The sequence below is a fragment of the Sminthopsis crassicaudata genome, chromosome 1 (assembly GCF_048593235.1).
Source record: "Sminthopsis crassicaudata isolate SCR6 chromosome 1, ASM4859323v1, whole genome shotgun sequence".
NCBI classification, from domain to species: Eukaryota; Metazoa; Chordata; class Mammalia; order Dasyuromorphia; family Dasyuridae; genus Sminthopsis; species Sminthopsis crassicaudata.
This window is the reverse complement of record NC_133617.1, coordinates 299,460,189-299,532,277: the sequence shown is the minus strand read 5'-3', so window position 1 is coordinate 299,532,277 and position 72,089 is coordinate 299,460,189. Positions and strand designations below refer to the sequence as shown.

The 72,089-nt window shown below is 34.4% G+C and overlaps 1 protein-coding gene across 2 annotated transcripts; it reads left to right on the top strand.

Annotated features, from left to right (window-relative positions):
- Positions 1–39,620: 39,620 nt before the first annotated feature.
- SERPINB2 (serpin family B member 2) lies at positions 39,621–68,571 on the top strand. Of its 2 annotated transcripts, XM_074279010.1 has the most exons (9): positions 39,683–39,802; positions 49,016–49,195; positions 53,213–53,392; positions 56,837–56,947; positions 60,928–61,056; positions 61,942–62,059; positions 65,200–65,342; positions 67,148–67,312; positions 67,608–68,571. In XM_074279010.1, exons 2-9 carry the CDS (start codon positions 49,037–49,039, stop codon positions 68,010–68,012), a joined length of 1,410 nt encoding a protein of 469 aa, XP_074135111.1. In that variant the 5' UTR covers positions 39,683–39,802; positions 49,016–49,036; the 3' UTR covers positions 68,013–68,571. The 2 variants fall into 2 exon arrangements, with proteins under 2 accessions (XP_074135112.1, XP_074135111.1); XM_074279011.1 differs by lacking the exon at positions 49,016–49,195 and having other exon boundaries at positions 39,621–39,802.
- The last annotated feature ends 3,518 nt before the right edge of the window (positions 68,572–72,089 follow it).

The window sequence follows — 72,089 nt, the reverse complement described above, 5'->3', positions numbered from 1 at the left end:
AATTCCAGTTACATAAACTAAAAGAATACTAAATCAAAGCTGAATACTAAATAATTGGGATGATCAATCTTGACTTAAGAGAAGAAATGAGAAAACATGTTATCCTTTTTTTATTAGAGATGTGGGTTTCTACATATGCAGAATGTTGTATACAATGTTGGAGACAGTCAATTTATCAATTGGTTTTGCTAATGCTTTTCTTTCTTTAAAAGTACTACACAAAGTTAAAACATAAATGTACAAGCTGTATTTGCAAATGACTAAGACATAAAGCATAGATAAAATTTATTTTAATGAATAGAAAAAAAGGAGAGAAAGATATTTAATACAGATTTAGTATCAATGAACCTAGGGGAAAATTTATAGATAATGAAAATATGAAAAAATACCAAAATTATTTCTATAATTTGAAAATATTATTCCTGAAAACTGTCCTTAACATGTATACACAAAACATTCCTGGAGATCAGATCAGTGGTCAGACTCACATCACAAATTATATGCACCAAGCCTCATTAGACATACTTTTATAGGAGTCTAGCTAGTCCTCTTCTCACCCCCAAAACAAAAATCTGGCTTTCCCTCCAAGTTGAGCTGCTTCCTCTCACAAAACCACCCCAGAGAGTTGCACTAAAGAGAAGATTTGAAGTTGTATGTCTTTCCATGCTTCTCACTATTTCTGGTCTAGACAGGCTTCATGTAATTATCTTCTTTCTAACCAAAACCAATATCTTTTATCACTTCTTTTTAAGGAAAAATGAGTTTTACAGTGTGAAGTTCTACTCTTTTAATAACATGCAATTATCCCCTTGTATGAACCATTGCTGGTTCTTTTTCTGACATTGATTATTCTAGAAGGATCAAAGAAACCATTATTTTATTGCCTTCAGATGTAAAAGTCAGCTAGGAATCAATCCAGACGCTCACCCTAATGGTTTTCATCTCTAATGATCAAAGCAATGGAATTAAAATTCAGGAAGCCTAGACTGTTGTTTGGATGTTTGCAATTAATTTGTTTTTGATATCTAAAAATTGTATTTGTGAATCTTAAAATAAATTCATTAAGAGGAGGGTTTTTCTCAAGACATTTTATCATTATTATTTAGCATTCAGTGATTGTGGTGAGACATTAAATTAACTGAAAAATCACTTTGGAAATAATAGGATTAAAGAACTCTAGAGATCTAAATGATAAACATTGGAATTGGGTACCTATGATTTTATTGGTAAAAGGCAATGTAGTAAATGATATTGACCATATAAGAACTTAAACTGAAAATTTAAGTGTTTATTGATTCGTTTAAAATAACAATAGCAAATCCATTATGTTATTAGATGAGCATATTTTTATGAAAAAGTTTACAAATCAAAAATACGTAAGATTATGCATCACTAACAAAATCCAACAGCAAGAGATACAAAGAGAAATTCCATTTAAAATAACTGTTGAGAGTATAAAATATTTGAGAATCTATTTGCCAAGGGAGAATCAGGAACTATATAAGCAAAACTACAAAACACTTTCCACACAAATAAAGTCAGATCTAAACAATTGGGAAAACATCAAGTGCTCTTGGATAAGTTGAGCAAATATAATAAAGATGACAATACTACCTAAACTAATCTATTTATTTAGTGCTATACTGATCAAACTCCCAAGAAACTATTTTAATGACCTAGAAAAAATAACAAAATTCATCTGGAAGAACAAAAGGTCAAGAATTTCAAGGGAACTAATAAAAGAAAAGCAAACGAAGGTGGCCTAGCTGTACCAGATCTAAAGCTATATTATAAAGAAGCGGTTATCAAAACCATTTGCTGCTGACTAAGAAATAAGACTTGTTAATCAGTGTAATAGGTTAGGTTCACAGGACAAAATAATCAATAACTATAGCAATCTAGTGTTTGACAAACCTAAAGACCTCAACTTTGGGGATAAGATTTCACTATTTGACAAATACTGCTAGGAAAATTGGAAACTAGTATGGCAGAAACTAGGCATTGACCCACACTTAATACTGTATACCACTTAATAATGTACACCAAGATAAGATCAAAATGGGTTCATGATCTAAACATAAAGAATGAGATTATAAATAAATTAGAAGAACATAGGATAGTTTACCTGTGGATGGAGGAAGAAATTTGTGACCAAAGAAGAGATAGAAATCATTATTAATTACAAAATAGATAATTTTGATTATATTAAGTTAAAAGATTTTTAACAAACAAAACTAATGCAAACAAGATTAGAAAGGAAGCAATAAACTGGGAAAACATTTTTACAGTCAAAGATTCTGATAAAGGACTCATTTCTAAACTATGTAGAGAATTGATTCTATAAGAAATCAAGTCATTCTCCAATTGATAAATGGTCAAAGGATATGGACAGACAATTTTTAGATGAAGAAATGGAAACTATTTCTAGTCACATGAAAAGTTTTCCCAAATCATTATTGATCAGAGAAATGCAAATTAAGACAACTCTGAGATACTACTATACACCTGTCAGATTGGCTAAGATGACAAGAAAAGATAATGATGAATGTGGGAAAACCTGGACACTAATGGTGTCACACCATCAGTGGAGTTGTGAACGGATCCAGATATTCTGGAGAGCAATTTGGAACTATGCTCAAAAAGTTATCAAACTGTGCATACCCTTTGATCCAGCAGTATTTCTACTGGCCTTATATCCCAAAGAGATCTTCAAAGAAGGGAAAGGGACTCACATCTGCAAAAATGTTTGTAGGAGCCTTTTTTGTAGTAGCTAGAAACTGGAAATTGAATGGATGCCCATCAATTGGAGAATGTCTGAATATAATGTGGTATATAAATATTATGGAATATTATTGTTCTGTAAGAAATGACCAGCAGGATGAATACAGAGAGGCCTGGAGATACTTACATGAATTGATGCTAAGTGAAATAAGCAGAACCAGAAGATCAACCTACATGGCAACAACAAAATTATACGATAATGAATTCTGATGGATGTGGCTCTCTTCAAAAATGAGATGATTCAAACTAGTTGCAATTGTTTAATAATGAAGAGAGTCAGCTACACCCAGAGAGAGAACTATGAGAAATAAGTGTGAACCACAACATAGCCTTTCCACCATTTCTGTTATGGTTTGTTTGAATTTTTGTTTTCCATCTGTGGTTTTTTTCCTTTCTTTCTAGATGCGATTTTTCTTGTGCAGCAAGATAACTGTATAAATATGTATACATGTATTGGATTTAACATATACTCTAACATATTTAACATGCCTTCTAGAGGAAGAGGTTGGGATAAGGAAGATTTTGCAAGGGTCAATGTTGAAAAATTACCCATGCATATATGTTTTGTAAATAAAAAGCTATAATAAAAATAAGTAAGATTGCGATGTTATTTTACATATTTTTGCAAATTCTTTAATGTCTGATTTGATAGAAAACAGCTGGATTTTTTCCCATCTGCTTCTGTATTCAATCTGTTGTGATATGTTGTAACCCCCCACGGAGGCTATTGATTGTCAGGGTCATATATACCAATCTTCCCCATATGGACATGAAGATGAGCTGATGTTAAGGTACCAAACAGCCTCTCTTTATTGGTAATCTCAGCAGGGGTTATCTGAAAGCAAAAACAAGTATTTGTATGTCTCTGAATCTCTCTTTCTGCATTTCTGCCTCTCTCTACTTCTCTCTGCATCCTTCTTGCCTTATATTTACTCTCCTCTGGGATTACCCTATATCTACCCTGTATCATCACTGCGTAGGTGGATCCGCAGAAGGGAAACACCTGGAGTTAGTGCTGCGTCCTAAGAAAAGATCTAACAAGAGGACACACCCCTTCCCATCTCAAGGAAACACCTGTAAGACACAACCTCCTGCCTCAGAGGCTAAGCCCCTTTTTACCTCCTGGGTCCACTCTACCAGCTGACATGGTAATTCTCAGAAGGAAAGTCCCTAAAAATATGTTGTTTGTGTTTCTCCATAAATTATCCACTGAGGCTACTTTAGATATAACACATCGGAAGTATCTGTCTAGATAGTTTAACAAAAATTATCCATAAAAGTATTAAGAATTAAGTTTATTCATTGTTATAGAAGATGCAAATATAGTGGACTAGATAGCTATCTCAACTATGTCCCAATTTCTTGAAAAATATAGTCACTAGAAATTCCAGTTGGATTCTCTTTTCCTTTGTACTATTTTTCTCTTGGTCATAATACACTTAGATGCTTAACAACTGATCGTTTGTTATAAAGAATACATATGAATCAATATTAAACTAAACCAGTTGAAAATTATTGTAATAGATGAATGTCACCAGAGGGTGTCACTACATCATCAAGAAAAACAGAAAGAATACTGGTTCAGCTCTGTGCAATGTATTAAATACCATCAGCTTTTCTCTTCCCTCGTAATTTGAACAGTTATATAGAGAGATAATAAAAAATGCTTATCACTACACTTTGGAATACACATTTTAATTTTATTTAATTGTGCAGTAAATGTGAGACCATTTTAAAATTTTATTTTATTTTTAAAAATAAGAAAATTAGAAAAGGATACCAAAGGAAAATAAAATAAATGTCCCCAACAGAACAGCAGGGAGGATTCAAAATATATAACAACAAATTATTAGTTCAACAACTTTGTTGAATTAATAATTTGTTGTGTTTTATCTCTCTCTCTCTCTCTCTCTCTCTCTCTCTCTCTATATATATATATATATATATATATAAGTAGAAGAAATTATATTCATGAATGTCCATCTTTTCTTTACTTCCTTGTAAATTGTTCTTTTGTTCTCTGATGTGCAACTTTTTTACTTTATTCTTTCCCCCCCTTTCATCCCCCTATCATTGCCAAGCAAACTATAGTTAAGAAAAGATATATTCATGTATACTTATGTAGATATATACATACATATACATACACACCCCCTACCCCACCCCCCACACATCTTTACTATTTTAAGCAAAATAATCTAGTCCCATTATGAAGGCCCAACACTAGAGGCAATGAAAAGTTTTCCAGATTTTTTATCAGGGGTTGATAGCATCACTTTTCAGAAATGTACATCAGACTGAGACCAGGGAATTCTTTAAACCTCATAACTAACTCCCTGATTTCTATTGGGTTATGAGCTAAGTTCTAATTAAAAGTCAGTAAGAATGCAATGCAGATATGGATAAAGTTAGAAATCACTCATTTATAGTGAATCCAGATATCAGATTACTTGATTTCTTTCTACCATTATGGAAAATGGGAGAAATGGTGGAGAAATTTACCCTGAGTATAATTTTTTTGTACTTTGGTCATAGTGAAGTGATTGTGATCTGTGTTCCAAGTTTAGATTGATCTTCCAGGAGGAGAAGGAATTTAAAGAATACTTCTTTACACTGCAGGTCATCCATAAACAATGATTTAACAGGAAATAAAAAAGAATTTGAGTTAGAAAGGGGGAAATTTGACCTTTGTTAAGGTAATAAAGAAGGGAGAAATTGATGTTCTTCCAAAAATAACATAACAGAAGCACAAAAACATCAAGTGAGAAATCATCTAATAAGCTTTTGAGGCAGATCAGAAAATACAATGATGATTCCTTCTTTGAGGATAGTGAGGCAGTTAGTTATTTGTCAGTTTGAAAACAATAAGAAGAGATCGTTGTCTTTTAGGGCATCTATAGACATCTCTAGCCTCTTTACCCTCTCCCTTCTCCAAGGGAAATTTTAATTTCTGACAGGAGGGTGAGTAGAAGGGCAGAGACCAGAGGAGGGAGTAGGGATACCAGGCTAGAATTTTAACTGCGTAGTCCCTTTAATATTGTTAGTTAGGGGGTATGATTTTGAGGTTCAAAGTTTTAATCAATCTCTTAAGATTTATCCATATGGATGAATGAATGGAAAAATGAATGAATGAAAAGAGCCTATTAAATATGGGCACAAATTGTGGTAAACACCAGGGATATGAAAAGAGAAGCAAAACAGTCTCTATTCAGAAGAAGATGGAACTCATGTTCTAATAGAAAGAGTAAAGTCAGGTAACTTCAGCTACAAGTAACATTGAAAAATCCCTTGGACCTTATGGTACAATATCAAAGTAAGTGGTAATATTTCTTAATTAATATCATTTCTATTAATAAAGCATGTAGGTTTCTAATGTTAAATAATTTTCTTTGACATGCTGGAAGTGGGAGGTAGTGGGGATTGCTGTTATTCCCGGGGCTCTTAATCTTACCAACATATATTATTTTGATGGGTATTAACCAAAAAAACAAACAAATTTTTAAAAAAACAACTCAAGTTCATGAGACATACATTGCAAATAAATTTATTTCAAGAAAAATGATTTTGTATGTGTAACTCCTATACAGGATGAAGGAGTTCATGGTCCAAATAGAAGCTAATGTATTTATAAAATTGCAGCAATGGGAAGAGTAGATAGCAACCCCCTCCCAAATGGGGATAGCATGGGAGGAAGCAAAGAGTAATAGGAGTAGGGAAAAGATTAATCCCCTCTGGGAGGGGATGAGAAAGACAAAAGAAAGGGAAGGGGGACATAATAAAGTAGGATGGAAATGCATAGTTCAGTGGGAATTGCTAGACTGAAGCTATGATGGTTGTTTGTCTACAAGGGATTTAGTTGCACAATTTCTCTCTCAGTCTGGTATAGACTGAATGGCACCTATTAATCCCAAAGACATGAAGAGTCCAGCTTGCAGTCCAGGAGGAGCTTGATCTTTGACACATTTGGGGCCTTTTGCACACTCGAGGTTCAGAGTGCCTGGAAAGTAGAGCAGATCAAGAAGACAAGTTCAGGGGCCCTTTAACATGGTAATAGTAGGATGAAAACAGCATCAGTGATTTGAGGGATACTACTGCACCTGAGACTCTTGGATTTACTTACTCATTGGTAGAAGTTGGTTGGTGTTTGGTATGGGCAGGGGCAGGAATTGTGGGTCTCCTCTACAAAGCTTGAGCTTCCTTCAGTGATGTCTGCAAGAGCTAAACTGACTAGTCAATAAAAACCCAAGACAATTTGGGCATAAGTAATCCCCGCCCCAGAATACAATGAGCTGATGATGAAAAAATTCAAAGAACCACAGAATAGAAAGAGAGAAAAAAGTTGTCTAAAGTTTTTTAAAGACTACTAAAACCTGTAATTTCTTAGAAAAATAAGTTACTACAAATTATATTCCTATAGAGTTCCCATGTGTGCTGAGGGCCATTTGAGAGAGTTACTCACCACATATAGCATAGGGTTATATAGCTCAAAAAGAGACATAATAGACATCTCTAGCCTCTTTACCCTCTCCCTTCTCCAAGGGAAATTTTAATTTCTGACAGGAGGGTGAGTAGAAGGGCAGAGACCAGAGGAGGGAGTAGGGATACCAGGCTAGAATTTTAACTACGTAGTCCCTTTAATATTGTTAGTTAGGGGGTATGATTTTGAGGTTCAAAGTTTTAATCAATGCTTCTTATTGGGGGAAAACAGGACCCCAAATTCTATATCTAAAATTTGACCACTTTCCCATCAAATTCCAGTTCATCAATGAACACATACAACACTTGGCCAAAAACCCATTCATCCAAATTAGTAGCAAAACAGAAATAAGAAAAATTAAATTAATGTATACACAAACCCATATAAATATACATATATACATGTACATATATGTGTGTATATACATGTATATATATATATTGTATTGCATGTATCTGTTATATACATATGTATGTGCATATAGGTATATATACATACATATATGTGCATATATTTATAATGCTACTTCATCCTATCTTCCTCACCTTTACTTATATTTCTTTTCAATAAGGTCTGGGTGCATACATATATACACAAATATATGTATATATATTTATGCAAATTAGTAGCAAAATAGAAATTAAATATACGTATATTTCTCTCTACATATTATATATACACATATATGCTATATGTATATTTTATATGATATATTTATATATGTCTATAAACCTATAGGATGAAGTGTCATATCTTAGGAAAATATATTCCTGTGAGGAAATACAAGAGCTAGAGGAGAAAAACACAAGAGGAGGAAGAACTGGGTCAAAAGGGAAAAACTGAAAGTATTTTTGTTACTGGGCAGAATACCTGAGGAAAAAGAGGAACTACATGAAGAGTTTAGGGAAAAATCATAGGCCTGGCACACAAGTATGATTTTCAAGTGATGTGGGACTTCAATCATCCTGACATCTTTTGGAACTCTCAAGCTGCTATAAGCAGAGTAACAAACAACTTCTTGATTTGCCTTACTAATATCTTCATCCTTTAAAAGATGGAGGAAACAACAAGGGAGAAATTCTATTCTAGATATAATTCTCACTTTAAGGAAAAAATTGATAGCTGGGATCAACATATGGGAATCTTGGGAAGAAGTGACTGCTTTTTTGAGTTTGTGATACAAAAAAAAAAGATTAAATCTTCACATAGTCTCTTATGCATGCGGTTTTTTGGAAAGCAAAATTTAATTGGTTCAGGATAAAGATAAATAGGATAGCATAAAGGGAATACCATTTTAAAATAAGAGGAAAAGAATAATTCTTTTGAAGAGACCAATGATTATGCACAGGAAATTCATTAAACAACTTAGATTTTAAATAGAAATGTAAAAAAGATGGAAGCTCAGGCAACAGAAAATGAATATAAGAGAGAATACATTATAGATAAAATATAATGCTATTCTTTTTCACTTCCCAGTCTTTCTCAGCTTCCATAACCTATGCCTTAATTATATCTCAGCTAAGTACAGAGATGATCATATATATCATTGACCTCACCATCACTTTAAATTGTTCCACTTCCACAATCAAGAATTCTGCAATTCCTCTGAATATCAACTACTACCCTTTCAATATTCCTGTGCTCTATTCTTGCTAAATTCATTTTTTATCTTTAGAAAGACTTTTTGTACTTCCATCTATCAGTGATCCCTAAGGTCATCAGCTCCACTGTAGTTTCACTTTTTAATGTATATGAACTGTCCTTTACCCTGAAATCACTTCCTTGATCATTCGTGTCTTGCAAAATTTATCAATCCTAACTTACCCCCATCATCCACTTCCTTCCCTCCTACTCACATAGTACTGAACATAGCTAAAGGAAATTACCAAATCATATTAAATGAATTTATTACAAAGTTTTGTAATTTTTCTCAAAGAGGTCAATATGGCCATAAAGAAATTTTTTCACTCCTCCTTAAATAACTATCATACTCTTGTTTCCTTTTTCTTTAAACATTTTACATCTCCATCTTTCCAATTAATGTATAGAAGCTATGAATCATTCATTATGAACCCTTCTATCCTATTCTACATTTTAAAATCCCCTATCATTATCTTTCAATCTCTGCTCTTGCTTCAAGTTCTGTTAAAGAGATAGCTCTTCTTATTGCCAAGGCCAACCCACATACCTGTTTAATTTCATATGATTAGATTTAATTCAATAAACTTTTGAATACCAACTTTGTCTGTACTTTGTTAAATATCCCTTCCAAATTTTGTGTCATCTACAAATATAAAAATAATTCCATCTATTTGCAGTCAATTTTTAGTTGTGTACAATTCTTCATGATCCCATTTGGATTTTTTTTGACAAAGACATCCATACTAAAAAAATATCAAATGTTTGCTGTTTCTGAGCCTAGGATTCTATATCTGTGGCCTCTGATTACAATGCTTCTCTGACGCTGGAATCAACAACTATGTAGGATGTGAATTGATTGAAATGAGTGAGGAAATAAAAATTAGAACTCCTAAGCATATCAGTGTATTATGCCAAATGCATAAGAAATCAGGACCTCAACTTGGCTCTGGACCCTGAATAAAGGGAAAGATTGATTTTTATGTATAAAATATAACAATAAACAGGACACAAAACAGTATGCATAATTAGGTAATTGGGTTTCAAATTGGAGAAAAGTTTGGGGTTTTCCAGATTGGGAGAGAAAGAATAAACAGGTACAATTCCCTGAAAGTAGAAAAAGAAGTGTCTTACTCTCCCCCTCCCCAAGCCACAAATATTTGTTTTCAATCAAAGGAACATGGCAATAGCAACTGATTTCAATATGGGATCAGATGTTAGAAAAGATGTACAGGTTGTTTGAGAAGTATAATTGTAAGGAAAACTCCTTACATCAGTCTTAAGATTGATTTGGTTTCTGGTCAGCATAACCTAGGACCTTGGTTAAAGATTGCTAAGCAACAGGGAAAGCTTCCCAATCATCCAGGGTAAGCTCAAAAAATGCAATAAAGTTTTCTTACAATTCCCATAATTGAATAAAGTTTTCTCACAAGATAGAATGGACTGATCCATAATTGAATAGAAGGGGAACTGAGCTAAGTCTAGAATTAAGTTACAAAATGGAGTTAGTGTGATTCACTCAAATTCCATAATTCCCACAATTGTGGGAATTGCTACAGATGAAGGTGATTTTATAGACTTTAGTTCAACAGTCTCATTTTAAGGAAAGAAAAAAAAAACTAGGGTATAAGACCCAGAAGGGAAAGGATTGCTTTCATTTCACAAGCACAATTCCTTGAAGAGAGGAGGTGATTAATAAATGTTTGTTGAACTGGATTGAATTGTTATTTAATGAATACTAAATATGGGCATTATGTCCACAGTTATTGCTTCAGTCATTTCTGCTAAGGGAAATTCCTTAGATATCTATAGCTAGTTCTGAATTTAATGTGTATTAATATGAGTAATGTCCCCACACCTTTTTTTAATATATATACACATGCCTATAGATATCCAAAAAACTCATGGTAAGCTTTTCATCATTCTTTGTCCTCTTGCTTCATCCTGGAGGCACAGTTTGGGATATGATTAACAATTAATGGCCAGCTTATAGGAAATACACTTCCTGACCTTCTCACGCAAACAATCATTTTTCAGTATGCCATTTAAACATTAAATTTTCTCTCTTTCCATTTGCTAATTTCAGTAGCTCTTAGACTTTCTGGATTTAAGTTTCATCATTCATTGAACTTTTATTTTTGAATAATGGCTGAATAAATAGTTCATTGAACACTTATTGGTATCAGTATGACATTAACATATTATCAGAATAGCCATAATAAAAAATAATAAATATCAGAAATAAGAAGGGACCTGAGAGGTTGTCTATTGGAATGTTCTTATTTTTACAGATGAGGAAACTGACACCAAAAAGAGGAAATAAAGTGGCCAAGGTCCCATAGCTAGGAAAAAGAAAAGACAGGATTTGAATCCCAGGCTCTTGATTTTAAATCCATTGTTTTTTCTGCTATATCAACCTCCTCCAGTCCCCCTGTTCTATAAGAACACATATACTTTTTTTAAGTGAAAAATTCTGGGGTAGGTATTGAGAGAAAGACAGGAGTAAAGATTGTAACTATGCTGCTTTGAGTCAACTATAAATTCTTATCTGATTTCAAATAAACTTTACAACTGTATGACAATTTTATTTTTCTAACTAACTCTCAAACAGACTCTCCATAGACAGATTTGATACTTAGAATATTCCACATATTCTCACCTTTCCCCAGGTCCCATAGCTGATTTGCCAAGTCTTATCAGTTCCAACTCCACAAAAACTCTTTCATGAACACCTTTTCTCTTATGGTATATAGGTAACACAATACATAGATCATTGAGCCTGGGGTTAGTAACACTTAAATTCAAATATGGCACATAATAATAAATGTGTGATCTTAGGTAGGTCACTCTCTTTGACTTATTTTCCTTAACAAAATAGCAAAATAGGGATAATAACAACACCTACTTAATAAGGTTGTGAAGATTAAATGAGATAATATTTGTGCAGTATTTAGCACAATAAATGGCACACGGCAAATATTATATAGATGCTTATTCCCCTTTCTTCCTTCCCAACCTCCCTTTACTTAATACTTAGCTCTATTTTCTAGTTTACCATCCTAGTTCTCATTGCCTGTTTCCTAAACAACAGCTTCCTAATTTAACCTCTGCTTTTCAGGGTTTGTTTGTTTGTTTTTCCCAACTTCATTCTATCCCTCACATAAATTACCCAAATAAGTTTCCTAAAGCATGTTTGACAAGATCACACTTCTAAGCAAGGAACTTCAGGAATAATATATTTGCTTTTCTACTTCACATTTAAAGCCCTTCTCTATTTGGCTCCCAATGATCTTTCCAGGCTTTGTGCAGATTATTTTCTTTCAAACACTCCATGTTCCAGACAAGCTCTCCTAATGACTAATTTCCAAACTTGGCCTCCTTATTTTTGCAAGGGTATTACTTAAGCCTAAATTGTACTGCTTCGTTTAAGTCTATTTCTTTTAAACTGGGTTCCTTCAAGTTTTAGCTCACACAGTCTTTCCTTGTTTCCTTAGGTGTGAGTGGGCTTTCCTTTCTCAAATGATCATGCATACATATCTATATGCCATATCCATATACGATGTAATTTTCTTAAGTATAGATTATCTTCCCACCCTCTACCTCTATACCTTAAACACATTAGTTAGTTTTTTTTTTTTTTTTTAATACTTTTTGGATTGGATTAGGTTCAATTTGCTTAATTTCTAAAGATTACATCATTTTGATATAATTCAATTCCTCCAGAAGTTTGTTGAATCTGACTTGATTGAAACTAGGATCTGTTGTATACTGTGCTAATTAATATGTTGTTGTTGTTGAGTTATTTTCCAGTCATGATCAAATGAGATAATACTTGTAAAGTATTTAGCAGAGTGCTGGTCAAATAATAGGCACTACTTAAATACTTAAGTCATCATCATCATCATCATCCCAGAGTTCTTGTATATGCATGGGTCACTGATAACATTTGCTATTGCTTAGTCATTTTAATCATGTACAACTATTCAGGATTTCATTTGGGATTTCCTGGACCTCATTTGGAATTTTCCTGACAAGGATACTGGAATGGTTTGTCATTTCCCTCTTCAGATCATTTTACAGATGAGGAAACTGAGGCATACAGGATTAAGTGATTGCCTAGGATCACACTTAGTGATCCTAGACTGGGGCTGGAATTGATCAGGTAGATGATGTAATTTTTTAAATAAAACTTTTAATTTGCAAAATTCAACATTGACCCTTGCAAAACTTTCTGTTTTAAATTATCCCCTCTTTTTTCCCCCTACTCCCTCTCCTAGATGGCAGGTAGTCTAATATATGTTAAATATGTTAAATCCAATATATGTATACATATTTATACAGTTATCTTGCTGCGCAATAAAAATTGGATCAAGAAGGGAAAAAAAAAACTGAGAAAAAAACAAAATGCAAACAAGCAACAAAATGCAAACAAGCAACAACAGAAAGAAATAAGAATGCTGCATTGTGGTCCACACTCAGTTCCCATACTTCTCTTGGGTTAGATGGCTCTCTTTATCACTGAACAGTTGGAACTGGTTTGAATCATCTCATTGTTGAAGAGAGCCACATCCATCAGAATTGATCTGGATGATTTAATGTAACTAAATGACAGCAAATTAAATAATAAAAAATCTCTCATGCACGTGAGAATCCTCTTACAGAATACTATATCATCAGTGGAGAATGGAGAAAATACATGATCAGCTGAGAGAAATAATTTATTTGTACCCCTACTCTATTTCAATCAGTATTACGCAATTACTCAATACAATTATATCACAACTCTGTCTCCAGAGCTGTGAACACAGATTCTAAGTTCACTAAGTAGAGGCCCTCCACTCTTGATTTTCTTTATTGTGGTGACCAAGCCCGGTGTGATAGAGATAACAATTACATGGAAAATTGCTCCAAATATTTTTGTACTTCTGGCCCAATCCCTTATATACTAGCAGCTGACCAGCTTGTGACCACTGACTGTAATAGCTTCACTCAATTTTTGACTCTACTGGATTTTCATATTTTAAGCTACATATTATATGTTAACCAATGAAATTGCTATTCTATATTTAGCATAATTGTAAGTATAAAAATATAGCCCTAAGGGGAGGTGACATCTCAGATTGTGAGGAGGATCTAAGGTCCACTTCATTAGTGGGGACCATGAACCCTTAAATAAAGTTCCATTGACTCAGAGCCCAGTCTCAGTCTCTTTTATTGTAGGTGGAATAATTTTAATTCCCACAGGCAGCAATGCAGGACACAGATATAGGGATATATGTGACCAGTATGCAGAGGATCAGAGGCACTTCTAACACTAGAAAAATACTAATATTTTCTCACCATACAGCTTTTTGTATCCTTTGCAAGCATCTTATCTATGCCATTCATTGGACACGTCATCCCCCAGGAATGATTTCTATGCTGAGAATTATGTCTCAATTGTCAGGCACTCAATAAAATTTCCTTCCTCCATGAGTTCAGTATCTAACTCACAATTTCTTTCCCAATTCCTGCCTTCACATTAAGGGATTTCAAAATTCACATTTGCTCTCCATCAAACATCTTAATCATTCATTTTCTCAATCTACTCACTTCCTAAGACCTATTTTTTTCAACCTGACCTCAGCCACACTGAGATTTATATCCTTGGTCTTGTCATCATCCACAAATGTACTATCTCCTTGTTAAAAAATTTCAAAATCCCCTTATTTGATCATAATATTTTTATTTATTTATTTAAACAAATCCAAAATAGGAAAAGAAAAAAAATCACCATGTGCATTGTAGAACATGAGACATTCAAAATATAAATCAAGAAATATCTATTTCAAGATAGCCTATAAAGTAAATACTATACATTGTGCTCAAAGCAATCCCTGCTTTCTTTGCTTCTTTGTAGATTTTCTTTTGTTCTCTGTTCTGCACTTTTTATTTTAATCATTTTTCCTTTCCTTTCCGTCTCCCCCAAGACTATAATTAAGCAAAAGTATATTTAAGTATTTCTATTAAATACATACACTCATACTCACACTAACACATACTATCTAATACTTCAAGACAATTTTCTTTAATGATTTCTTATATTATTGTAGCAAAAAAAATTTTTTTAATCCTAGGTTTCAGGTAGTCCTATTATTTTTGTGTTTTCTCTTCTTGATCTGTTCTCCAGATCTCCAATTTTCTTATGAGATGTTTCATATTCTCTTCTATTTTTTTTTATCCTTTTAATTTTTATTTTTTATTATTTCTTGGTCTTGCCAGCTTCTCTTTGCCAAATTCTAAATTTTAAGGAGTTGTTTTCTTCTGCAAGATTCTGGATCTCATTTTCCAGTTGGATGACTTTCTTTTCATAATATTTTTGTTTTTCTTGCATTGTTCTTATAATTAAAAAAAAAATTCCTCAGTCTATCTCATTTGATTTTTAAAGTCTTTTAAAAATCCTTCTATGAATTCTTTTAGGGAAGATGATCATATGATGTTACTTTTTGGGCCAGAAGAGACTTTTTTTGGCTTCTGTATACTCCTGTGAAGATGAACTCCTATATTTTCTCTTCCCATAGTAACTGTCTATGATTGGGTCTTTTCTCCTTTGCCTGCTCATTTTAAAAAAATGTATAACAGCTTGTTATTATAATCACCTCTACTCCTATGATTATAAGGTATTAAATATTTATAATTCATTAAATATATATATATATATATATACACATATTTATGAGGTGTGGGGGATGGTGTCTCTGACCTCAGGATTGCTTTCATTTTTCCCCTCGGACCTAGAACCAAAACCAAGAACTCCACCCTCCTCTAAATTCCTGTAATCATCAGTATCCCTGCCCCATTTCTTCTTCACTCTATATGCTTGTGTTGGTTCGTTCTTGCCCCGGGTTGTAAAGCTTCTCGAAATCTTCCTCGGATCTATTGCTTAACCCTACACTGTCCTGGAGGTAAAAATTCCTCTAGCGGCTGGTAGACTACCTCTCAATCTGCCTAGTCTGAGGATGGCTGCTTTCTGTAGTTTTGGGGGAAATAGTCTGGAGGTGTTGACACATCACACAGGCCAAAATTTCTTCCTGGGTTTTTTCTTAGGATCTTCTTCAAAATTGCCCCAGGAACATCACCGTTCTGCCCCCAACTCCTGTTCTATGTTCACCCAGAGGAACTGTTTTGTCTTGTGTGTGGAGAAAATCTGGAGAACCTGGAGAAACTACTTTACCAATTTCCCAGAATCCTCCCCTTTACTAAATGCTTCTTTTCCTCTACATTCCTTAAGCACTTCATTCTCTCCCAGACCATTTCCCCTATATTTGTCATTCTTCTCTCTCTCTCTCTCTCTCTTTTTTTTTTTTTTTTTTTTTTTTTTTTGCCATAATAACCCTTTGGTAAACCAATTCAACCCTACAGGTGTTGTCTCCTTGAGTCCCTAGCCTATTTATCATATGAATGATTGCACCCTGCCAAGTCTTGGTCTTAGATCACTCCTTCCTTTATTTCTACATAAGCACTGCTGAATGAAGGTAGATAAAATTATGCAACTATTCTGATTAGATCCTTACAGATTTATATTATACAACCTCAAATGAGCCATCACTACTACCTACTAAGCAATCTTATTACCTCTGTCATCAACTCACTATTCCATTCTTCACAGCAATTCTTCCAATTCATACCTCCTCAAACTTGCCCTGCTTCCCCTTCCCCCACTCACAGCTAAGAAACTTGCCTCATATTTTACAGAAAAAAATGAGTCCATTAATTATGGGCTCCATCTCCCTTCTTCCTCATTTCACATTACTTCCCTCTACCTGCACAATTCCCATTCCATCTTATCTCCTCCAATATATTTACCTACATCATCTACATCCTATTATTTATTTTCAATCTTTTCCTATTGCCTACAAGTATACCCACATCTCCTCCATCATCAAGAAACCCTTATTTGATCATTTTATTTCCACTATTATCACTTTATATCTCTTCAGTCCTTTGTAGCATGGTCCTCAAAAAGACCATCTGCAATAGGTGCCTTTACTCTCTCCTCTTATTCTCTTCTTGAGCCCTTAAATCTATTTTCCCACCTCATCACTCCACTGAAAACTGCTCTCTCCAAATTTCAATGATATCTTAATTGCCAAATTTAATGGTCTTTTCTCAATTCTCATTCTTTTTTACCTCTTGCTCAACCTCATCTTTACACTCTCTCATTTTTAGGTTTTTGGGGCCACATTCTCTTCTGTTTTCTCCTCCTATCAGAGCACTTCTCAGTCTTCTCAGCTGGATCTCCAACTAGATCACACTCTCTAACTCATAGGTATCTCCCAGGGTTCTATCCTGGGCCTTCTTCTGACTCTCTATTACTTCATTTGGTGATCTCTAAACTCCCAAAGATTTGGGACTCTAAACCTTACCTCACTACTGACCTTTAGTCTTGCATCTCCAAATACACATTGGACATCTTGAACTGGATAGCTAATAGATATATTAAAATCAACATATTCAAAATGAAAAGCATTGTCTTTCTGTCTATATCTCACCCCTCAACTTCCCCATTGCTGTAAGATAATACCATCCTCCCATTCCCACAGGCATTTAACCTAATTGTTATTCTTGTCATTGACTTTCTCTCATCCCCTCTTTTGAATATATCCTCTTTTGTCTTCTGACACTACCACCAATCTTACATAGGCCTTCCTCACCTTAAATTTGGATAATTTCAATAGCTTACAGATAGGTTTTCACTCCAATTCATTCTTTATTCAAAGTGCTTTCCTAACCCCCAGGTCTCACCATATCCCCATCTACTTAATAAACTCCAGTATTTTCCTGTCACCCTCAGAATTTACATAACATTCTCTATTTAGTATCTAACACACTTTATAACATAGCTCCCACCTATCTTTCCAGTGTTCTTACACCTTCTGTCCATCACATTTTCTTCAATCTCATGATAATGTTCCACGAACAAGACATTCCATCCCTTGGATCCAATAATTTTTTTCTTGAAGTCCCCCATGTCTAGAATGCTGTTTTTCCTAATTTCTACCTTCTAGTTTCCATGTCTTCTTTTAAGACCCAATTAAAATTCTGTTTTCTATAGAAAATATTTCCTAATATTTAAAAATTCTAATACCTTCCCTTTTTAACATTATTTCCTTATTTTTTCCCCTGAGGCAATTGGGGTTAAGTGCCTTGTCCAGGGTCACACAGCTAGGAAGTGTTAAGTGTCTGAGGTCAGATTTGAATACAGGTCCTCCTGACTTCAGGGGTGGTGCCCTATCTACTGGGCTACCTACTTCCCTCCTATTTATTCTTTATATAGTTTTTCTTTGGGTATATAGGTGGCATAGTGGGATTCACTTTCCACTTTACAAAGCATTGGGCTTGGAGTCAGAACACCTGAATTCAAATTTGGCCTTGGGCACTTACTAGTTGGGTGATTCTTGACAAGTCATTTAACCCTACTTGCCTCAGTTTCCTTATTTGTAAAAAAGAGCTCTAGAAGAAAATGGCAAACCACTTCAGTGTCTTTGCTAAGAAAACTCCAAGTGGGTTCCCAAAGAGTAGAATGTGACTAGAAAGAACAGCATAGTTTCTTCAGACAGATTAGTTTGCTTATTGTCTCCTTCCTTAGATTGTGAGCTCCTTCTATGCAATAACTGACTTTTACCTCTTTTTGTATTCCCAGCACTTAGCTCAGTGCCTGTCATATAAGTGCTTAATAAATGTTTATTTATTAACTGACATCATCTGCATTATAAATCTACACTACATCATGAACTACTGTTTGCTCTTGTCTGGTTAAGTACAATGATTAGAAAGTCTGTCCATAACAGACTAGTTATCTGGTGTTTTTTTAATGTATAACTACCAAACAAAGGCAGGAAGCTAACATAAGCCAGCAAAACATTTGAGATTTATTGTCTGCTGTGCAGACTATGTCTGATGCTAATTTAAAGTCCATAAGTATACCTGGATTAGGATTAGGGAAAATTCTTTGCTTTACTTCTACAGTAAGGATCTCTATCTCCACAAACTATTTGGGTGGCTTTTCCTCATCTCCTTCCTTCCTTAATCCCTAGTTCCATAAGTGGTATAATTGTGTGTATACCTATCTGTTCATGTATGTGTAAGTGCATTTGAGAGAATATGTATGACTGTATGTATATGTGAATCTATGCATATGTAAGTGTGTGTCCCTGTGTGTGAGTGTATATGTGTTTGCTTACACCTGTGTGTACATATTGTGTGCATGAGGTAATAGTAGGTAAAAGGAGAGAGAATTCCCCCCATACTCCTACCCTGTTTCATTTTGGAAAGAAGTTACTGAAAGGTAGATTTCTTCCTCAACCCCATCCAAAAAAAAAAAAAAAAAAAAAGTTGGCTTGTATAAGAAATATATAGTCAGAAGTTTATGCTTATCCAAGTAAGTCTGAAAGCTCCTGTACACCTAGTTGCAAGTTGCCCTTTTCTGTCTTTTATTTTCTTTTGTTAGCACAAATCCAAAACTTATGATTCTGATAAGTGGATATTTCCAGCCTTGAAACTGTCTCTTAGATAATCTTGACTCTCATAGCAATGATAGTCTCTGAGATTAAAAGGCAGATTTTGGACTCCTGGAGAAAGATTTTTGAAAGGCACATTGCCTAGAGAAAAAGAGAATCTTCCCAAAAAAAGTTGCCTGGCAACTGAAAGAATAAAACTATGTCATGAGGGGTTAGGAATTCTTGACCTGACATTGCTGTCAGTTGCTCAAATATAGTGCCTAGTATTTGACAGACACTTGGCTAAGTGTTTTGCAAGTTATTTGTTATTATTGTTTAGTCACGTCCAAATCTTTATGGACCCATTTCTTGGCAAATACACTGGGATGGTTTGCTATTTCCTTCTCCAACTCATTTTTCAGATAATAATTTGCCCGGAGTCACAAGTAAGTGAATGAGGCAGGACTTGAAATCAGGAAATTGAGTCCAGTTACTCTACCCACTGTGTCATCTAATTATCAGAGATACTAAAGCAGTCTGTCACTTTTTTTCCTACCTCATTTTACAGAGGAGGAAACTAAAGCAAACAGGGTTAAGTGACATGACCACAGCTATGCATGCTATTCACTATTCTGATAATCCTAAGGACTATGTTAAATGCTGTGATAATTATATAATAATAAGAAGGGGAATTTCTCCTTGTTCTTTTGCCATCTCTTTCCTCAAAGCTGAGTTCTGCTTTTTTATGTAGAAGAATGTGAGGAGTGATAATATGCTGGTAATATATAACATTTTGAATAGAGGGATATGTTGAATAGAGGGATATCCAGAGTGTCTACCATAGTGGTTGTCATGTAGTAGATGTTTAATAAATGCTTATTTAATTGAACTGATTGTCAATAACATGACAAGACTAATTGTATTTCTCAGAACTGGCCATGTTTCCCACTACTCTTTCTCTGAGCCTGTTTTGGTGAGAAAGAATTATCTGCAGATTGTTAAAAAATCCAGTAATGACAATCTTCTGGGTTCACTCATCTAATCAGTTCTAAATTCATCTAACTGCTTTATCATCTAAGCTATAATCTATACATCTTATTCACAAGATAAGCATGATGATATCTTCAAAAACATTGATGAAATCTAGCTTCACAATAGAAATCATTCTCCTGATTTACCAAGCAAGCAGGTCTGTCAATAAAGGAAAGAAAATTAGTTTACCATGATCCATTCTTGCTGAAGCCATGCGGGCTCTTTCAGGTCACTGCTTCCCATTCTCAGTATTCAGAGATTATCCTTTGAGAAGACTTCAAGATATGAAAGAATCAAAGTTGAATTTAGCCATCTATAATATGAAGGTTCCATTTTTTAAAAAATATGAACCATTAGCAAAGAACATGAACAAACAATTTTCAGATGAAGGAACTAAAACCATTTCTAGTCATATGAAAAAATGCTCTAAATCACTATTGACCAGAGAAATGAAAATAAAGATAACAAATGAAAACAACTCTGAGTTGTTGATAGGACAACTCCATATATCTCTCAGCTTGGCTAAGATGACAGGAAAAGATAATGATGAGTGCTGGAGCGATGTGGGAAAACCAGGACACTAGTGCAGTTGTGAACTGATCCTATCATTCTGGAGAGCAATATAGAATTATGTCCAAAGGGCTATAAAATTGTGCATATCCTTTGATCCAGCAGTGTTTCTAATGGGCCTGTATTGTAAAGAGATCATAAAAAATGAAAAAGGTGCTACATGTACAAGTGTTATAGCAGGGTTTTTGTAGTGGCAAGGACCTGGAAACTGATTGAATGCCCATCAGTTAGAAAATGTCTAAATAAGTAATGGTATACATTTCTAATCCTATGAAAAGTGCTCTAAATCGCTATTGATCATAACAATGCAAACTAAGACAACTCTGAGATACCACTACACACATCTCAGGTTGGCTAAGATGACAGGGAAAGATAATGCAGAATGTTGGAGGGGATGTGGGAAAACAGGGACATTGATACATTGTTGGTGGAGTTGTGAATACAGCCAGCCATTCTGGAGAGCAATTTGGAACTCTGCTCAAACATTTATTAAACTGTGCATACCCTTTGACCCAGCAGTGTTTCTGTTGGGCCTATATCCCAAAGATATCTTAAAGGAAGGAACACGTGTAAAAATGTTTGCGGCAGCTTTTTTTGTAGTTGCAAGAAACTAGAACCTGAATGGATGCCCATCAATTGGAGAATGGCTGAGTAAGTAATGGTATTTGAATGCTATGGAATGTTATTTTTCTATAAGAAATGATCAGAGGGATGATTTAAGAAAGGCCTGGAGAGGCTTGTATGAACTGATGCTGAGTGAAATGAGCAGAATCAAGAGATCATTGTACACAGCAACATCAATATTATAATACGATCAATTCTGATGGATGTGTCTCTTTCCAACAATGAAATGACTGATGCCAATTAAATGATCTTGTGATGAAGAGAGCCATTTACACCCAGAGAGAGACTGTGGATACTGAGTGTGGAAGTATTTTCACTTTTTTTTTCTTGTTGTTGTGGTTTGCTTCCATTTTGTTTCCTTTGTCATTTTCCCCCCTTTTTGTTCTGATTTTTCTTGTGCATCATGATAATTTTGGAAATATGTATAGAAGAATTGCACATGTTTAACATATATTGGATTATTTGCCATCTGGGGAGAGAGTAGAGGGGAAAGGAAGGGAGAAAAAATTGGAACACAAGGTTTTGCAATAGTGAATATTGAAAATTATCTATGCATATATTTTGAGAATAAAAAGCTATAATAAAAATATGAAATCTACAATAATAAGAAATAGATGAGAAAATTCTCTCTTGAGAATTATTGCTCATTCCATGAGCTGGATAAGCAGTATGGTTTGATGGATTGGGAAACAGAGAATCTGGGTTACAGACCCCAATGCCCTCAGTAATAATGTGGTCTGTGAAGTTACTTCCACTCCCTAAATCTCAATTCCTTGTGTACAAAATGAGAGAATAAAAGTCAATAATCATTTGGCTTTTTCCAATACCATTCTGGTACTTTTCCTGCAAGACTACACTTTGTGTTCTTTTAAAAATCATCAATTAATTGCTCAGCAAATATAACCTTAGTTCTTTTAGACCCCAAAGATGTATTGACCTTGAATCTGCTAAATTGATTTCATGAAGCTCAACTAGATGCTCATATAGTCTCACTTTTCATGAGTTCAAGACTCTGATAACTAATTAGTTCCTGTCCTTTCTAATATAAAGACTATTTCATTTGGCAGGAAAAGCAGAGTTAAAACTTCGAGTTTAATAGTTCTCCCCTCTTTTGTTTATCCATTACCATTGTTCTGTTTATGTAAAGGAATAGTCTAGCTCTCCCTTGATCTTTTTCTTTCCTACAAGGAGTTTATATTTAGGTTTTTGTTTTTGTTTTTTTTTAGTCATATCTTTTACATCTAGAGAACTCTTATCCTCAGGTTTCAGGTCAAATGTGTTTTCTAATATAGAACACAGAGGAGGGTATAAAGAAACTCAATAATGAAACAACAAATTCCTCAATTCTTTGTTTTTCTTACATTTCTAATGAGGAAATATGATTTATTTTATTTTTAATTCATAGAACATAAACATTTCCATGACAGTACAAAAAAGATGATTGCACATAAAACTGCAAATCCACCATGTACAATTTTCTATTCCTTCCATATGTACAAGAAAGTTGTCGTGTACATTTTTCTTTTTTTTTCTTCCTTAACCCCTCCTCTGCCTTAGAGATGATTACCATTACACACACATATATATACACAGAATCCATATATACACACATGTATATGTATACATATGAATGCATATATGTTTCCATTGTATGTATGCATACACACATATGCACATGTGTATATACATGTGTGAAGTATATATATGCATATATTTTATACACACATATGTTATTGTGTTTGTGTGTATATGTAAACACATGTGTATGTAAAATTTTCCCCAGAATGTCCCTCAATTCTTGCCCAAGGGATAATATGTTCCATATTCCTCACGTTTGTCTTTACTGTAAATATTTCCCAGAAATTTCCCCCCTTTGTCTATTTATTTCACCATAGATGAGAAAATTCTCTCTTGAGAATTATTGCTCATTCCATGAGCTGGATAAGCAGTATGGTTTGATGGATTGGGAAACAGAGAATCTGGGTTACAGACCCCAATGCCCTCAGTAATAATGTGGTCTGTGAAGATACTTCCACTCCCTAAATCTCAATTCCTTGTGTACAAAATGAGAGAATAAAAGTCAATAAATTCTATAGTCTTTTCCAATTCTAAATGCATGATTCTGCAGATCTCTGTTCCATAACACATTATAGAATGTCTTGGTCAAATAAAATAAATCTATAAAAATTCAATAAATAAAACAAAAATTAGTTTTCATTAGCTTTTTTTGTAATTTGTGCTACTTGAAAAAAATCTGCCTTTAGAAAAACAAAGTATAGCATCACTAAGCTTCTGCTTTTGGTTACATTCCTGAAAAGTTGCAAAAAATATTAATCTGCTAAACTTATCACATATTGTAAGAAGTCATGTACTGAAGGACATGAACTCTTATTGTAAATATCTGGGAATTGAAAAAGCCAAGCTTGAAGCAATAGATCTTCCTATCTTTCCTTAGAAGCAGAAAAGGTTCCTGAGGAGGTTTGGTTATGTTTTGGGATGACATTGGGATGTCAAAATCACTAGATAAGGGCATCCAAGTTTATTCTAAGAAAGGAGGAGTGGAGTTAGGTGTGACATGATCAAAAATCTATATGTGTGAACTTCACAATTTAAAATTTTTGAATAGTAAAACTATTTTCTATTCAAACATTAAAGGATTTCTTTTAGCAATATTAATGCATGAATAAAAATTGATAAAATCTTATCGTGTGACAGACACGGTGATAAGTAATACAAAACAGTAATACAATAGTTCAAAAGCCATTTAAAAACCACTGTCAACTTTGTTCCTACAAAAATAAAGGCCTAAAAATTAAAGGCTTAGTGCTTGTTATTGATAATGATCATCAATGAGAATGTCAGCATTTCATTATTCTTGAGGAAAGTTTATCCAGTCAAGGCCCACATTTATTCCGATTCCAGTTTATAACACCAATGGTGGCACTCAGATTTAATTTCAATTGTTTCATAGAAAAAATATTCTTTCACAGAATCAGCTAGATGCAAACATTGGAGTTTGACCACCATACCTGCAAATTACAACCATTTAGTATCTATAGACTTACAAGTTTGTGGTATGCTACCAAACTTCTTCAGACTTTCTTTTTAGAAGATAGTACTAAAATATAAGTGGGTTAAACCCTTAATGACCCCATGAGCTGTATATTGTTGAAACAGCATAACTGGGTTATGAGTTCTCACTTTCTTTAACATGTCAAAAATACAAGGATGATGATTATTTGCCCTTCTTTATCAAGAGAGTAGGACCTGGGGTCATGTAATCATTAGGTAATTTTTTTTCTGGATTTTGAGGAATGAGGGATCTCTCTGTAAGTCCTAAAAGGTAAGATCTGAGGAAATCAGGGGTAATTAGGTTGCACAGTAGATAGAGCATTGGATCTGGAGTTGGGAAGCCCTGTGATCAACTTTCTAACTGTGTGTCTCTATGCAAGTCACTTAACCCTGTTTTCCTCAATTTCCTCATATATAAAATGAAATGGAGAAGGAAATGGCAAAACACTTGAGATGTTGTTTTGAGAATTGTAGGCTTAAGAAGGAAGGGTAAGGACAATGGGGGCAAGCGGGAGGGATGAAAAACATGGGAATAGGACAGCCTAAGTATTAAAAGCTAATTTATTTAATATAAAATTTCAAAGCTAAAGATTACTGTAGAAATTTACTAATATAGGTGTGTTTCTGCATTACAGAACTGTCTGGTAGTCTGGTAAAGCCTATGTACTCTTTAGAATATTGTTTTTAATTAATTGAGAGAAATGCTAAAAATAGAGATATAATTTTTCCCATCTAATTTCACAGAACCCATAAAACTTATCCACAGACCCATGTGAACCCCAGTTTAAGAATCCCTTTTCTAATCTAAGTAAAGTTAAATTTAAGAATTCTAACATCTGAAGCAAATTCATTCTACTGGATGGTGGGGAGGGCAAGCTTAAGCTATGTATCCCTGTGCCTAGCTGTGGACTGAAAATAAAGACCTTGAGAATTGAAGATGTTGACAAACCAGGAGAAAGGAATATTCAAAGGTTGAGATAAAAAAAGGCTGAATCAAGTACTCAGCTTATTGAAGAAGGACAGGAGACCTGGAGGTCCATAGATGAGAATAGCATCTAGAAGATAAATAAATTCTTGTTGAATTGAACTGAATTGGTAAGGATAGAGTGACTTTTAAAGCAATTAAAATGCTATCAAAAGTAGAATCTGACAGTGGAAGTGGGAAGCAAGAAATATAGCAAAGCCTTTCTTAACCTTATATGTCAGGGGTTCAGAAGGAGACAACCCTGGAGAGGATACTAGGGATATAGGGTCTCAAAGCAAAATGTCAGAATTAGAATATGGAAGTTACATGAGGGGGAAAGCTCTAAGATGAAAAAGAGTTTAACAGCAGAGAGAGTAGTTCCAAAGGGCAAAGTGGAACAGTGGAAACATAATAAAGAAGAGAACCTGGGAACAAGTCTTAGTGACAGTATTCAAGGTGTGCACACAAACAGCAGAATTCTAAGTTAGGTGAGAAAAGGGAAAGGCAAAATGTGATAAGCCTAGGACACTGCAGGATGATGTATCATACACAATCCAACTCACCCTCTAAAAAAGGATTGGTAAGGCATGGATTAAAGTGTAAATGGATAGAATGCTGGACTTAAAATTCAAGAAACTGTTAGGTTCAAATCTTTCTTTTGACACTGGATAGCTGTGTGTGACTATGTCCATGTCACTTAATTTCACTGAGCCTGAAAAAATTCTCTATAATCATGAAACTACAAAGTTAAGTTATTCATGAATTGTTTATTTGAGATTAGGGGGCGTTGCTCTCTTGCTGAAATATGATATATGATTTGTTGATGTCATTTATGTATGATTTATTATAATAATGATTCTAATAATAAACAATTCTTGTATTTCTGGCATAAATCCTAATTAGATATAATGAGTGAATTTTAATGAATTCTTTTATGTGATAGTATTTTATTACTTTTGGATTGTTGTTCTTATTAACCTTTGTGTGAATGAATCTATTTAGCCATGATTCAGTTTTATATAGCAGTGCATTAATGGCTATTCATTTTTCTTGAGATTGGTTTATTTTGCTTTTCTATATTATCAGCCTGAATGTTTCACGTTTTTATAACCATCCCCTTTCTTTTAAATTCTTAATTTTGTTGTAGTATAGCTGTACATAGTACAGCTTTGGTAGTTTAAAAATTATTTTTATAGTCTAACCCCATTCTGTTTCTCATTTCTGATTTTGGCAACATGACCTGATCTTTATGTCTTTCTTTTTATTGTTTCCCAATTGCTCATCAATTTTATTGTTCTTTCAAGAACACAGGTTAATTAAATTTATCATTCCAGTTGTTCATCTCTACAGTACATCTATTTTCTGTCATTGGTCAAAATACTATATACAATATAATACAAAATACAAAATACAAAATACCTCCTTATTCTCCAACAATTAACAACACATTCTTTCTAAATGGATGGTAATGTGGTAAGTAAATAATTATCACTGTGGCACTCAAAAGAGAAAGTGGAGTCCGTCACATAATGTACATATTCAAATTGGATTGGCTAATTGGATAGATGGCAAATTGGATAGATCCAAGATAATAAACTAAAATGGGGATGCCTATAATGAGTCTTCATGTATCCATACAGCTAGTGAATGTTCACATTCATGAAGATTCTTTGGTACTAGTGAAATATGAGGAGAAATTCTGACTGCAGAGAGAAGTTTTTTCCCCTTCTGTTCCAAACTTTACCATTTTTTAAGACTCTCCAGTGTGCTAGATTCAAAACCCCAGTATTTTCTATTCTAGACTTCTCATTTTCTTTCATCCTCTTTCATCAATATATATGTATTTCTCAATTCTTGGTATTTCTATCTCTATAGCATTTTCTAATCTGATTTTCTCCCTCTCTCTCTATTCTCAAAAAATCACCATGTTAGTTGAGGCCTTCATTGTCTCTACCTAGACTATTGTTACAATCTCTTAATTGGTTCACCTATAGTTTACACATGGTTCCCAAAGTACTTTTTTTTAAGAACAGATCTGACTATATAATCCCCCTATTCAATCAACTCTAGTAGTTTCCTATGACCTCTGTTTAGATTCTTATGCCCTTTACAATCTGGTTCCAAGTTTCCTTTTCCAATCTAATTAGAAGCTAATTCCCCTTTCCACTTTGTGATGCAGATAAATCAGCCTTCTCTTTGTTCCTTATATCCCATTCCATCTCCAGTCTCTCTGCCTTTGACTGTATCATCTCACCTGCTTGAAATATCCATTTCATATGGTCCTTACCTATACCTTATAAAGACCTTCTCTTCCTTTAAGCCCCAGCTCTAGCGCCATTTTCTGCATGAAATCTATTCCTGATGAATTCCAAATTGGAGTTCCTTCCCTCACAAACTACCTTTTATTTTACTATTTTGTATTTCTTTATTTATTTATATGCCAGATTCATAGTTACATATGTAATTGTGTGTGTACATATATACATATATATATATATATATATGCACGCACACACACACACACACACACACACACACACACATATATATATATATATATATATATATATATGTTAAATTGCCTGTTGAAAAGTAATTTTCTTGACATTAGGGATTTTAAAATTTGCATTTACATCCCCAGCAAATAGCAGAGTGTCTAGAGCAGAATAGGCCCAACAAATAAATACTTATGGATTGATTAATTTTAAATGTTATCATTTTTCTTCCCCTTTTTCCTGTACACTTCAGACTTTTCTTTTCTCCTCAACCCTTGTCACAATTTACTTATTGCTTTTAACTCTTAGGTTGGGCTTTTTCTCTGGGAAAAAAAAAGAGGGGGGGATTTCCCTTACTGAAACTGTGGTTTACTTCTGTGCTGTGAATAATCCCCATGAAAGTATTTCCCAGTCCCTGAAGTTCATGACTATCCTAGTCCTAATACTATTATTTTCTTTGTAGTTCTCCACCTGATGTATACTTACCTCACTCATAGGCTTTCCTGCTAAACCATTGTCATGGAGGCTTGGTGAGGTGGGGACTGTCTTCACACTGGCATGCACTTAATTATCCAGAGTTCCCCAGTTTCTAGGTGCTTGTTGACATTGGAAGGAATTGGTTTTCACTGAGCATCAGAAAAACCATGTAACTGAGAAAGAAGAGGAGAGAACTGAGTACTGTCTCCAATAGCAAGTATTGTTGAGACTTCATGATATTTTGAAATCTTCATGTAGACAAAGAGGGCAAAATAATACAATATAGACCAGTAGTTATGACAGTTGTATTGACTACTGGAATACACTCTACAATATGATTCTTTCTCCTATTTACTTGGACCTAAAAGAACTATTCTCTGTTTACCTTTCTTTTTCTTCTCTGACCATGAGAGGAAAGAGCAAGGGATATTCAATTCCCTGATTTCATTCATATCCATCTACTTGTTTCTATGCTACTTAAATGCTATTAAAGTATATGGCAATTTATAATTATTTATATCTAAACTTCCATGTGCATGGAATGAGATTGGAGAGAAATTAATCTAAAAGATAGAAAAGTTTTTCCTCTATTTACATTGATGGTGGAGGTAAAGGGATGATTGGGGACAGAATTTCTTTAATGTTAGTAATCTCTGAGATAGTCATATATTCCAGAGTGCTTAAAAACCTTGGAGAGAAAGACTTAACATGGAAACAAGGCAACAGCTCTGAATGGTGAAAGTTGATGTGTTCCTTTCATGCATCTAGCTTGCATTCAACTCTGATGATATCCCACCTGGCTGCATATAGGGCCTAGATTTGGTAATACTCATCCTTTGGTTTTGCCTTGGTGGGAACAATATTTGGGGGAGCATAGGACAAAATTGTCTAATAAATAAAATTAGTCTCTTTCATTTGGTTAATATCCCTTTCAAGAATATCTTATTACTCAATCATGTTGTCTATTACAGTTTATTTTAAGGGGAAGATGTCCTCTAATTTCCTTTCATTTTACTAATTCCCTTCCCCCTTTGTTTAATTTCCTGATTCTACTTTATTGTACAATGTATTGCTCTTTCACAATAGGTAGCATGCTGTAATTGTCTTGGTCTCTGTTTAATATTTCACTCAAAGATCCTTAGAATTCCAGTTATCAAACCATAGTATATAGTCAAGGAGTCACTCATATGCCTCAATTTCAAAAGTCTAGGCAATGGTAATAAGGCACAAAACCTAAAAAGGTTTTATTAAGTACCTCAATGGAGAGGATGAGAGGTACAAATAACCCACAAAACTGAACAGTTCAAAGTTAATTTACATTTGCCTTTGGAGGAAATTCTATGATGACTTTTGCTAGATATTTGTTTTACAGGATGGTTTTACAGTGCTTACTAATAAAAATGAGTTTGTATTCTCTAAAGTCATAATAACTAAGCTCTTCTGAGCATACTGTGAGAAAGGAGAATATGTAGAAAGAAAATGAACTTTTTTTTTTTTTTTTAATGGTTGCAAAGGCATTCAAAATCATTTGAGAGAAAATCGGCAATTGGTAGATAGAGGCAATTGAGCCTCTATGGAACCAACATTCTTCCATTAGACCTGAGAGAAACGAATTGTCGAATAAGCACAATTCCACATGGAGTATTTATGGTAAAGAGCATCCAATGAGAAGCCAGTCTTCTGAAGCAAGTGTAGGATGTTCTGGCTGATGTAATTAATCTCCCTTCTGGAGGGGAGTCTTCTAAGCATGTATAACAGAGGGTAGAGCTCTCTACTTTGAAGTATTTGCAGATAGTCTATGGCTGTTTCCTGGGCAATTATTGTATAATAAAGAAGGACCTTTTGAATGGATGCTGAACTAGAATCAGGTGAGCAAACAAAAAACACTTGTTGTCCAAATTGAATTCTACTTCCTCCCTGAGTGAGAAGGAACTTCTGTAGGCTCCAACTGGGGCCAGGATCTCCCACAAAACTTGGGATCATATGGCCTCCTAGCCAAGCCTATATATAATGGGGCCATCTCTTGTTTGAGTCTTCTTTCCTTTTAAAACGTTAGAAGTCAGTGTTATTCTGTAGGCTCAGTCATATTCGACATTGGAGGTTTTCTTGGCAAAGATACTGGAGTGATTCGCCATTTCCTTGTACAGCTCATTTTACACATGGTAAAACTGAGGCAAACAAGGTTAAGTAACTTGCCTGGGGTCACACAGCTAGTAAGTATCTGAAGTCAGATCTGAATTCAGGCCGCCCGCTATTTCCATTCTACCACCTAGCTACCCTAGAAACCCATACCAGAAGCTTTTGATAACCAAGCCAGATGAAGTACCAACAAAGCTCTGAGAAGAGATAGCTCAGCAATATTCCTCACCACTCATAACTTCACACATTCAGAAATGAACTTGGTGGACTTTTAATGGCTACTTTAACTTTGAACTCATTCTCCCCATGAACAGAAGATTGTGACCCAAGTTCAGGAATTGTATTTGTACTTTTGTTATTTATATCTTCAGTAAATATTCCTTTACAAATTGGTGTTAACTGGTTAAATTGATATATGGGCTGCTAATCACAGGGTCAATCATTTATATACAAGTTATACCAATTAGCACTGGTGACTGATATGGGGGAGAAAGGCAAGTGCACACTAAATTGGGGGTTCCAGTTGATAGTATTAGAAGAATCATTCCAAGGGATTACTGTAATCCCTTGGGATTACCCCTAAAACTCTGAGTAAAACAACATAACCTGGCTGAGCTGTGGAGATGAGATTTACCAGTGAGAGTGGGAGTTTGGGTAAAGAATCTGGAGATTATGTAGGCTATATATAGACTGCATTCCATGACTCACTGACATCCTGATGTCATTGGGAACATGCAGGTTTCTCATTATGAAAATTTTGGCATGAAAGGTCTTAGTGTGCATGTAATAGGCTCTCCCAAAAATCTGAATCATAGAACACCGGATCTTTGTCCTTCCAGAAAATAAGGTGTGGGATCGATGTTAGTGTTTTGACTTGGCAACAGGATAAATATTACACAGTTGAAATCTTAACTCTCCCTGACAAAGCTCTTTTTTATTTAAAACTTTCACATAATTATGAGTGTTCTGGGGCCAAATCCTAAAGCAAATATAATTCAATTAGATAATGTTTTGTTTGACTATCCTTGCTTTCTTTCTTTTTTCTTTTTTTTTTTTTTTAACTTCTCATTCTTTCAGGTATCTAATACTGCCTCCTCTTTCAAAGCTTGTTCCTCGCAAAAGCTCTGAGATCAAAAGTTTATATTTTATATTGAAATCAGTATGTCATATATTCTTGTTATTAACATCTTTTAAAATGTTCCCCAGGAAAATAATTTTGAGGGTGTCATTGAGTGTATGGGGAAAATATTTTTGGAACATTCTTTTGTTCCCCAAAAATATCATACCATGTTATATTTCTTCAGTAAAAAAAAATACCATATAAAAATAAAGAAACACTAACTTTCTTATTAAAGTCTTTAATCAAATAAGGGTTTTTTTTATTGTGAAAAAATAAGGAGCATTTTAAGGAGCATTTTAGCAAGCATTTATTAAAGCCCTACTATTAAAGCCAAATAGTGTGGGGGATTAAAAAAATGATTGTTATTTTCCCTTTCCAATGAGTTCATAGTCTAGTAGATTAGAAAATATATGTACACAAATAATACCAAGATTAAATTTAATAAGTTCATGAGAAAGGTATAAAATTCTAAAAATATTTAGAAGAAAGATCACTTCCAGTTCAGAGCAGTAGGGAAGCCTTTTTTTGAGTTAGGTCTGCAAGGATAAATATTTTACCAGGTGAAGATATATGTGTGTAGGTGGGTATAGATAAGCCTAGAATTCTATGTTGTAGGAGGCAGTTTTTAGCAAAAGCAAAGAGATGAAAAAGTATTGGACAAAGTTGAGAAATAATGAGTCATATTTCAAGACCATGAGTTAGTTTTTCTGGACCTTTAGGGTAAGTAAAATACTACAATGTCAGATAGAACTGGAATGATTGATTCAAAGCAGATTGTTGAGGAGTTTGAATGCCAAATTAAGGTATTTGGACTTTATCCATCAGCTAAATAAAAATCATTGTTTTTTTTTTGTTTTTGTTTTTGTTTTGTTTTGTTTGTTTGTTTGTTTGCTTGTTTCATTTTTGAGTAGTTATGATCATGATCATAGTTGTGTATTATGTATATATTCTAGCATAAATATGTAGTATGAAGGGAGGCAGGACAACCTGGTGTAGAGATAACAGGGAGAAGCTTTCCATGATTAGCCAGATGAGGTATTGAGGGCCTGTGATAATGACAAGGGAAACAAGGGAACAGATGCCAGAGGTATTTTTGAAGGTATAACCAATAGGGCTTAATGATTAATTGACTATAGGAAAGAGAAACAGAGAGAATCAAACATGACTGATATTTTGAACTTGAGTGCTCAATATAAAGTTGGTCCCATTAATAGAAATAGAAAAGTGAGGCAGGAATGAGATTTTTTTGTTTGTTTTTTTTGTTTTATTTTGTTCTGTTTTGTGTGGAGGAGAGAAGGGGAGATGAATGCAGCTTAAAAAATAGGAGTATTGGAATGACATTTACAACTAAGCTTGAAGCACCCAATACCATCAGTTTAAAGCCGAGCTCTCTACAGAATTATAGTGGGGTTATTTTTATGTCTCATCCAGGAACAATAACAATATCCTATCCTTTACTATCCCCACCAAAAATATCTGATTCAGCAAATCAGGTGGAGTACTGATGAGCCCTCCTTCCCTTTATCCAAAAGAAAGAAAGTTAAGGTTTTTTTTTTTTTTTTTTTTTAATGAAATTAAGAAGGTAAGGGAAGAAATTCATTGAAGCAAACTAAGTATAGAAGTGTTAAAATGCAGAAGATCATAGGTACAGTGACAGCCTCCACTCTTCCCCTATGAAGCATTCACCCCAAAGCTCCTCTTTTCAGTGTCCTCTCTTATTATCATTTACAAATAAGTCCGGGGGAGAAAGTGGGATGGCATAAGTCCTGTCAGTCACAACTGCAATAACAATAATTAGTTATAACAACTCCCTCATTCCTCCCCTTTGCAATTTCTTCAAATATTCTTCAATCCAGAGATCCTGGCTTTCTGGCTTTTCCACAAACTGGACCTTCCATCTTCTAATTCCAGGAATTCTTTTTAGTTCTCCCCCATGGTCAGAATTTTTCCCTCCCTATCTCTACCTACTGGTTTCCCTCCCTCCCTTCAATTTTCATGTACAATTTCATCTTCTATAGGAAGCCTTTTCTTCATCCTTTTTTAAAACACTTTTCATTTCTTAGTTATCTTCAGTTTATCTTCTGTATAGTTTCTTTGTATATAGTTGCTTGCATGTTGTTTCACATATTAGATTGTGAACATTTTGAGAACATTGTATCTCCTGGGCTTAGCGGAGAGCCTATTTAATAACTTTCGAAAAGCCTGTTTTGTTTCCAAATTATTGTAGATTTTCTGCTTCCCAAGGTCTTTCTTTTAGAGGTAGAAAACTTGGGAAAAAAATGTCCTTACAGACAAGCAAAGGCAGGATGTGGTTATCAGCCCACAGATAAGTATTAGATGTGGATTGTTTCAATGATGATGTATATGCTAATGTAGAGGACTTCTCTTTTCACTCAGCAGGGATTGCTGCAACACTTCCTGAACATTCTTTGAACTACCACACACAAAATGAATCAAAGGGAATTTCTTGTCCAATATCATTCAAAATGTTTTGCGGATATCATGCTTTTGGCAAGTGCTGAGCATGAACAAGACCCTGAATTGAAAATATGTCCATCGCCTTGACATGCCCTTGTGAAGCAAATTTTTTGAGATTAGTTGATTATAATTCCTCTCACTAGAATCTTGTAAAGCCAAATGGTCTTTATGTCAATCTTTATCCTTCTAAACTCTTTGAAGCATTTAAAACTGTTGACTAATCTTTTCTCTTGAATATTTTCTTTTCTCTGAGTTTTCATGGTATTGCACCTTCTGTGATTCACCTCCTAACCTATCTCAAAGTTCCCTCTACATATTTGTTTTATCACCATGCTCCCTTGAAGAGTACCTCAGAGGTATCCCAGGTCTTCTCTTCTTTCAGTACAATTATCATATTGTGAACTTGTCTGCTCCCATGAGTTTAATTATCTCTACATAGATGACTCCCAGATCTATATATTCACCCCTTGTCTCTTTCTTAAGCTATGGCAATATACAACCAGCTGCCTATTGGACAACTTAAACTGTATATCCCATAGGCATATTAAAATAAATGTGCCTAAAATAATTTCATTGTTCCCTCCCCCCAAATCAACTTCTCGTTATCTCTTTTATTTCTACTAAGAGCATCACCATCCAGACACACAGATTTGTAACATAATTGTCTTCCCTGACTCTTCCCCACCCTCCATCAATTTTTTACAATAAGGACATGTCATCTTTTCATGGCCACATTAAATTGTTATTTAATCCCTCTACTGATGCCCCTGATTCAGCTTTCTCTAACTTTTCCCATTAATGATTCACTTCTTCAACTTTATTTATTCTGTTCTGATTCTATTATTCTATTTTTTTCCTTCTTGCTGTCTACAAACACTTTCAGATGTTCTTGATCTTTAATAATGAATACTCATGAGCTTGTCACATCAAACATCATTGACACGGGAAGACATGGTCTCCAAAGGGACGACTGTTACTAGTTTTAGAATTCTAGGAATAATTCTGTAATTCTGTAAGTAGATATCCTCTGTAATGCTATAGCTTACAAGTCCACACTAGTGTGCTTCCCCTTCCTCCATTATATTTTTTATAAAAAGCATTAGAAGATACCCCAAATGTTCATATGGACTATTTGTGTCCAGTCTGTGGCAGAGTATTCTGAACTTGTATTGGTCTGATTAGCCACAGTTGAACACACTCTTAACTTGACTCCAACATAGTGATGTCACTTTGGTCATCTTCAAAAATGAAGGACAACAACCACAACAGAAAAGGCATTTACTCAAAAGGCATAGCAAAAACAATAGTTATAACTCCCATCTTTAATGTTGTGGTAAAAACTTATTCAGACTTTATGGATTTAATCCTATTCCTGAAAGGGATTCATGAGGTTCTGATTATGGAAATGTATGCTGAAAACTATCTTTACATGTATCTGAAAAAATAAAATACTATTGAAAAAAAGGGCATGTTCCATTTTGAAACATTTTGGAATCTATTCATTAATAATGTCATAAATTTCAAATAGCTTAGTCTTCTTGCTTTTCTCTATTCTGTAAATTTTAAAAATACTTACATTTTTATCCTATCTTCTTTTGGGAGAATAAGAATATACCCAGACATACACACACATGCACATATGCAGATATGTGTATGAATATACATATGTGTGTGTGATTAACAGACGGCTCCTTTTTTTTCTTCCTTTTTTTTTTTTTTTTTTTTTTTTTTTTAACTTACTTCAGCAATAACCTTTGTCATCTCCAAGCAGGTTATGGGAGAAGTCTAGGTTTTGATCTTTGACAATTCTTTTCTGCTTCTTAGCAAGTTCCCTAAGTGAGGTACTCTACTTATGGTGATCCACCAGTTACACTTTTCAAGGTTCCTACTGGAGTCTCCTGTAGATGAATGGAAGAAAATGACAGCCATTTGTGCTGTTGTTTTACAGCCTTTAGAAAGTTATTTCCTATGCAATTGAACTGTTCAAGCTTCAGGTTCTTTCCAAGAGTCAGAATGCTTCCTTTATATCTGAAAAACTTATTGTCGATCAGTCCTTTATGTAGGATTCTTCTTGACACCATTGAGGATATTCTTGGCAAAGATACTGGTTTGTTGTTTCTTTCTCCAGCTCATTTCACAGATGAGGAAACTGAGGCAAACAGGATTAAGTTACTTACCTAGAGTGCATACAGGAAGTGTCTGAGATCAGATTTAAACTCAGCAAGATGAGTTTTCCTGATTTCAGGCCCAGTGCTTTGTTCACTGCAACATCTACCTGCCCCTTGTAGTCTTAATAATTCAGTTTCTCTGTTTTCACTTTTTTTGACTTTCAGCTTTGCTGAAGTCTAAAGAAAGAACACTTTTACATAAAATCTTTACTTGATATTTTCATCCCCTCAAATTCTTTTATAATCAAACTCTTAGGGAAAAAAGTCATCTACTGCTACTCTTCAACCTTTGTAATCTACCTTCCAATTTCATTGAAAATCTTAAAGGATCCAGTGTTTCCTTCATTGCTAAATTTATTGCTCTTTCTCAATTCTCATTTTACTTTAATTTTCTTAAGCTTTGTGCAAAATAGTCAACTTGGTCTCCTGGGTACTTTTCCTTACTTGATTTCTCTTCTCTTAATTATCAAATGGCTCCTTCTCAAGTCTCCTTTGCTAATTCCTTTTCTATTACCATTTTGTACAAGTAAGTGTCCTCCATGGCTATGCTATAAGTTCTATTTTCTTCTCTCTTCATGCCCTCTCCTTTGATGAGCTTATTTATTTCAAAGGGCCCAAGTATCATCTCTATGAAGATGACTCCCAAATCCAGATATCATCAACTCTTTCTCATCAACTCCAATCCTGCAATGACAAATTGTTTACAAAATAGTTCCAACTGTACATCTCATCAGAATATCTCACATGTAAACTCAACACATCCAAACTAGAGCATACAAAGTTTTCTCCTAAAACTACAACTCCTCCATATTTCTTATTTTGTTGAGTGAGTGTCCCACTATTTTCCAAGTCATCCAGATTAATGATCTTAGAGTCAACTGTGACTATTCCCTCTTTTCACTCCCACCCCCCACATCCAAGTATCTGGAAAATTCTATCAATTTTACTTCCTTAAAATCTCCTGATTTGGGGGGCAACTAGATAGAGTGTTGGCCCTGAAGTCAGGAGGACCTGAGTTCAAATATGACCTCATACACTTAATACTTCCTAGCTGTGTGACTCTGGACAAGTCACTTAACCCAATTGCCTCAGCAAAAAAAAAAAAAAATAATAATAATAATAATAATCTCCTTATTTCTACTTATACAACCAATATCTCAAATCAAGCCTCAATTACTTCTTGCCTAACCTACTATAATAACTTCCTAATTGCTTTCCCTACTTCCACATTGGCTATCTTTAATTTACCCTTCACAAAGCTGCCAAAAAAATAAAAAGAACAAAAAAAAAAAACCCAAAGCCAAAACTAAAAAGTGTTCTCTACCATCTGCCACCCCCTCCATAAAATAACAACAATAATTTCTTACTTGAGTGGAAGAAACACAAATTTCCCACGTTGTCATTTTGAGGCCCTCCATAATGGCTTCAAACTTACTTTTGAAGACTTAACCCATATTATCTCTTCTTCATATATTTTACATGACAGTAAAACTTTACCTGAACCTCAGCATTCCATGTCCCTCCCACAAGTTAACTTGCATGTTCATAATAATCTCTTTCCTCATTGTTTCTTCTCTCAGAATCCTCATGTTCCTTCACAACTGTAATTGAGGATTTCTTTCTCTGTGGAGCTCTCTCCTCCATTTATGTTCTATTTTCTTCCAAATTCTCTTATATTTTCTCATCAATATATGAGCAAATTTTCCCACAAAATGTAGTCTTTGAAGGCAGAGACTGTTCTGTTTTTCTCCTTCTATCTTCAGAATCTATCAAACACAGTTCATTGCACATAGTAAGTATTTAATGCTATAATCAAACTGAGTTGAATTCATTTAGTTGACAAACTTTTTAAAGCACTTTATATATATATATATATATATATATATATATATATATATATATATATATATATATATATATATATATATATATATATATATATATATATATTTATATGCCATTGTCCTAACCAAGAAGTAGGGAGAAGACGCAAGATAAGGCTTAAATTATTTCCCTTAAAGAATTTGCAAGATTAATTTTCCTAAAATACCACTTCTATAATAACATTCAAGAACCTATAGTCACCCCAAACACTAAATTTATCCTGGAATTCATGGGCCTCTATACTAAACCTTGCTTTACTTCTGCAACCTTAACCTCCCATTCATTACTCCTCAACACGGGCACATCGTACTCCAGCATATGGGTTCTGTTTTGTCTCAAGCCTTCCATGTTCATTCCTCACTTTGACACTTGGCTTCTGAGATATCTTTTCTGTCATAACAATATCAATCCTGTACCTCTTTTAGTTAAGATTTAAAAAAGAAAGCTGGTCTGTGGAACAAAAATGAGCCTGACAAAACTATGTCCCTAAGCAAAGAGAAATTCTAAAGTGTTCTGTTGTATTTTTGCCACATTTGGCTAATTTTATTTGCTTTAAAATACATTAAAAGATACTTGAACACATGTTGAAGAAATTGAGAGTCCAATTTTGAAATGTTAATTTCTGGTTAATATGAAGTGTTACTTAAATTCTTCCTCAAATTATCTTGGACTATAAATTAGGACCAAAGCAGCTAAGTCTAGGCCTCAGTGAGGAAAAATAAAAACTTTCAAGGTTTACCTAAATGAAATGCCTGTGAATGATGTCACTAAAATATTGTTTAGCTTTAGACTTTTTTTTTTTTTTTAGTTGAGAAGATGTAAACTAAGCTTAAGGTAAAGCTGTGAATTAAGAATTTTACTTGGGTATTTATAAGTTTCACCCAGATAAAATTGAAGAGAAGAAATGAGATAGATTGACTTCCTTTCTACTTCTAGTCTACAAGGATATTAGACTCCCTCCCCCTACCCCCAAGTAGGAGAAATGAGCCCACTATTTCTAAAAAAGTACAAAATAACCACATATTTTCTTTGTGATCTCCCTGTGATCAGGGAGGAGATGCTGAAAGGGGAAAATAATCTACACTGATAAATTCTTAGTACTGAGAAATTCCAGCCTTTTTTGATTCACTTGTATAGTTATTGCCAAATTCCAAAAGTTTCTGCATGATGTCACTTTCCCAATAACTTTCTCCAGTTTCTGCTTCTACACAGATAAGCATTACTATTCTCCTGCTGACCTTCTGAGTAAAATGTTGAATCACTCTGAATGATAAAGGAAAAAAAAATGGAAAAGCTGCTTGGGAGTGGCAAGAACTAACTATAAAACCAGTCTTCCCTGCATGTAAATTGGAGCAAGCCAGAGGGAAACCGTAGCTGTCAAGCAAACAGCACCTCATTCTCAAAGGTATGGTAACTTTTCCTGTTACTTCTTTTAATGGGGAGTAGGATCTCATTTTCACTACAGTTTCTCAGTAGTATTGCTAACATTTTGAAAATGAAAATGTCATGGGATATTTAGTGGGAAATCAAATGACAGTAATAAAGCTTTTGAAAGGAAGAGAAAACATTTTAGTTTAATATTTTAATAACTTTTAAGGTCAGGTCACTTTTTTATGTCATAGACCCCTTTGGCAGAATGGAGAAACCTATTTGTAGAATAATATTTTCAAATATATATGAAATATAACATAAAATTTCAAAGGGATCAGATTATGCTAAAATATAGTTATCAATTTAAAAACTAAAACTAAAGTCTAAGTTCATAGACTCCCAATTAAGATTTTTCTTGCAGAATCATTGAGACAGTGTTTCTATGAATTTTTAGATTAAAATCAATTCAATTTCATAAGACAAATTGAGTGTTTCCTGAACTACACTTCATTTGTGCCTCCCTACTTAATGACTATAAATAGTATGGAAAATACTATAATTTAAGTCATAGGACTTGAGTTCAAGTCTCTGCTCAGGTATTAACAGCCTGTGTGGATTTGCATAAGCTGTTTAACCTTACTAGACCTCAATTTTCCTTGCTGTAAAATGAGATAATTAGGTTTGATGATATTTAAAGTTCCATCTAAATATGAATCTATATTCTTATGAATGTTACCCAAATGAAACTATTTTTTTCCTTGAAAATATATATTCTGAGATAAAGCAATAAAACAGTGAATAAAGATACTTATATTTTCATTTGACTCTTCACTTTTAAGATAAATTGCATAACTAAATGAATTTAAATAGAGAGCATGAACTTCCAAAAGTAACTTTCATCAGTGAAACTTGCTTACTTTTCAACTTTTGTTATTCATCAGTGACCACAATATGGGGGAGTTAGGGAATTTTGTTTTAGAAATGATGCTGTCAACAAGACTCCCAAATATGTTGATTCATTCAAGGAACTGGGATTCGTTGAATAAGAGGGAAAATGTTCTTGCTAATAACTTGACAACACTCACCAATTATTTGGCTGATTGACTTGACCATTTGCTTTTGTACTATGGCTCCCATATTGTTCCATCAGTTATTCTCTATCAAGTAAAGTAGCAAGTAGAAATGAATGCTTTTCTTTCTCCTTTTGGGTGTGGATGAGATGTGGCGATTATTTGGAAGATTTATTTGAAAAACAAGCCTGTTCATCTTGTTTTCAACTCTTTATTATAGTTTTCATTCTTCATGTGTTGCTATCATACAGCAGAAAAGAATACAGAAACCTTCCCATGACCAATATGGATCTAGGTTAAAGGGAGTGGAGCACTGGGCAGAGTCCGTGTTTTTAAAGATTTAATCAAATTCTGGTATCTGATAGTTTTGCCAAAGCCTAAGGGATCATTTACTATGTGTGAGAATCAACAGCAAGTTCAAGCTATTTGCAGACTATTTCTTCCCATTATTTCCAAGGATAATATTTATTCTATAATGATATTCTTTCCAAAGATAACATTAATTAAAAGACAATCATTCGTTGTCTAAGGATGAAAGTATCATCATTTGTGAAATCATTGAGAAATTCACAACAGGCATTTTCTGCTTTAATGCCATTTGTTGTCCCTTTACAACTAATTTTATGGCATTAGCATTCAAGCTGATAACAAGCTAAGATTACCCAAAAAGCAAGCAAAACCTCAACATTTTGAGCCAATGGTGGCAGCAGTAACTTGGGAATATGGTCCCAACTAAGAAGGGGTATACTTTGTATGGTATAACAAGGGATATCTGTGCTCAGACCCCTAAAAGTTTGAAATTATTAGCTTTCTATACTATAGTTATGCAAAACAAATGTTTGTGCTAAGAGAGTTGAGTTTGAACCTTAGAGCAGAGGGGTAATAGGATTTATTGTCAGAAAGGACATTTGAGAACATCCTATCCAACCCTTTCATTTTATAGATGAGCAAACTGAGTGAGGGCCAGTGTAAGTGATGTTGTTTAGTCACTTCTGTTGGGTTCACCTCTTTGTGATCCATATGGGATTGTCTTGGCAGAAATACTGGCATGGCTTGCATTTCCTTTTCCAGCTCATTTTACAGATAAGGAAACTGAGGCAAACAAGGTTAAGTGACATTGTTTAGTCACTTCTGTTGGGTTCATCTCTTTGTGACCCATATGGGATTGTCTTGGCAGAAATCCTGGCATGGCTTGCATTTCTTTTTCCAGCTCATTTTACAGATAAGGAAACTGAGGCAAACAAGGTTAAGTGACTTGCCCAGAGTCACACAAATAATAAATGTCTAAGGAGAGATTTGAATCTTGTTCTTCCTGACTCCAGACCTAATGCTCTATCCAGTGTGCCATCTAGTGGCCATCACTCAAATTCATATGGACATTAAATTGAATAGCTGAGATTTGAATCTAGGTCCATTAACCAATTATGGTTTGAAAAGGTTCCCTTCAGTACAATTCAATAAGGACTGATTAAGTATCTACTATGCACTGAGCACTGTGCTAAAGATTGGATAAAGAAAGATTAAAACACAATACCCAACTACAAGGACTGTATCTGAAGAAAGAGGCATGAGCTTTGAAAAGTACAAAGTACGTATGCAGAAGAAATACATGGTTATTTAGACAGGGGTGAACAACTGATTTAATAAGGAAAGACCTTATGTCAGAGGTAGTCCTTCAATTGAGCCTCACATTTGCCTCAGTCACACTCAGACCTGTTGAAGACCTTAGCTTAAAAAGGTCAAGGTCTCCCATTTCATTCAGGGCCATCTCCACTTGTCCTGATCTATATCTAGCCATTAGAACCAGATGAGTCTTGAGGGGAAAGCAAAGCTAGTAACTTTGCACAGCCCTTCCTCACTTCAGTCCAATTCATTTGCATTTCAAGGCATCACTTTCCTGATGTCATGGTCCTGAACCGCAACCTCAGTGAAGAAAGTTAGAGATTCTAAGAGTTGGTGCTGAGGAGAGAAGAATATTACAAGCATGGTGGTGAAGGAAAAGGGGAAGGGGAAGAAGGTAGGGAGAGAAGAGCAGTTTGTGCAAAGGCACATATATAAGAGATGGAAGACTAGTCTAGAGCTGTACTTAGAGCAAGATTTTCATTCATTCATCCACTATCCAAAATCCAATAAATTTATTTATTGAGCATATACTATAAGCCAGGCATTGTGTCAAGTGCAAGGGATAATTCCTGCCCTCAAAGAATGTATATTCTTATGGACTAGAGTTCATATTTGATTTAATCATTTAGTACCTGTGTAAACTTGCATAAGTCACTTAGTTCCTATATCCCTCAATTTCCTCAAATGAAAAATGGGGCTCCAAGAGTTGCCTAAGAATCAAAAAAGATACCTGGCACATAATAGGTGTTTTATAAATGTTTCCTCTTCCTATATAGGAGCCCTACCATTTAGATGAGTTAGTTTGTGTAGAATGTAGAATGTATGAGTAATCATCCTAGAAAGATAGTTTGGACCAAATTCATTATATTTAATCTCCTAAGGATTAAGGAGCAGGGAAGTGACATGGTGAAACCTGTGTATTAGGGAGATCAACTGGGACAGCTGAATGGAGGATGAATAGGGAGCAGAGAGGCTGGATACAAGAGTGAACATGTAAGATGCTTTTTCAATAGTCCAAATGAGAAATGCTGAGGGCCTAAGTTAGAACAGTGGTGGTATGAGTGGAGAGAAGAGAAGGACAAGACATGGAGGCAAAATCTTTGGCAACTGAAGCAGCATGTGGGATGGATGAAAGAGACGAGGGAAGGTAGGTGGTTGGCTCACAAACCTGAATGACTTGAAGGATGGTGGTGTCATGTAAGGAAATAGGGATATCAGGAAGAATAATGGTCTTAGAGGAAAACATCAGTTCTATTTTGGTCATGTTGAGTTTGCAAAGCCTATTATCATATCCCATGTCCCACCTCTCTCCATGTCTCCAAGCAAAATGTTCTCCTGTCTTTCCAGAAATTCTCATCAGGCTTGACTCAAGTGTCTATCCCATCTTGGCCACCATCTTTGGACATAATACAGCTTGTCAATGCTCTTCATAAAATGTGGTATCAAAATAAGTATAATGGCTCATTTTCAGATGATAAGTCAGTGGGGTATAGTGGTAAGAGCACTTATCTTGGGGTTCATGTCCCTCTTCATGATGGTGAGCAAATCCCTTAATCTCCCAGTTTCCTCATACATAAAATAAAATTATTATAGGAGATGTCATCTAAGATTTCTTCCATCTCTACATTTAGATCATGGCAAAAGAAGATAAGCATTTATATAATGCCTACTATGGAATCTGATCCTATCATACGGTTTGCTATACAGTGATCGATTTTCATAGAAACATATTTATTTCTATGTTGCCCTGCTATTTGTACTCACGCACAGATTTTTAAAGGGGCCTGAGAAATTATTGTTTACCTTTGAATTAATTGATTAATTATTGAATAGTTAATATTATATTTCACCCAAGATAGGGTAAGAAATTCCTTTTGCATTAATTGTTTTTTTTAAAAAGTTGGATGAGATTTTATTTTTAAACAGGTTTGCAAGTATCACGATGGCTACACTGTTTATAACAGTACCATTAATTGTAGTTAGTCTTCACATGAGAATTTGTAAGAATCAAAGATGAACAATCATGCAGGAGGAAATAGATGGCCACTTACATGGTGGCAATGGAAGGTCTGGAGACATAACCTTCCCCTGAGATAGATCCTTTATCAACTTCTCTGAAATTCTACCATTGAAGAGTCAACCTTTTCAATTTAATACAATCTTCTTTGAAAATGTTATAATACACAATTATGAATTGGATAGGATAAAAAGGAGGGAGGAATTACATGGAAGGGGCACTCTTTTGGAAGGACTGGCCAGGGTAATGTGCTGTGTGAGGATAATCAGACTCTGGGGGACAGGATATTGAATTAAGGAAAAGAGAAGTGCAGAAGAGGAAAGTGGGCAGACTCTAGAAATAAACAATTTGTTTCATGGTTTGGCCAATGGGTAATTTTCAGAGCATATTTGAACTAACTTGTAAGGAGGAAAATTGATGATGTGCCACTTAGAAACCCACACAAAGAAGGATTTAAAGAATAAGAAGAGTTAGATTAAAATGAACCCAAATAGTCTTCTACTATAAGATCACATCCAATAAGTAATTGATCCTTTTCAAGAACAAAGGACAAAGAACAACATCAATATCCAACCTCTGTTAAAGTTGTCAATCAAGGGATTTGCTCCCTCAAGAGGGAACAACTCTACTTGTTAGGATTTTATTCCTTATTTGGAATCAAAAATAACTTCCCATATTGGATATTAAAAAGAAGGAGATTAGAGAGAGATTACTTTCTGATTAGAAAGAAGAGTGACAAGGCGATAATCTAACCTATGATTTCCTTGATATAAAATACTCCTGGAAAATGCAATGCCCTCTACCAATGCAGAGTTCAAAGCTACCTAGAGCACTGGGAAATGTACACCACCTGGAAATATTATACTAAGATTTGAAAGTAGGTCCACCTGGCTTCCCAGCCAACTTTGTAGCTCTGTTTGCCTCAGTTTCCTTACCTGTAAAATGAGCCTGAGAAGGAAATGGCAACTCACTTTAGTATCTGCCAAGAAAACTCCAAATGGAGTTAGAGGGTAAGACACAACAGAACCAGAAAGATCTGCCATGCTGCCTCATAGCCAAAGAGCTTAAATGATAGCAATCTACTTTTATTTATTGCTTGAAAGTTCTGTCACATTTTCTCCATAGTCACTCTATGAATTTTTGTGCTTCTCTTGTAGACCAGGATGCTTAAGTTTAAGGTCACAGTCACATACCTGGGCCTGGGATAGTTGTGAGACTTTCTGAATTCCTGGGGGAATTTTTCCCACACCTCACCCATGCTCTGTGAAATTTATCACTGGAGAAATATTTCTTTTAGGAAGATCAGTGTCCATTTCACCTGGTGTCTCTATGTTCTTTAGTAATTGTAGGGTGGTTTTTTAAAAATATCATTATGTAAACCTGTTATGCCAAACAGATGGTATAGATATGTTCACTAGCCAAAATGCCGACACACTCCTTGGGTCTGTACAAGCATTCAGCCACACCTTGAGCCATAGACTCACCCAAGGTGTGTCTATACCACACCTTGAACCATAGGTGTGTCAATGTCAGTTGTTGAATGAATTTTCTGTCACATTTATTATCTACTGGATGCCCTCCTTGAAGCTGGTCTTGGGGTCTTGGGGTTCAAAACTGCTGTCATTCTGCTATACTTATAGTTCTGGTGCACAGGAGAGGAGAAAAAATATAAATGTATGTATCTACATACAGATATATACAGGTTTACACAAATGTTATTAGAAAACAACAAATTATAAAAGCAATTTGTATACATGTAATATACTGTGTGAGTATATACATAGATATACATACATACACATATATGTGTATATATATGAAATTTCCAAATATGCATTTATGGATCTCTCTCCCTCTGTCTCTTTCTCTTTCTCCCTTTCATTCTTCTTTTCTCTATATTTCTCTCTTTCTCTCTCTTCTCCATTGTGTTTACACACACACACACACATACACACACACACACTCACATACTAGGGGGAAGAAAGGGAAAGTAAGAGTTAAGAGAGAAGGAAGAAGGTAAGGTTTTCCATAAAGACATATTTGAAATACTTTCATTTCATTTGTCCTTTGGATCCAACAGAAAAATCTTCCTAGGTACTACAAATAAATGAGTGCTCTGAATTCATAATACATAATAGCCCATGTAGGATCATATATTTAAAACTATAAAGGGGCCTTAGAGGTCATGTAGTCCAATTTTCTCATTTTCCAGGTGGAGAGGGTAAGTGTTCAAAATTGGTGAGTAAAAGGCAGAAACGGAAAACCTCTGATTCCAAAAGCAACATTCTTCCCAAAGCTCTTTCTTCTGGCCAAGTTTGCATCTCCCTGCAGAGCACTCAATTTGACAGCCTCAGGAAAAATGTCTGAGAAAATGTTGAAATGGATGAAGTATCAGTCAGAAGGCAGATTTGAGAACTGATTTGACTCTGACTAAAGAAGAGGTAGCAGAGAAGTGTAAAATCTGAAATGAGTACATAGGAATCAAGGAGTCAGATTCAAACAATCAATATTTTTAATCAAAACTAAGCTTATATATTAACAACAATAATAACAACAACTAATACATAGCACTTTAAGGTTTCAAAATTATTTTGCATCTGTTATCTCAGTTGATCCAGACAATAATACAATGGTCTAGATGCTTTTGTTATCTCCATTATGCAGATGAGGAAAATAACAATGAAAGAAGCTGCCCAGGTCATACAGCTAATAAATGGCTGAGGGAGGATGTGAATTAATGTCTTCCTGATTCCAAGTTTTGTGTTCTATCTTTAAAAAATCAATAATACATTTTAATTTTCAAATACATGCAAAGATAGTTTTCAACATTCATCCCTGAAAAACCTTGTGTTCCAAGTTTTTCTCCCTCCTTTCCCCCAACCTCTTCCTCTAGACAGCAAGTAATATAATATATTTTGAACATGTGCAATTCTTCTATATGCATTTCCACATTTATCTAGATGCACAAGAAAAATCAGATCAAAAAGGAAAAAAAATGACAAAAAAATAAAATAAAAGCAAGCAGCCAACACTTGTGTTCTATCTTGCCTGGAAAACTGGAATGAGACATAATTCCAAGGCAAATAGAGAATGAAAATACTGAATTTTAATCTGAAGGTGAAAGAGAAGTGTTGTGATGTGAGAAATTAGAATTATCTATAAGGTCATGAAGACCTGCGTTTATATTCCACCCACACTGGTTGTATGATCCTAGACAAGTCACCTACACCCTCTTGGCAATTCTCTCTAAGACTATTAGTTGAAGAGGAGTTAGCATGCATGACTTGCATTGCTGAAGGGAATTTCCTCACCAAAGGAATTTCCAAAATCATGAAATTATAAATTCAGTCCTTAATTTCTATGAAAGTGAAAGGTATATTGAGAAGAGGGAATGTAATGTATTTGAAACAATCTCTATGAAGTTTTATAACAATGGAGAAATTACATATGTAAGCATTATTAAGAAATCAAATGGTTTGTAATTATAATGGAGTATGATCATTATCATATGTCTGAGCAGAGCATTTTCTACATGAACAATAGATGCATAACTCTATAATCCTGTGAAATGGAAGACACACCTTTCCCAGGAGTCCTTCTTCATGGAGGCTGCTGAGTGAAGGCCAATTGGAGTAGTATTTCCTCATTATTTGCACTCTGTGTTAACAAAGGATCTTTATGGGAATACCAAACCATGGGAGTTGATCAGAAGGAGGCAGTGGCCAGGGAAATCATCACATCTAATGCTCTTATATTTACTTCCGCATCTGATTTCAGGTATATGTTATCTCAGATGCTCTTGATTTACAAATGTTTTTAATTCTACTTAAATGTGCACATCCTTATTTTTGATTGGCCATATCCCTCACCTGATCAATAAATGGTGGTGGCTTTCCAGTGATACTAGAAGACAATACCAACTCTGTTGAGCCTTTAAAGCCCTCCACTATCTGACTCAACTTCCCTTTCCAGATTCATTTCATATGACTTCCCCTTAAACACTGTCACAATCCAGTCAACTGGGCCTATTTGCTGACTTCTATAAATTAAATGCCTTCCCTTTTCACTTCCTCTTTTGGAACCCTGACTCCCTTCAAGGTTCAATTCAAGTGATACCTCATATGAGGTTTTGTTTGGTTCTCTAGTTCCTAATTCACACCCTCCAATTCTTTTCCCAACTTATTTTGTATATGTGTTGCACTTTCTTTGATAGATGCAAGTCAACTCTCTGTATGAAAATCCTGACCCTGAATGATAGTCTATAAAGAGTGTTTTTTATTAATATTTCATTAATACTTGAATACTTCAATGAACATGAGACCCATTGTAAAGTCACATGGTACATTGTCAGGAGTGCTCATTTCAGCCAGAGGACCTGATTCCAAATCCCAATGCTACTAGTGACTATCTGAGTGAAACATTTACAATAATTTTAAACATATTTCCATACTGGTCATGTTGTAAAAGAAAAATCAGAACTAAAGGGAAAAACCATGAGAAAAAAAAAGTGAAATAGTATGCTTTGATCTGCATTCAGTCTCCATAGTTCTTTCTCTGGATGTGGATGTCATTTTCCATCACAAGTCTATTGGAATTGTCTTGGATCACTGTATTGCTGAGAAGAGCTAAGTCTATCATAGTTGATCATCGCACAATGTTGCTGTTACTGTGTACAATGTTCTCCTGGTTCTGCCCACTTCACTCAGCATCAGTTCATGTAAGTTTTTCCAGGTTTTTCTAAAATCTGTTTGTTCTTCCTTTTTTTTTTTTTTTTTTAAGAACAATAACATTCCATTCCATTCATATACTACAATTTATTCAGCCATTCCCCAATTAGTGGGGAATGTTTCCAATTCCTTGCCACCACAAAAAGAGCTGCTACAAACATTTTTTGCACATGTGGATTCTTTTGTCCTTCTTATTCTCTCTCTCTGAATATAGATCCAATAGGGGGCAGCTAGGTGATGCAGTGGATAGAACACCAGCCCTGAATTCAGGAGGACCTGAGTTCAAATCTGGTCTCAGACACTTAACACTTCCTAGCTGTGTGACCCTGGGCGAGTCACTTAACCTCAGCCTCAGAAAAAAGAAAAAAATATATATAGATCCAATAGCAATACTGCTAGATCAAAGGGTATGCATAGTTTTAAATCCTTTGGGCACAGTTCCAATTTGTGCTCCAGAATTGGTAAATCAGTTCACAAGTCTACCAACAAACAATGCATTGGTGTCCCAATTTTCCCACATCCCTGCTAACATTAATCATTTTCTTTTCCTACCATTTTAGTGAATCTGAGAGATGTGAAGTTGTACCTCAGAGTTGTCTTAATTTGTATTTCTCCACTCAAAGGTGATATAGAACATTTTTTTCATATGCTATAGATAACTTTAATTTTTTCACCTAAAAATTGCCTATTCATATTCTTTGGCCATTTATCAATTGAGGAATGATTTGTATTCTTGTAAATTTGAATCACTTCTCTATATGTTTTAGAAATGAGACCTTTATTAAAAATAATAGCTGTAAAATCTCAAATTTCTGCTTCCCTTCTAATCTTGGCTGCATTGGTTTAATTTGTGCAAAACCTTTGTAATTTAATATAATCAAAATTGTCCATTTTACGTTTCATGATCTCTTTTTCTTGTTTGGACATAAATACGTCTTTTCTCCAAACATCTAACAGGGAAACTATCCCTTGCTTTCCTAATTCACTTATAGCATTATTTTTTATGTTTAAATCATGAGCCCATTTGGATCTTATCTTAATAGAAGAAGTGAGATGTTGGTCTATGCCTAGTTTCTGCCTTAAAATTTTCTAGTTTTCCTGGCAGTTTTTGTCAAATGTGGAGTTCTTATTCTAGAAGCTGTAGTTTTTTAGTTTATTTAACAGTAGATTACCATAATCATTGACTACACACATTAAGTACACAAGATACCTAATTTCTTTCACTGATCCACCACTCTATTTAGCCAGTACCAAGTGGTTTTGATAACTAACTCTTTGTAATATAGTTTTAGGTCTGATATGACTAGCTCCCTTTTCTTTGCATTCTTCCTTAATTACCTTGATATTTTTGACCTTTTGTTCTTGAAGATGAATTTTGTTATTATTTTTTCTAGCTCTGTAAAATAATCTTTTATCTGTTTGATTAATATGGCACTGAGTAAGTAAATTAAGTTAGATAGAATTGTCATTTTTTCACATTAGCTTAGTCTACCCATGAGCAATTGATATTTTCCCAATTATTTAGATGTAATTTTACTTGTGTGAAAAGTATTTCGTAAATATATTCATATAGTTCCTGGGTTAGTCTTGGCAGGTAGACTCTCAAATAGTTTATACTGTCTATAGTTACTTTAAATGTAATTTATCTTTTGCTGAGGGAACTTTTTGGTAATATATAGAAATCTTGATAACTTATGTGGGCTTATTTTACACCCTGCAACTTTGCTAACGTTGTTATTTTTTCCAAGTACTTTTTTAGTTGATTCTCTAGGAGTCTCTATATATACATACCATCATATCATCTGCAAAGAGTGATAGTTTTGTTACCTCATTACCTACTCTTAATTCTTTCAATTTCTTTTTCTCCTCTTATTGATAAAACTAATATTTCTAGTACAATATTGAATAATACTGGTATAATTATGGGCAGTCTTGTTTCAGCTCTGATTTTATTGGAAATGCTTCTATCGGGGGCAGCTAGGTGGCACAGTGGATAGAGCACCAGCCCTGAATTCAGGAGGACCTGAGTTCAAATCTGGTCTCAGACACTTAACACTTCCTAGCTATGTGACCCTGGACAAATCATTTAACCCCAGCCTCAGAAAAAAAAAAAAAAAAAGGAAATGCTTCTATCTTATCTTCATTATAGATGATGCTTGTTGATGGTTTTAGATAGATGCTACTCAGCATTTTAAGGAAACTCCAGTTATTTCTATGCTCTCTGGTGTTTTTCAATAGGAATGGGTACTGTATTTTGTCAAAAGCTTTTTATGCATCAATTGAGGCAATCATATAATCTCTGTTAGTTTTGTTATTAATATATCAATTATGCTGATAGTTTTCCTGATAATGAACCAGTCCTGCTTTCCTGGTATAAATTCTATTTGTCATAGTTATTATCCTGGTGACCTCTTTGCTAATATTTTACTTAAAATTTTTGCAACAATATTTATTTGAGAAATGTATCTATAATTTTCTTTCTCTGTTTTGGCTCTTCTTGGTTTAGGTATTGGCATCATATTTGTGTCATAAAAGGACTTCTTTTTCAAATTGTTTATGCGGTATTGGAGTCAATTCTTCTTTAAATATTTGGTGGAATTAACTTGTAAATTCACTTTTCCAAGAAAACATTTTGAACTTGAGATCAATTCATATTCTCCTTTAAGGCTTTACATGTAGGCATTTTGCCATTGCTATTCTCTTCTGAGTTTGTATTCTGATCTTCGCTGTCACCTTAGTAACTTTCTTTGGTTAAGGCTCTTTTTGCTTTTTTTGCTATTTTCTGAAGTTGAGCTTGTCCAATGCACTGGGTTAACCAAACCTTGTTTTGCCTACTATGCCTGGGTTCCAGGGTTTGCAATTTGCTTTCTGCCCTAGGGCTGAAGGCCTTACAACTGGCTTGTGAGTGAGGACTGAGGGCCACAGTTGCCAATCTGCTATGGCTAAGAGCCTCCCATTAGATTGTCGAGCCTGTGCCTGTGCTGGGCTGCATTCCCTTTTTTTTTTTTTTTTTTTTTTTTTACCAAATCCTTAAGCTGGAAAATTATTTCACTCTGTCTTTTTGTGGATCCTGCCACTCTAGAATCTGTTTAAAGGTTTGATTTAGCATCATTTCTGAGGGAAACTGGGGAGAACTCAGGATTCTCTTCTGGCTTCTCTCCATCATCTTGACTCTAGAAACTTTTAAGTTACTCTATGAAAAATATTGTTTCCTGTTTATCATTGTATCTTTGGCCCTTAGCCCAACACCTGGCCTATAGTAGGTACTTGATAAATATTTGTTGAATATAAAGCAGCACATTGCTCACCCTTGCAAGCAATGCTACTTCTTCTGATTCCAAAGCCAGCCTTGACAATCTTGCCCAGGAATTGGGGTGAGGTGAAAAAAGTCTTAACTTTGGAATCAGAAGAGTATACTTCATAAGCTATCATCCATGGTCAGAGTCAGAGTTTTCATGTGTACAATTCACACACACACACACACACACACACACACACACACACACACACACATAAATACAGGATTTATACAAAGCAAATAGGAAGTAATTTGGGGAAGATGGATAAGTAACTGAATTAGGAAAGGCCTCTTATAAGCAGTGGCACTTGAGGTGAATCCTGAAGAAAGCTCAGAATTCTAACAGGAAGAGAGAAAGGAGTGGTTTTCAATCAGGGGAACAGTAAAGAGGCCAGTTTATCTGGATTTCAAAACACATGAAGGGAATCATGTGTAATGAACTTGGAATGAGAAGTTGGAGCCAAATCCTGGTTATGATAGTATTTACTATAATTGTAAACTCATTTCATTTCTCTAGGACTGTTTTCTAACATTAAAGCATGGGTCTAAACTAAATAAACCCCAAACTCCCTCATAGTGCTAGTCTCCTGACCCCACAAGCAGTAAAGATGGCATCATGACTGTGTCTATTGTCTATAATATATTGGTTTTGCCACCAACAATAAAGAAAATGAATCACTTCATTCTTTCTCTCTCTTTCCCTTCTTAGGCTGAAACAATAATGGAGAATTTGCAAGCAGCAAACACAGAATTTGCCCTCAAATTTTTCAAGATTCTGAGTAAAAAAAATGAATATCAGAATGTCTTCTTTTGCCCTTGGAGTATCTCATCCACCTTAGGCATGGTCTATATGGGTGCTAAGGGTAATACAGCAGACCAGATGGCAGAGGTAAGTTTGACTTTCATTGCTTTCTTATTGCTGTATGAGCTCTATACAAAGGCCAAGTCACTATCACCTTGCAAGAAGGTTAAACTAAATTAAATATAGCCAGGGATCATAAAAACTCTATTGTTACTTTCTCCATTATTACAAACATTTAGCTATATCCAGGGATGTGCTGAAGCCATCTCAAACTAGTTCATGAGAGCCAATTGTTAAATTTTCAGTATGAGCATTTATATCTCAGATTTTGGCAAATATTGTAAATCAGAACTTGATTTTTTTGTGTTGTTGATTCTATATACTTAAGATGATAAAGGAAAAAATGCTAATAATGCAGATTAAACTTACTAGCACATCCCTAACTAAAGCCATGTGCCCCAAACATGTCAACTAATATTGAAAAAGCCTGACATTAAATAGCCCATGGGTGGTTTTAAAAATATTTCTTTAACAATTGAATATTTCAACTAATGTGAGATCTATTGAGAAACAGAATGATACAGCATCAAAAATGCTGCATTTGGAATTAGAGAACTTGATTTCAAATCCCAGAATTGCTATGTTTTTTATTTCTGTGGTCTTCAGTTGAATTATATATAAAATGAAAGAATTGGAATCTATGGCTTACATGTAAAGTCTCTCAGCTCTAAATCTATGATTCTCTGATCTCAGTTCAGGCACTCCATCTAAATCTCTTACAATGACTAGGAAAGGCTTTACATCCCTGTTTTCATCCTGTTGCTTGGGTCCATCAATATAATATTTTCTATTTTGCAATATTTCATTTTGGATAAATTTCTTTTTATTATCTGTCAGTGTCATCCTGTGATGAAAAGTGCCTAAAATATTGAGTCAGGAGACTGGGTACCAACTATGCAATTAATTACATGACCATAGGTAAAGTACAATCTCCTTGAACCTAAGCTTTCTTATTGTTAAAGGGTATTGGTAACATATGACTTCTGAAATATTCCTCATTGAAGAGGAAATGTAGCTTAATATCCACATTACTGATGAAGAAACTATGGTGAATTCTAGAGAAAATTCTTACATAATTTTGCTTCAGGTTCATTGTTTCTTTCTCTTGGTGAGTGAACACAGTGTTAGGTAGCAAACTCTGCCTATTCACAGAGAACAGAGACATAATAAGTCTAACTAGGACATATTGTAGGATGTGGTTTAGATGACTTGGACAAATTATAGTCAACACTACTGTTTTCTGGGTAAATTACCCAAGCATGAAAATTACCTCATGGGCTATTTTTCAATCATATCTGACTCTTTGTTACCCCATTTGGGTTATCTTATTAACGCTGCACCATGAAACTTACCTATTTCTCTTTTTCCATGTATAACAGATATACTTCTAATTCAGCCCTGCTTCTCTCCTAGAATATATACTATTCCTGGAAAATAATTTTCTCTTGGTACAAAATGACCCATTTAGAATTGGCTCTACCTATCTAATTCTGTTGAAGCTTAATCCTTCTTTGTGTTTACTATAGCTTAAATATAGGGAGTTGCACAAAGATCACTTGCACAACATCCCAATATCAGTAACATTTTTTTTAAACATTTCTTCTCTTTTGCCTTTTTTGCCCCTAAAAATGATAAGTAAATTCAACAGAAAACAATATAGACAAATAATATCAGGATCTTCATTTTGGGGGTTAAAATAAGTCAGAGTAAAACAAGTACAATTTTAAAACTTTGAAAAAATATAATTGTTACCTTTTTTTAACCATTCATTTTCCCCCTTAATCTCTGTCATAAACAAGGTAAATGCTTCCTGTAGTGTCAGGTGTATATACTGTTTTGTTTGCTTTAATGATTTTGGTGGCTTGTCATGGCTGCCATCTTTCTATCTGAGTAAAAGAAAGTGAGTTTCCTACTTAGTTCTCTAGGACCCATAGTTTTCATTATAATTCATCAGTGTTTGCATGCTTCTTAATATTATTACTTACATTATTGCATTCATATATCTTTTTCTTGGTTCTGCAGTTTTTACTAAATCAGAGAAAGTTTTACAAAGAGCAGAAATAGTACCAAATGAAAAGTCCACTGATTAAAATGAAAATAAGGTTCTAGTACTGTTAGTCGTTAGCATTGGCTCAACTTAAGCATGGCACAACATGTCTTACTATTAGTGACTACAAAGAGGTTTGGAATAAATTCTAAAACAGGCATTTTTAATTTTCATAAAAAAGTTATTTTTACATTTGAACACTATTGATCTCATTTATTCCTTACAAAAGAAAAAAAAGTGAGTTATTATAAAAGCTTACTGAGTATATAACTTTATGGAAGTGGAGGAAGACAAGAAGGAAGCAAAAAAAGTCTGCTTTACTCTTAGGTTTGGGACCTCACAGACCTGGGAAGGATTATGGGCCAGGGGCCCCCAATCTATGAATGACTTAATATTTTTCTAATCATCCAGGTACTTTTCTTACTTTGCTTTCTATATGGCCCAAGAGAATTCTGATTCAGATCAGGAGCAGTGGCTCTTCAGGGGAAGGTGTCCCCTTTGTTGAACCAGGAAAAGGAACATAAGGGAAGGGGAGGAAGAACAAAAAGTAGTGGGTTAAAATCTATAAAATGTGATTTGAGGTTAAGAGTGTGCTAGTAAATATTTAACAACCATCTCTTCAGGAAAAACAAAAGGTACACTTAACATACTTTTAAGTTTAATCCACATTATTAGCATTTTCCCTATCACTTCCTTAAGTTTAAATGATTCATAAAACAATAAACTATATTTTGATTTGTATAGCATTTGTTAGTTTCTGTGGTATAAATACTCACACTGAAAATTTAACAATTGTCTCATCCAAGTTAAAATTGGCTCTAGCACATTCTTTGTTGGAGGGACACTGAATGTCTCCCCCTGCCATGAAAAAGTCCCCTATTTACTACGCTCTGGAAATTCTAATTATTGAAATCTCTAATTTGTTTGACAAGTAAAGTAGGCTCCCTATAAATCCTTATTAAAATATAAGTAATTTATCCAGTGGGCCAATGAAGGAATTTTTCAAATTTGTCACTTGTTCCCTGAATCCCTATCAGGAAGAATATTGAGACATGTAGATTTCACTGGACAGTTTTGAATGCTGAAGGTTCAAATGCTTCAATCAGGCTTGGGTTACTTGGGAGACAAGGCTGGCCAGAAAGAGCAAATTTCTAGTGATAGGACAACTGGTTTAGACTTGTAAGAGCCAGCCCTAAACATAAGTTTTGCTTACTTTTCTTAGGATCTCTCAGGAGTACAAAAAGAAAATGGGTGTTAGATAATCTGTAATTATTCTAATACAACATTAGGTTTAAAAAGAGAAGAAGAGTAAATATTAAGTTATAGAGAAGCATAATATCATGCAGAGTTTATCTTAGAGGATCCATTACTGCCTAATACATGTTGTTTCTTAGTCTTCATTTCTCTTCTAATTCTGATTCTAGGTACTTGAGTTTAATAAAGTCGGAGGAGATGAGGTTGATATCCCTCAAATGACAAGTTGTGGGTTAATGCAGCAAATCCAGAAGAGACCCTACCCTGGTGCCATTCAGAAGGTACTTTTTGTCCTAGCCATCTCACCTTTGCTTTGTTTCTTTCCTTTTCTTCCCATTCTTCCTTTTCTGTCCCATGATTCTCCTCCTTCCTTTATCTTCCTTACCATTTCCCTCTCCCACCTATTTCCTGTCTATCCATGGCACAAACTCATCACAGAAAATACTGAAGTGAAGAAACCTTATACATTCAAGATCCTTATTTTATAAATGGTCAAATGAAGGCCCTAAATAGTATATAATAAAGCAGTGTGATATGAATAAAAAGAGACTTACATTTGGTATGAGAAAATGTGGATTTATTTTCCATTTCTGCCACTTATTACTTAGCTGTGTAATTTGGGACTGTAAAACAGAGATTACAAAATTATACTCCCTGCCTATGTGAAGTTGTCTTGTGAATCAAATGTGACCATGTAAGCAACAAACCATAAGGGTGAGAGGAACTGTGACTTAGTGCATAGAGAGCAGCCAGAGTGATGTGGGTTCAAGTTCTGCCTCTGACACATTCTGGCTGAATGACCTTGGGCAAGACAGTTAATTTCTCAAGAGTTCTAGGCAATTGGTGCTGGCAGTTAGGTGTTGCAGTAGAGAAGGACCTAAGTTCAATCAGATACTACTAAACATATGACCCTGGGCAAATCACTCAAACCCAGTGACCTTAAAAAAGGGGTTTTTTGAAAGACTTTTAGGCAACATACTAAAAAATGATAAAGTTAGAAAAGATACCACCCTACATCAGTAATGGGGTTCTTTTTATGTAGGAGCTCAGTACACTGATAAAAACTCCAACTACAATCACTATGTTAAAGCTTAATTTATATGGTCCAAGAGAATTCTGATTCAGATCGGGAGCACTGGCTCCTGTCATTTGGGCTTCCCTAACTTGTCCAAGATACAGAGTAACTTTAAAGCAGCTGCAGTTTCTATAATTAATATCTGCATAAAAAATCCAGAAGAACAGGAGTCTTATTACTCTAATGTTTTTATGTCACATACTCCTCAAAATATTGTTTGGGATAAAGAAGGCATTTAATATATGTTCAATACAATTATAGATAAACAAGCAGAACTTTGGCCCCATTGCCTTAAGGGTTATGTATTTTTGTGGCATGCAAAAATTAACAGACATTACTCTGTAATACAAGGTTCAAATTATGAAATAAAATCATTGTATACTTGCTGAATTAGAACTAAAATGCTTGATTTTGTTTGAAACAGGAATGATCAAGGAAGATTTTTAGTCTTGTATCCAATGGAATTTTCACGAAACTCTGTAATGCATGTATAACTAAAGTTAACCCATTCTTTGGAAAGAAAAGAAAAAAAGACTATTCCTTTTTCACTGAATGTGATTTGTCTTATAATAATAAAAAGTTAGAGCTGGGACCCTTTCAAAATAAATAATACAAATGAGGATCATTCAATGCTTATTTTACAGATGAAAAACCAGAAGGTTGGATCCCATTGCTAGCTTGTGGTACAATCTGAGTTAAAATCCATGAATGTCTCCTACTTTTTCTAAATTTTTCTACTATGTTGACTATGGTCTTAAGATCACAGACTCTAAAACCTGAAACTTTAAAACACATATAATCTCATTTTAGAGTTGAATATACTAAGGGACAAAAAGCAAAATGGTTTTTACAGGGTCACATGGGCAACAAGAGGTGTACCTAGGTGCTAATAGCCAGACCCAGTCCTAATCCAATACTCTTTCCAATTTAATATTCTTCTGCCTCCAATCAAATAAATTGGTTTACTAGAAGGAAAATACCTCCACCATTAACAACTAAACTACAAAAAATTACAAAAAGCCATTTGGCAGAGTAGAGGGTTAGGATTTATAATATACTCTGATTGTTACATCTCTGTGGGCTCCAGAGTGTTTTGTGACTCAGGGACTGGTAAAAGAGCCATGTTCAGGGCCTTATACAAGTCTAGGGAATAAAGGTGCCTTGAACCTGGGAGAGAGGAAAGGGACCCTCATAGCACAAAATATCATTGTTTTGAGAGTCTTAGAGATCTGCCAATATCTTCCCCCTCATTTTACAGATCAGGAATAAATATTTTTCCCAATGTTAGAAGGAGGATTTGAATCCAGCTCCTTTGGCTCACAGATAACATTCCATCAGGCAATTAGCATTTATTAAATACTTATTTATGTGCCAGGCATTGTGGATACAAAGAAAGGCAAAAGATATTCCATGCATTACTGCTATAAGAAATGATATGCAGGAGAATTTCAGGAAAAACAACTGGGAGACTTATATGAATGGATGCAAAGTGAAGTGAGAACATTGTACACAGTAATACTGTACCACAATGAATTGCGAATGACTTAGCTATTCTTAGTAAGACAATGATTTGAGACAATTCCAAGGACTCATGATGAAAAATGCTATCCACTTTTAGAAAAAGAACTGATGGAATCTGGACAGAGATCAAAACATTCTTTTTCACTCTCTATTTTTTCCATTTTTTTTAACCTTTAGGTCTGTCTTCTTTTACAACATGACTAATATACTTATTATATTTTGCATGATTGAACATGTATAACATGTCAAGTTGCTTGCTATCTCAGGAAGGAAGGGGTGAAAGAGGGAGAGAGAAAATCTGAAACTCGAAATCTTGTGAAGAAATTAATATTCAAAACTATCTTTACTTGTAACTTGGAAAAAAATGAAATATTATTTTTAAAAAACATTTTCCTGCTTTTGCAGACATCACAATCTAATGGGTGAGATAATTTGCAAACAATTATATGCAAACAAGCTATATACAAGATAAACTGGAAATTATACACATAAGAAATACAGTAGAAAAGAGATATTGGGAAAAATTTCAAGAAGAATGTAGAGTAAGTGTAGAGCCTAGTTTTCTGACAAAGGTAGCATTTCTAATTCATTCTTATGTTTTCTATATATCAGTATTTCGGCTGGCTAAGAAATGTTTATATTCTCCAATGCTTAGTCTTAGCTAGGCAGATTAAGCACAAGAATAAGGCGGAGGGTTTGCTCCTATAAGCATTTTGATGAATATGACCATCTTTAGCAGCCCTTCTCAAGAATCCTTACCCATCATCACTTTCCTGAGAACCCTGAAATTTGCAATTTACTATCTGTACAGAATTAAGCAAGTCACTTCTCCTTTCCAGATTCTAGCTTCCTCATCTTCAAAATAAGGTGGTTGAGCTAGAAGACCTCAAAAGGAGGCAGTAGATAAAACACCAATTCTGGAGTCAAAGGAGCTGGATTCAAATCCTTCCTCTACCACTGGACAAACAACCTCCTTGGACCTAAATGTCCTCACTTAACAAATAAGAAGATGAAATAAATGGCATCTATGGTCCCTTCCAGCTCTAGATTTCTTCCAGCCTCAAATGTTGGGATTCAAAAACAGAAATATTCACATTCTCAAATTATCTGGGTTTTTTCACAGATTTGGTAAAAAGGATTCCCACTTCCCATAGATTGTGATTGAGGTATCAATTCTCTTTATTCTCAGAAATCCCAAGCTGAGAACTCTAACTTATAAGTAGCTTTTTAACAAGCCTATAAGATCATATCAGAAGTGGCAAGAACTTGTTTAAACTATTTAGCAATTCAATAGAGTATAGCTTTAGGGTATTTAGAAGTTCTCCAGGGATATAAAATAATTTATGTGGTTTTGAAAGAGACTTAATTTTTATTTTTATGGGTGTTGTCTTATTCCATCTGATTCAATGTTTGTCCTGTATTATATAGTAAGGGCCCAAACTATAACTTCAGTAAGAATATTTTTAAACTTTACTCCACTCTATCACATTCTTGCCAAAATATATTAAGGAAAGATATTTATGAAAATTTTTTTGTTAATGTAAAACTTTTCTTTTCAATTCAAAAAAGTCATGTATATTAAAAAGAACTTCTTTTCCTTTTCTCCTCCTCCTCCTCCTCTTCCTTTTCCTCCTTTTCTTCTTTCTTCCTTTTTTATTTTTAAAGATACAAGCTGAAAACAATATCAACTCCTCCTTCAAGGCTCTCAGTGATTCTATCAACCAAACTTCAGATGATTATCTTCTTGAAAGTGCCAATAAGCTCTTTGGAGAGAAGTCCTCAAGATTCAAGGAAGTAAGTGAAATCCAACAGAGAAAGATTCCTAGTTCCCTGAGAATAAAAAAGGAAGGGTAGGAAGGAGACATATGATGAGTTGTGTTTTAGTTTAGTTTCTTAGCTTATATGGTAGGTGGATTGAATTCCACAAGGTTCTCTAAGGATATCTTCTCTTCCTGCCTCACTTCCCCAATCCCGGTCTCCTTGGCAATGACAGCTGGTAATTGGACACTTGTGCCCAAATTGCCCCTCTTCTTTTGATTATAGTCATTACATATTAATAGTAAAAGAGCCAGGACAAGGGCATTGTTCTCCCTTAGCTCTAGCTATCTTCTCACCCATCATACATACAAAGCCTCCTGTCCCCTTTATATGCTGAGTGTGCAAAGCAGTCAATCAAGAGAAACAGTTAGAACATGGAGAGAGAGAGCTGAGCCTGGAGTCAGGAAGAAATGAATTCAAATAACTACCAGCTGTATGACTCTGCACAAGTCATTTAACCCCTTCTTTGCCTTAGTTTCTCAATTATAAAATGGAGATAATAATAGCAACTACCTTCCAAGTTTGTTGTGACAGTCAAATTAGAAATATATATAAAACTGCTTAGCACAGTATCTGGAATATAGTAGGAGCTATATAAATATTAATTCTGTTGTTCCAACCAAAAACAGTGGGTGAGGAATCGATGGGAAGAGGGCAAGAGGAAGGAGATATTTAGATCTCTAGGAAAAAGACATCACTTACTACTGGGTCCTTGCCATCCTTATTTCCATCCAATTTTAGCAGACATATGTGATAATCCTCATAGCTCATAATCTTGAAAACAGATCCAGGATTTGCAGTTATATCTCTGGTCTAACCAGGTAAAACTTATATGACCCTTGATGTGTTCTTGCTTTTAAGGAATACCTGAGGCGTTGCAAGGAATATTACTATGCTGAACCACAATCTGTTAACTTCAGAGAAGATGCAAATGAAGCTAGAAAGGAGATCAACTCCTGGGTTGAAACTCAGACAAAAGGTAAGAAAATTCTCATACTTATGTCCTTCCAGTGAAAAAAATTATAACATTGATATTTTTATACATCCTTGATTTTGGCACTCACCCCTTTGACATTTAATTTAATTCAATAGATTTCTTCCAGGAAAATGTAAATTTCTATAAAACAAAGGGAGTTTGTTTTTTGCATCTACTCAAGCTTGGTGCCCTGCTCTTAAAGGGGGTTTAATAAAAGAAGGAAATAAAGAAGAAAACAAGAATTTATTAAGCATTTACTGATAAGCCAGGCACTGTGCTAAATACTACTATGCCACTTTTACAATTGAAAAATCTTTATGTATAATTTAGATCTTGTTGAATTTAGGAAGTTAACTTCTTGCAAACAAGGATTATTTTGTTCTTTGTCGTTTGTTTTCCTCCCTTCTAGCAGTAAAAGTCTAATGAATTGGTTGAGTTAAAAAAAAAGACAAATTCAATATTTACTTTTTTTTTAGTGAATGTGACAGTATACATTTTTAATTCAAAGTTATAATCTTCAAACATTTTCATTTCACGATTCATTTACACTTTTAAATTATTGAGGATCCCCTCAATAATATATGACATATTATGAGATGAGTTATATCTATCAATATCATTAGAAATGAAAACTGATACATTTAAAGTATTCAATTATTAGTTCATTTAAAATAAAGCTGTATTATGTCAACATAAATAACATGTTATTTTTTAAAATCTATTTTCCAAAACAAAAAAATAATGAGTGAGAAAAGTGGAGTTTTGCATATTTTTGAAAATCTCTTTAATGTTTGTCTTAAAAGAAACATGTTGTTGTTGAGTTGTGTCCAACTCTTTGTGACCCCATTTGGGGTTTTATTGGTAAAGATACTGGAATGGTATGCAATTTCCTTCTCTAGATCATTTGATAGATAAAGAAACTGAAGCAAACAGAATTAAGTGATGTGCCCAGGGTTACACAGATAGTGTTTAAGATCACATTTGCACTCTAGTCTTCCTTTAGGCTCATCCCTCTATCTACTGTACCATCTAGCTACAAAAGAGACACAGTTGCATTCTAAAATTTACTTCTATATTTAAACTGCTATAATGTGTTGTTTTAGTTGAAGCTTATGAAGCAATTGTGGCAGATACAGATATGCATGGAGGAGCATTTTGATATAAAAATAACATTTTAATTTTATTATGAAAATAATAGGTGGAATGCTTAGGTGGAATTAAAGCGGGTTGTGGTCCCTTTAAGAAACTGTATTTCCTATTGATCTGTGATTCCTTTCAGATTCCCAGCCCCTCCTGGCTGAGGCATATCCTCCCCAGACAAGTAGTTTTTCTTGGATGCCAGAGGCTTTGATTCACAAATCCTAGTCAAAAGCATCCCTTTGAATTCCAATAAGAGATCTGGGCTTGCCCCAGCCCCCACTGGATCTGAGCTAACTTGAGCTGCCCAGCCCCCACTGGTTCTGATCTGCTCGGGCTTCCCAACCCCCACTAAGATACCCAATGTAATGAGCTTCCATCAATGAAAGTCTTTGCAGATGGACCTTGGCATCCCTCTGTACTGCCAGGACCTTCTGTCCACTGAGAATGGCATTCTCAATGCAAAATTCCATTTTCCATAGATCTGCTACTATAGAAGTCAGTCTCTGGTTAAACTGATTTCTGTCTAACAATAAACTTTCATTTTGCAACTAATATTCGGGAATGAGTGAATTATTTCACTCCTAAAAACTGTGGCCGATTTAATGGGGATTCTTAATAACTCATAGCCACTAACTTCTAGACCACCAGGAATCAAGACCACTTAAACCTCATCAGAATGAAATGAACACCTATGTGCTTTTGGAATTTGTAAAAGATTGGGGATATTTACCTTAAAGAAGGGAATATTAAAAGGTGACAAACTTTTTCATACAGATGAGGAGGAGGAGAAAGATAATTACAACAATGACTTTCCAATTTCACTTAGAATAGAACAAGGGAAAATAGCTTATACCATATTTTGAGTGATTTAGATAAAATATGAGGAAGGAAAATTACAGAAATAAACAGAATAAATATTTTTAATTTCTACCCTTATTAGGTATTTAGATCCCTGATTAGGTGCGAGCATTAATTAGTCATCTAATCACTATACTGATGAGTCATATTTTATTCATTATATTACAATCCCATAATTCCACGGCCATAATCAAGGATTTTATTAGTTTATGCTTAATATCTTATCTCTGACATTGGTGCTAAGAGATAAGTTTTGTGAGATAAGAGCTGTTCTCTTGAAGGAATTCTCATGTCATCCTCTCTAGGAACCCTGTTCTAACCACAAAAATCTGGGTACAAAACTTTCATTGTAGTTAAAGTTTTCTCTCCAAACTGGATAGAGAAATAAAACCTTATATTTTTTCATTTTATCTAAAAAAACAAACAAACAAACAAAACCCCCCATATCCTAAAGAACATTTTTGGCTTCAGGGACTGGTAGAAGAGGAATCTCAGAAGCTTTGCAATATTTAAACACTCTCTTTGAATTTGATGGAAATATTTAAGAGAATGCAACTAGTTTATCTTCCATCTAAATATTGCATAAATTTAGTATCTACTAATTACCTAGAGAGACAAGATTAGATGGCTAGAAATAAACAATAATCCCTGTGCTACAAAAGCAAACCTTTTGATTTCCTTGAGAAGCCAATGAATAAATTATATTCAAACTAGGACATCATTGCATACAAAACTGTTGCCTATAATTGTCCAGATATAACACCAGTCCATAAAAATTTAAGAACAATTTGTCATGCCCAATACTCAGAATTTGCAAATTACGTGGAGTAAAACTTTCAAAACTTTAGCAGAAGAAAACAAAACCATATAGAAAGAAGATGCAGCACATTTCATCCTCCTAATCCTTTAGGACTGTCTTTTTCTTTTAATCTAAATAAAATCAGTATCAATACATGTATTCTTATTTTATTACAAAAGATAGTCATTTTAATTACTTTCATGATAAGACATTAAATACAAAATAATAATGGCAAAAGAGTGATTAGTCCTAGAATTGTTTTTTATCTGAACTCTAGAAAGAAAGATAAATAGAATAAAATCATGATGATTATAATAATTCATTAAACATATATCCTTCTCTACAGGCAAAATACCAGAACTGTTACCTGAGGGATCTGTGACTGATGAGACCAGATTGGTCCTGGTAAATGCTATTTATTTCAAAGGAAAATGGAAAACTCCATTCCAGAATAAAGCAAAGAGACCACAGCCTTTCCGAGTGACCTTGGTATGGGAAAATATGATAAGATTTCACATAACATTATTATAATTTACATAAATATTGGAAAATGAACCAAGGCAAAGAGAGAACAACCTAGTTGTATATTCTTGCCTTCTCTGTTAATTGTCTTTAATTTTACTCATGTCTTTACATCCCTGAAATGGATCCCCTCAATCTCCTTCCTTCAAGGACAGTTAGGTGCCATATCTTCCATGAAGCTATTCATGATCCTTCCAACTGGAAATAATCTCTCCTTGAGAATTTTGCTTGATTTCTCTTTTACACTTTTCACAGAGGTTGAAAATAGAAGTGGCCTTTGATATCACCTAGTTCATTCTACAAATTTGACAACTGATAAATGTCTCATCATTCCTATTCAAAAGACTATAACTGCTTTGAAGGCAGGGTGTTATCTATTAAAAACAAAAGAAAACAAAACAAAATGTTGTGCTTTAGTGCTCATTATATAGTACTTTTTATATGAGATTTAATTATGTATATTGAATTGATTTTAATTTCAATATTCCAAGTGTTACACAGTGTTAGGTCTACCGCCTCATACTAAGTAATGGTAATGAATAAAATGTTTTATTTGTTCTATGAAAAGCATAAATTTGTTCCTTCTAAAACCTGAGAATCTTGATACAATTTCCCCATTTACCATCTCTTACTACCTCTAGTGAGATCATAGTTCTCTTGACATGTGCAATAATGTGCTTCCTTTACATGTCAGTTCAATTTCACATTCCTTTTTATCCATTTTTTTAAATGGCCACATTTTGATCTGATACAATAGACACTTCTCAAAAAACACTCAGAAAAATTCCCTTATAAAGAACTCACTTCATCATTATGATTAATAGTACATGTCACTTTTCATTTTTCTAATTCTCTGTTAACAGAAAAGCAAGATATGCCCTTTGACCTTAATCATTTGTCACTTGTCACTGTTGACTGGAGTTTTGTTGTATCAATATGTCATCTACATTTACATAGTATAGTCTTTGTTCATATGTTTTTGTTTACATTTTATAACTTCTTCAGAGCTTCTAGTAAAATAATATTTTATTATAAATATATGGCAAAATTCATTTGATCATTCCACAATTTTTTCTCAGCTTTTTGTCATTTCAATTAATAGTTCTATGGATATTGCGATATTCCCATGAGTCTTTTCTTATCACCATTAGCCTCCCTCAAGATGTAAACCCAGTTTTGAAATTATTACGTTAAATTATATGAACAACTAAATAACTTTTGTTACATAATTATAACTTCCCCCCAGAATGGATAGATTAATTCATAGATTCACTAGAAATGAATTAGAATTCTCATAGCCTCTCCAACATTGAATTTTACTATTTTTTGCCAATTTGATGTTTTACTATATATTTAAAAGGAATAGCAAGTTGCATATAATAGATTTTCAGTTTCATGTGCAATCATCTTTTTATGAAAATGCTTCTTTTATTATATACATTTAAAATTTAAACAAATCAATTAAAAGATATTAAGGGAAACACTAAGGGAAACAGAAATTAAATAAGTTACACAGAGTCACAGAAGTAGTAAGTGCCTGAGATCAGATTTGAATTTTTATTGTTCTGACTCCAGCACTCTGTGAACTATGAACTATGACATCTCATCACTTGTCTATGGAAGAACATCCCTTAACTCCATAAGGTTACATCAGGTCCCTAAATATTCTGGACATCAGTCAGAGGCAGATAATGAAAAAATGTTTAATGTTATTGAGTGTTTCATTTATATGCCAGTTATCAAAAGTTATTTTTCTTTCTGTTGTGCATCAGACTGAGCGTAAACCTGTACAGATCATGTACCTACAAGCTAAGTTGCCCATTGGCTATATCAAAGAACTGAAGGCTCAGATTCTGGAACTCCCATATGCTGGTGATGTCAGCATGTTTATCTTGCTTCCTGATGAAATTGCCGACTCTTCCACTGGGTTGGAATTGGTAAGGAAATTAAGATTTTTAGCATTAGTTACTAATGATCAAGTATTTTTTATGAGATGATCACATCTATTTTTAGAAAATGTGTGCATAGAGATGTATAAATTATGCTACATGAAAAAAAATGAAACTTTTATCTAAAACATTGAACAAATTGCCTTGAAAAATGTTGCAAATTTCATTTTCCTGCAAATATTTCGGCTAAAATCATTTCAAGTGTAAAAGGAATACATTTTTAACACTGGAACTAAATGGTTTAAAACATTGATATGCTTTGTGTTTATTTTTATTCCTGCAGCTAGAAAGAGAAATGACCTATGAAAAAATTAATCAGTGGATCAAAAATGCCACAATGGAGAGTGAAGATGTTCATGTGTTCCTTCCCAAGTTCAAGTTGGAAAAGAATTATGAACTCAAGTCCATCCTGCAGAGCATGGGAATGAAAGATGCTTTTAATATAAGCCAAGCCAATTTTTCAGGAATGTCAGAGAGAAATGATCTCTTTCTATCTGAAGTGTTCCATCAAGCTGCAGTAGAAGTCAATGAAGAGGGCACGGAGGCAGCTGCTGGCACTGGGGGTGTCATGTCAGGGCGAACTGGCCATATTGGACTGCAATTTGTGGCAGATCATCCGTTTATTTTCTTTATGAGGCATAACAAAACCAATACTATCCTTTTCTTTGGCAGATTCTGCTCCCCCTAAAATAGAAGCGTTCTGTTTTTGCATGGGATCTCATACTATGAGCAGTAAATCTCAAAACTCTTATCTAGCAGTGCAAAAAAGTCCAGAGGCTTTTTCCATCATGTAACCATTTCTTTGAGCAAGTTTGATAATTAGAAATAGTTAACTGCTCTAATAGAGCAGTCACTTTAATAGAAATGGAAAGGATGATTTGTACACAAAATGGGATGAACATTGATTTGACTGTTCATCATTAGTTTACTTTAGAACATAATTTTTGTTGTGTTATTTATTAATTTATAATATGGTATTTTATAAATATTAATAACCATTTAATCTGTTTATAAAACTAATGAAGCCATAATCTGTCAATAGAAAAACTGGCCTTCTAATAATGTATTCAGTCATTGCTTTATGCAATAGTGGTTGTAAAATATTCCCCCTCCATCAACTTCATGGGAAAGTTAGTATAACAAGAATGTAAAAAAAACTTATGAAGGAAAATTAAACCATATGCATTTATGTCATAGAGATGTAATTGAAATGATAAAGCAAAAATAAATAAACAATGTCATTAAAATTGTTTGCTATATGTTCATTAAACCCACAGGCTTTAAGAATGTAACTTTTTTTCCAAGTCGGGAGACAACAAGTATTTATTAAATCCTTACTACAGTTCAGGTCCAGGCAGCCAATGGCTAAGCAGATAGAGCTGGGTCTGGTGCCAGGAAGATCCAAGTTCAAATCCAGCTTCAAACACTTCCTAGTTGTATAAACCTGGACAAACCACTTAACTTTAGATTGCCTGACAAAATGGATCTACTGGCTTTATTGGAGAAGGAAATGGCCAATCATCCCAGTAACTTAACCAAGAAAACTCCAAATGGGGTAATGAAGGGTCAGATAATATTGAACAACAATAATAAAATATGCCAAGCACTGTGCTAAGTAATTTTTATAAATATCACTCTTTGTGATTTTCGCAGTAATTTTTTGAAAGGTGATATTTTTATCTCCATTTTAGAGTTAAGAAAATTGAGGCAAATAAATTAAGTGACTTGCCCTGAGTCATACAGCTACTAAGTACAAGTTCTCATTTGAACTCAGGTCTCTTTGTCTCCAGGCCCAATGTTCTAACCATTGCAAAACTACTTGCTTAAGGAAGACAACATGCAAAAATCTATTTATATATGATTTATATATATAGCATAAATATACCATAAATGGTCTCAGAGATGTGACATAGGAAATTGAGAAAGACTGGGGAAGGACTCTTCCAGAAGGTGGGGATTTAATCTGAGTCTTGAAGTCACCCAAAGTTAGAAAGTTGAGTTAAGGAGGGTGATCATTAAGACATAGAGTGTCATATATGAGGGATAGTGTCCTTGACAAGGATAGGGAAGCTGAGAAGAGAATGGCACTTGGGAACAAATTGAGTTTGGGGTACCTAGTGCAGATGTCCAATGGGTTGCTGATAATATAAGAAAATATTGGAGAATTTTCTGAATAGTATTGATAATTGTATCTATATAAGTTTAGAAGATCACCAATAAGATAGTATAGAAAGAGAAGAGAAAAGAACGGGGGAAAGTACCCACAGTTACCAGGCATGCATGGGAGAAAAATCAAGGAAGGCAGAAAAGAAAAAGTTAGCGAAGTTGGAAGAGAATTAATTTAAAAGCAGGGTCACAAAAACCTAGTGAAGATAAGGTATTCATGAGAAAAGAGTGATCCATTTTGCATATGGCTTCAGAAAGGTCCAGGCAAACTATTAAGAGGAATTTGAAAAGGAAAAGATCATATTCTCCTAAAGGGAAGCTTAGAGGTCAGAAAAGGCTATTATATGGAATTTGACAATCTCTGGAGAATTGAAAATTAGTATCTTAAAGTTTATGATGATTGTGACATAATTACAATCAATCAATCAATATCTATTAAATACCTACTATGTGTCAAACACTATGCTAAGCTCTGAGGATACATAAAAAAAGCAAAAGACACATTTCAATGTAAGGAGATAACTGCATAATGGGAGAGATACCATCAGAAATGGCTTAATGGAGGAAATAGCATATAAGAAGAGGAGAAGAGGAAGTAAAAAAGAATCCTGGATACTTCTATCCTATTATGTGGGTTTCTTGCCTGATCTCCAATATATCTTGGGAAGATGACAGCCACTTTTCACTTATGATTAACAAACTCCCACATAATCATTCTGTGCCCATCCCAGTGATTCTGAACCAATCCCTGTAGGTCTTCATACAAACCCTATTCTACATCCAACATTACCTAATTCCTCATTCCCATCCCTTTTAATTCCACTCACTCCAAAATCCCAATCAAATGCTACCCATCCCTTCCACTGTGTCCTCTGGAATCCCTGCTCCATAGACAATTAAATTGCATTTGTCTTAAATCTTTTCTTCTCACCTTCTTTCTGTCATCTATCACAAAGAATGCTTTCCAGCATTGTTTGAACTTTAATTCATTCCCTTTGATGTACTAGTCAAAGTGGGAGAGTTGGAATATGCCTGGCTTCCCACTATTACTTCTAGTCCTCCCTCCCTCATATGCTTATTTTCTCATCCTTTGAGGTCCACACAATCCATGTCTATCCCCCCATGCCTCTCAGTCAAAATCTTGGTAGTTAATGTCTATAGACAATAAGATACTCTTATTCCTTCCTTAATAACTTCAATTATCTGGCTTAAAGTTTTCTTTTCTTTCCAACTCCTGCTGTAATACTAAGGAACTTCAACATACATATCAATACTTGATCCAACATCATAACCTTTTAAGTTCTCAACCCACTCATCTCTTTGACCTATTTCTTCTATCTCACTTCAAAGATCGTTATACACTTAATATTGACTTCTCCCACAAATGCTAATGAACATTAGCTCTATAATACTCCAATTTGATTGCAATCTTTTTGATTTTTTAATCTTACCATACCTTGCATTGCTATTTGTTGCTACTATGACCTTCAATCCCTCAGCCTCTCAGTTCTCTTCTAGGACATCACTCCTGTACTAGCCACACTCCCTTAGTTAAATTATATACTGTATTCTTAAGTTCTTTGACCCCTTATTTCACCAATTATGCCTTGCCAAACATCAGTCTTGGATCCCTCCCATTATCCTTTGTCTTCACTGCTATATATGTATTGCTGAATGTAGTGGAGAAAATAATGTAACCATTATAACTGAGTCCACTACAAATTTATTTTAGATAATCTCAATTGGCCCTCAATACTGCTAGATAATCTATGCCTTCCTAATCAACCCACTATCCCATTCTCCACAATAACTCTTCCAGATTTATTCATTCCAACTCAAACTTCTCATGTTCCCTTTTCCCTCATCTTCTCTAGAACTTTATCTCATATTTTATTGGAAAAAAAATGAGGTCTTTATCTCATGCCGATGCTTTGTTGATCTGTTCTTTCTATTTCACATGGAGAAGTGACCTTATCCTTGATAAGCCAACATCTCCGCATACACAAAAGTGACATCATTCCATCCCATCTTCTTCAGCAAATCACCCCTTCTACCATCACCATTCTCTCACTTATCTTCAATACCTGCCTAAGATGTTTTCTTATTGCCTGCACACATATCCATAACTACCATATCTTAAAAAAACAAAACAAAACCCTCACTTAATCCATCCTAGTAAACAGTGATATAAAAATTGTAAATGAAATACTAACAAGGAGACTGCAACCATAAATCAAAAAGATCATATGTTATGACAGACTAGATTTATATCAGGAATGCAGGACTGGATCAATATTAGGAAAACAAGGATAATTTGACTATATCAATTTTAAAAACTACAAAAAATTATATGACTATGCTAATAGAAGCAGAAAGAGTTTTTGACAAAATACAACATCCATTCCTATTAAAATACTAGAAAGTATAGGAATAAATGGAGTTTTTCTAAAACTAAGAACAAGCATTATATGTAATAGGGAGGAGTTAGAAGTCTTTGAGGAAATAAAATCATCACTTTTTACAGATAATAGGGTAATGTGGTTAGAAAATCCTAGAGAGTCAACTAAAAGAAAGTTTAAAAATGAAGCGCTTAGCAAAT

Bases quoted from the DNA above. Each gene is read 5' to 3' on its own strand.
- SERPINB2 (XM_074279010.1), top strand. From the start codon at position 49,037: ATGTGGATGTCATTTTCCATCACAAGTCTATTGGAATTGTCTTGGATC. The intron at 49,196-53,212 runs GTAAGTTTTTCC...TTCCCTTCTTAG, and splicing joins TTCACTCAGCATCAGTTCAT to GCTGAAACAATAATGGAGAA. The intron at 67,313-67,607 runs GTAAGGAAATTA...TTATTCCTGCAG, and splicing joins CTTCCACTGGGTTGGAATTG to CTAGAAAGAGAAATGACCTA.